This window comes from Rhamphochromis longiceps, linkage group LG2 (assembly GCF_057381845.1).
Source record: "Rhamphochromis longiceps isolate RC_006_pf linkage group LG2, R_longiceps_female_GT1.1, whole genome shotgun sequence".
Lineage (NCBI taxonomy): Eukaryota > Metazoa > Chordata > Actinopteri > Cichliformes > Cichlidae > Rhamphochromis > Rhamphochromis longiceps.
The window spans coordinates 23,257,927-23,318,874 of NC_140558.1; the positions used below are offsets into that span (position 1 = coordinate 23,257,927).

Here is a 60,948-nt window from a genome sequence, read left to right on the forward strand (position 1 = left end):
CCGCCGCCACCGGACCCGTGGCCGGCCGCCGGAGCTGTCACACTGCCGTCACCGGACCCGTGGCCGCCCGCCGGAGCTGCAACGCCGTCGCCACCGGGCCCGCGGTCGGCCGCCGGAGCTGTCACATTGCTGCCACCGGACCCGTGGCCGCCCGCCGGAGCTGTTGCGACGCTGCCGCCACCGGACCCGTGGCAGGGCGCCTGAAGTATTCAGTTACTATCACGGGACCCGAGGTAGGCCACCTGAACTCTTGTGTTATGGTTACTGGCCGCCTGAACTGGTTTTCTCACGCCACGGTTTTGGGGGGTTATTGAACTGTTTTGTGCCTCCGCTGGAGTCGCGGTTGAGCCTCTGGGACTTTTGAGATGAACTATTTGGTCATTTGGGGGTTGGTTCCGGCCCTCCGTCCTGTTATCCCCCCCGCCGCCCGCCCTGGGGTGGTTGGGTTGTGGTTTTTGTTTTGTTTTGGGTCGTCGGGAGCCGACCCTTAGAGGGGGGGTACTGTCATGGCCTGGGTCTAGGGACCCAGGGCTCATGTATTTTCAGTATATGTTTATGTTTATGTTTTCCGTGTGTTTTGGTTTGCTCTCCGTTTCTCCATGTGTCTCCGTGTGAGCTTCCGGAGGTGTGGGTTCGCTGAGGAGACTGCGAACCCAGAAGTGTTTCTGCTCCAGAGACAGCCACACCTGCCGCTCGTCGTCCTCTGCCAGCTGCAGCAGATTACGCTTGTCAAGGGAATGGCATTTAAGACTGCAGCTGAGCTGAGGCCGACGCTGGATCCTTGAGTCAGAACTCGTCAGTACTGCCGTGAGCTTTTGCGTAACCTCCGAGGAAATAGATCCCCTGCTAACCTTCTGTGTTTTGTGTTACCAGGAATCTGGAGCGGAGTGTGCTTCTAAGTCACGGTGTGGGAATTGGAGTTTTTGGAGTCGCCACCTTTCTCTTTTACGGACATCTGCACTGTGTGGGATTCAGGGAGAATCACCACGGGACCACAGTGCTGGGATTTTGTATATAGTTGTGTGTTGTTCACCTCCTGTAAATAAATCCACTGTCCTTCGCTAAGAGTCTCGCGTTTTGGGCCCTACTTTCACTGCCACTCCTCGGTCTGCCATCGCAGCCCGTGACAGTTGTAGTGTGTTACTGATGGTGACCTTTGTTACTTTGGTCCCAGCTCTCTGCAGGTCATTCACCAGGTCCCCCCGTGTGGTTCTGGGATCTTTGCTCACCGTTCTCATGATCATTTTGACCCCACGGGATGAGATCTTGCGTGGAGCCCCAGATCGAGGGAGATTATCAGTGGTCTTGTATGTCTTCCATTTTCTGATGATTGCTCCCACAGTTGATTTTTTCACACCAAGCTGCTTGCCTATTGTAGATTCACTCTTCCCAGTCTGGTGCAGGTCTACAATACTTTTCCTGGTGTCCTTCGAAAGCTCTTTGGTCTTGGCCATGGCGGAGTCTGACTGTTTGAGGCTGTGGACAGGTGTCTTTTATACAGATGATGAGTTCAAACAGGTGCCATTCATACAGGTAACGAGTGGGGGACAGAAAAGCTTCTTACAGAAGACGTTACAGGTCTGTGAGAGCCAGAGATTTTCCTTGTTTGAGGTGACCAAATACTTATTTTCCACCCTAATTTACGAATAAATTCTTTACAAATCCTACCATGTGAATTCATGGATTTTTTTTTTCACATTCTGTCTCTCACAGTTGAAGTGTACCTCTGGTGCAAATTACTGACCTCTGTCATCATTTTAAGTGGGGGAACTTGCACAATCGGTGGCTGACTAAATACTTTTTTGCCCCACTGTATATGCTTTAGCAAAAAGGAAAGTTTGAAGCCTAATCTTGAAAGAAGAGATAGTGTCTGTCTCCCGAATCCAAACTGGGAGCTGGTTCCACAGAAGAGGGGCCTGAAAACTGAAGGCTCTGCCTCCCATTCTACTGTTAAATACTCTAGGAACAACAAGTAGGCCTGCAGTGTAAGAGCGAAGTGCTCTAATAGGGTGATATGGTACTACAAGGTCATTAAGATAAGATGGGGCCTGATTATTTAAGACCTTGTATGTGAGGAGCAGGATTTTGAATTCAATTCTGGATTTAACAGGAAGCCAATGAAGGGAGGCCAAAACAGGAGAAATATGCTCTCCTTCTAGTCCCTGTCAGTACTCTTGCTGCAGCATTTTGGATTAACTGAAGGCTTTTCAGCGAGTTTTTGGACATCCTGATAATAATGAATTACAGTAGTCCAGCCTGGAAGTAATAAATACATGAACTAGTTTTTCAGCGTCACTAAGAGACAGGATATTTCTAACTTTAGAAATGTTGCACAAATGGAAGAACGCAGTCTTACATATTTGTTTAATATGTGCGTTGAAGGACATATCCTGGTCAAAAATGACTCCAAGGTTCCTCACAGCATTACTGGAGGCCAAGGTAATGCCATCCAGAGTAAAAATCTGGTTAGATACCATATTTCTAAGATTTTCAGGGCCGAGTACAATAACCTCAGTTTGATCTGAAATAAGCAGCAGAAAGTTAGCGGCCATCCAGGTCTTTATGTCTTTAAGACATTCCTGCAGTTTAACTAATTGGAGATTATGTATCGGAATTTCAGGAGCAGGACCACGCCTCCAAACACACTCCTTCCGGCTGTCATCTATAGTTCTGCAGTAGTTCAGTTCAGTTCTGCAAGCTGATCATTCTCGTTTATGTGCCCCTCCCTCCTTCTTCTCCATTCTTAAACTTCTTCTCTTCTATTTAGAACAGTCCCCTTCGAGGCCTTCCCCAAATCGCAGCTCAATTCATGTCAAAGCATTCACTTTTTCTTACTAAAATGCTGTCAAACATAAATGAGGACGTGGGCCCAGCTAGTGAATTTGTGTGTGTTATCTGGTTTCAAGGACAGATAGAGCTGGGTGTCATCAGCATAGCAGTGTAAATCTATGCTATGTCTTCTAATGATAAGGCTTAAGGGAAGCATGTATAATGTAAACAGAATTGGTCCTAGCACTGAACCCTGTGGAACTCCATAACTGACCTTAGTGTGTGAAGGGGACTCTCCATTTGCATGCACAAATTGGAGTCTATTAGATAGATATGATGGAATACAGAGACCTTGGACCTTTTGTCCAAGCACTACAGCTGTGTGAAAAAGTGTTTGCCTCCTTCCTGATTTCCTATTTTTTTCTGTTTTTCACACTTAAATGTTTCGGATCAAACAAATTAACCATACAAACAAATTTTATTAACATAAATTAATATCACATCTTTGTAAAGCTGAGTAATTTCTCTAACTATACCCAGTCCTGATTACTCTGTCACCTGTTCTTAACCAAGAGATTCCTTGACTAAGTAGACCAAAAGATCCTCAAAACCCAGACATCATGCTGCAATCCAAGGACATTCAGGAAGAAATGAGAAACAAAGTAACTGAGCTCTCAGTCTGGAAAAGGTTATAAAGTCATTTCTAAAGCTGTGGGACTCCAGCAAATTTTTAAACTACATGTCCCATGTATTTAAAAAAATTCCCCTGAAGTTTCAAAACTCATACATTTCACTCTTCACTCACTGATGGCCCACTCAGGTCTGTGTACCTCATGCCTTTGCAACTGCACAACTTTCCACAGTCTCCCTGCTGCTGAATCTCCTTTGCCAAATTACTAAACAACTCTGTGGCAGACTTGTCAAATAATACTGTGTGTCAGGGATCCTTTTGTGAGTTAAACTGTCTTTCAAGAGACATATCACCATCTCGATAAGGAGACAAACACACACACAGAAACACACAGGTGGCCTTCTTCTCTGTGCTTTGTGTCAGACAAATGATTTCCTCCTTCTCTGCTTTTCTCTGTCAATATTTGACACACTTGAAATCCTTGTTTGTTGTTTCAACAAAAGATTTTTCTTCTGTCAACAATGAGAAAAAGAATTAGTTGACTTACAAATGTGGAGCCAAAATGCTTTTTGGAGCTGCAGTTACTTGTGCCACTGAGGGAGCAGCTGGTGGTACATGAGTGTGCCAAGTGTGTGTGTGTCTGCCTTACCTTGTAGTCTGGACGGAGGATATCACATACACATGCACAATGCAGTCTTTGTATTGCAATCATTTGGAAGATGCATAGTTCTGATGCAGCAAACTCTTATTATGTTTAACTTCTGTGTGAACAAAGTTTCAGGTTTTGTCAGCAACAATAGGAGGAGTGTTCAGTGTTACTCTGAAATCAGGGAAAACGGAGTGTGGTGAGGCCTGAAAAGGTGTGTTTTTCTTAATGGAATGGAGGAAGGCCAGTACATACGACGAGCCTTGACCAAGTTGAGTGATGGTGGGTTTCGCTACGGAATGAGGCAGCCAATCATTCAGAGAGAGGACCACAAGGTTTGCCCAGCAAGACAGAGTGCGGAGTGTGGCACAATCATCACTTTTTGGCAAAATCTGCCCTTTTTTTTAAAAGAATAACATAGCAGCCGCATGATTCATGGACCTGAGCCCCTGATTAGAGACAAACTCACACACCCTGGCACCGTCACGTTAACGGGAGCCAGGCGAGGTGGTTTGATGTGATCAGGATCCAAGGCACCTTGGAGTGGAGGTTTTCTGGGCAGGTTCAAGTGGTAGAAGATCCCAGGGAACATGAACATGATGGAAAGATTATCGAGCTCATTTGGCCTTGGAATATTATTTCCCAGATGGAGCTGAAAAAAATTGCTTGGGAATGATATTTATGGAGTGCCTTACTTAGCCTTCTGCCACTGGAAACTTCCTCTGGATCGTCACCAGAAAACAGACTGATGGATAAGCTGTTGAGTCATGGAGCTCATTTGAAAAGAGGTTCATTTTAGCTTTATTTTTGCCCGGCAACACTGGCGATGTTTTGAAGTCTGCCCTTTTTTCATGTTCTATGGGATCTGTATTCCATTTTTTTCTGATGAAAGAGCAGTGCGTTCCCTCTCGTTAACGCTTCATCAATTATGACTCCCGCATCAATCACTCAGCAGTGCTTCCGTCTCTGTGGCATGTTTGAACAGGACAGCGAGTGTCTTCAGAATGATGTGAATGAAACTTTGTAAGAAAAGAGCGTGTGGCTATGAACAACAACGTGTACTGAGAGGCAATTCATTAACGCTGTGAACTGTGGGGGGGGGGGGTTTCTTACTTCATATCACTGTTCATTAATCTTCCACTGACAGTTTTCAGTTTAATGAACTTGTAGGAGGACTGCAAAATGCTCTACAGCGTGCTTACATTTTGTGTTGCTCCATGGTTTGTGATGAGTTTTGGGTTTCTTTTAATTTGCTCGCATGTTACTGAGTGTTTTTTCTATCTAACATATGGAATTCTGAGTTTTCCGGATATCTTGCCAACGGATACTTTGACATATAGACTGGATCGAATCACGAACCCTGAATTGTAGCCAACCCGCTCTACCTCCTGAGTCACAGCCACCCAGTCAATCCACAGGAAATTGACTCCACCTTTCTGCCATTTTATCACCATCTTTGAGGCATCAAACGAATAAATGATTGCAAGCAGTCGCAGACCTGGTCACTGCAAACCAACCGTTTCAAAGGCAACAGCATCACAAGTTCTTTGCACTCAGCTGTAGTATTTATGGTCAATACCGTGTTCTCCAGCAGATGTTCTTCCTAGTGTTACTGCAACTGTGGCCCAAGCATCAGATAAGAAATAACTTTAATTAAGTAAGGATATTTAATTTATGAAGCCGGGATTTTTTTTTTAAAGTCTGACATTTACATTTGTTGTTACAGAAAAAACTGATCATCAAAGTTGCTGGTGACTGATTTTATGTAGATTGAGAAATCATGCCAGTAAATTTGAGGTCACCTTTTTTTCTTTCTTTTTTTTAAACCTAACTTTAAAAAACTTTTTCTTTCAACCATTCAGTCACACATCTCTGCTCTCACTAGTATGTCAGAGACTCACAAATCTACAAAAACACATTTAGTTGTTGGACTTCCTGAGTTTGTGTGGGGTGGCTGTGGTACAGCTGGTTTAAGCCATTTGGCGGTTCAGTTCTACATGCTGATTTGTACTTAGCCAAGACACTGAACCTCAGCTGCCTCTTATGGCAGGCCTGTTGTGTGTTTATGGATGAATAGGTGAATGAGGACCGTTGTAAAGCAGAGCTGATATAGTTAAAAGGTCCTAAATAAGTGCAGACGCCTTACCATTCTGTCGCCTCTTGCTGCAGCCAAGCTTCATGGATCATGTTAGATTGAGTGAGATAAAAAATTAATTAAATGAAAATCAAAGCTATTTAAATTTGTGGTGCAATCTTGGCTGAGGTTGAAAGAGCAGGGGATTTTTTTCTTTTTTAATTTCATCCTTGTTGTGCTAATCACCTGAATGAGTTCTTTCAAGCAAATCTGCCAGGTACCTTGGCTAAGCAGCTCACAGTGGGATATAGTGTTATCCATAATAGTGATAAGAGCTTATTAATGTAAGGGCGTGCAGGGTGATGCATGCAGAATGAGGGAGATGAACGAGAAAGAAGAAGGGAGAGAGGAACAAACATCACCCGCCTCCTTAAATCAGTGCTTCTCACTGCCTGTGTATTTTGTGGCTGACACCGCCGAATCATTAGGCTGTTTACCCACCATCCCAGCCGGGCAGATGATTCATAATTGGCGGGCTTTAAGAACAGTTTTTGGGGACTTCCTCTTTGAAAGTCTACTTTTGAGAAAAAGCCTTTGAGAGCAGGGCTGTTAATGAGCTCATGAGTGGACGGCTCTCCGCTGAGGTGCTGTGACTCACCACTTCTTGTCGTGTTTCTCTGCGAGCTCCTCTGAAAATCAGTGTGAAGATTTCAGATTCGCAAAGCTTTTTTGGATTCTTTCATTATTTCTTTCATTTCCCACAACAGCTGGTCCTATCTTGGCACAAAGTATTGTGATAAACAGAGAGTCATAATGCCACAGAAACATGTGGACAGTGAAAACACACACACACAAAGGACTGCAGGATAATGTTGAGAACTTTTCAAGGTTTTTTTTTTTTAATAAAAATAAGTGATAATCTCTGCCTGGTTTGACAAAAGCACATCCGGTGGCAGATGACTGAGCTCCGGACACATGAAAATGCCCTCCTGGTGTTTCGGTGCTGGTTTATGGTGCAGGACAGGACAATGAAATAAAATTCATTTGTGTGTAAAAGTCATAACAAACATTTTATGACACCCCACAAACCAGCCGTGATCTGTATTCACACCCACACGTACACACCTTGGTCATTACGTCCTGTGCCAGTAAGATGCTATGGGAGTTAATGAGGCCACTAGGTTTACTGCCTAAACATACAGCCGTCTGAGCACACACACAGCTGGGTGTGTAATGTGCCAGATGCCACTGGCTAAACACACAGTGGGCTGAACAGGAAAGGAACCAACTTTAGCTCAGCAGCATTAGTGTAATTGATGGCACCCATCCTGTCCAAAACTATATTTGAACACAGGGCTTTCTCCTGGCCCAGCAGGCGTGGGTACACCGCGGCCCCTGGAATTCACTCTGCACAGAATGTGACAAATCAATACAAAAGATCACACAGGAAAGAAAAGACAGGCAGGTTGTTAAAGATGGATGCTGCGAACAGGCTGAAATCTTGCTGCAGGATATCTGGATATGAAAGATATTTCAGCTCTTTTTACCTTTTGCTGTGAATTAGTGGAATTAAAATCTGTCATCGCTTTCACTTCATCACATCAATCGCTTTTTTAGTGTTAAAGCCTGTCGGTAACCCAAGTTCAGTCAGAGCCGCTTCAGTCAGAGTCAGATTGAATTCTTCTATTTGCAATAATTTATGACTATAAAGTCGTTTTGTTCCTTATTTTATATGGAAAACTAGAAGCAGCGAGGATGGGAGCAGGCATAAGTGATAACACACTGAAGCCTGATAAAGCATGAATGGAAGACCATGGGTGATGGTGGGTTGCAAAGGGGCTTGCAGAGGTGTACACAACTTTATGCAGGCTAAAGTAGCTTAACCCTTTAAAACTGGTCGGAGCGGGCAAGCTCCGTTTTGTGTAACTACTTTAAATCTTTGTAGAACTGCAACAATGTAAGCTAGCACAATATTTTTTTTTTTGCATATGAAACCGGAGGAGTTGTACTTACATCTTATGCCATTAGCTTGTCCTAGGTCACTGTTTCCTTCCACATATAGCTTTGCAAAAACTTTTGCAAAAACGTCACTTTCGCAGAAAATGTCCTTTTTTACCTTCAGGGCCTTATAAGCCCATGCAGGTGTTTTCAAAAGTCATATTTGACTTTATGCTTTTCTGTATAGTTTCTGGGATGCTTAGAACTCAAGTTGCACTGCTGGAAATAGTTTATTTTGATGCTCTTTTTTTTTTTGCAAATTTGCATTACAATATTTATTTTTTTGTTTTTCCTGCAGTATATGAAAATTGGTGTATTTCAAAAATAAAACTATGAAGACACTTAAAATAAATTTCCTGTGGTTGGAAACTATTTTGTGCAACTTTTTTGTATTTACAGTTTTGAGGAATAAACCTCTTAAATTTCTCTAACTAGAAATATATGTTAAAAAAACAAAAACTATTTTCACTTTTTTGTAGTTTATTGCACTTTTTTGCAATTTATGTAGTTTCTACTTAATGTATACATATTATTAAGATTTGGGCTATAACGGTTATATTGATGTATAGCAACTTGAAATGCTCCCATAAATGGCACTACAGCATGCAAAAATATAAAGATAAGCTCTGGCGGACTTGGTTCTATGGTAGGTCTTAAAGGGTTAAATAGCACATCGTATGGATTTATATGAGACACCAGCTGGATTTGAAGGGCTTCGGTGGTGGTATCAGTATACAACAGAACACAAGTGGATGAATTACAGCTTAAAAAGAAAATCAGAGCTTTGATTTAAGACTCCACAGAAATATCTTCCTCATTTTAAAAGTTTTTTTTGAGCCAAGAATTTATCCACCACAGTGCAGTATACTTAAATGAGCTTTGTGGGCAATGCCATCTCATCTTTCGTTCACAACTGGAACTTACATTAGCTAATTATTGTCTTCTGATGCAGGAATCTGTTTTATTGGCATTACAAGACGTTGGTTTGGTGTCTGGCTGATTAGCCAAGCCACTGCTGCTCACTTTGTTGAGTACACATTGCTGGTACCAGGTTGGGCAGGCTGGATAGTTTCCTCTGATCTCTGACACCAGCAAACCGATTTCACCCAGATACCTGTCCCTCACTGGATATTTTCTCCTTAAAGGACCATTGTCCGTAAACCCCAGATAGAGTTGTGTGGGAAAATCCCAGTTTCCGAAATACTCAGACCAGCGTGTCTAGCACCAGTAACCATTCTTCCCCATTCAAATGCTTAGTTTTTAAAAGCAGTGTTGGGGAGTAACGGAATACATGTACCGCTGTTACGTATTTAAAATACAAAATATGAGTAACTGTATTCCATTACAGTTACCGTTTAAAAAAGTGGTATTCAGAATACAGTTACTTTGTTGAAATAAACGGATTACACTGCGGTACTTTCCTGTTTCATATTGTGGCGGGTCAGGACTGTTTGGATACTGTTGTTCCAGGCGGCAGCGTTACGGTTGCCATGGTTACAGGGCGACGCTCTCTCTCTCTCTCTCTCTCTCTCTTTCTGCTACTGTGTGTTTCCTGGGTGAGAGAGCGCCTTTTTGTTGTTGTTGTTTTTGTGCTAAGCTAACAGGCAGAATGCTACAAGCATAGCTCTAAACAATGTAGCCTCATGGGCAGTGAGGTCCGTGTTGCAGGGAGAAGGGACTGCCATACACGTTATGTGTCTGTGAGCAAGAGGAGGGAGAAAAAGGAGAGTCGAAAAGTACAAGTTGTCATCGAGCAAAAACAGGAGCTGGAAGCATGTAAATATACAGGGAGTGCAGAATTATTAGGCAAGTTGTATTTTTGAGGAATAATTTTATTATTGAACAACAACCATATTCTCAATGAACCCAAAAAACTCATTAATATCAAAGCTAAATGTTTTTGGAAGTAGTTTTAAGTTTGTTTTTAGTTTTAGCTATTTTAGGGGGATATCTGTGTGTGCAGGTGACTATTACTGTGCATAATTATTAGGCAACTTAACAAAAACCAATATATACCCATTTCAATTATTTATTTTTACCAGTGAAACCAATATAACATCTCCACATTCACCAATATACATTTCTGACATTCAAAAACAAAACAAAAACAAATCAGCGACCAATATAGCCACCTTTCTTTGCAAGGACACTCAAAAGCCTGCCATCCATGGATTCTGTCAGTGTTTTGATCTGTTCACCATCAACATTGCGTGCAGCAGCAACCACAGCCTCCCAGACACTGTTCAGAGAGGTGTACTGTTTTCCCTCCTTGTAAATCTCACATTTGATGATGGACCACAGGTTCTCAATGGGGTTCAGATCAGGTGAACAAGGTGGCCATGTCATTAGTTTTTCTTCTTTTATACCCTTTCTTGCCAGCCACGCTGTGGAGTACTTGGACGCGTGTGATGGAGCATTGTCCTGCATGAAAATCATGTTTTTCTTGAAGGATGCAGACTTCTTCCTGTACCACTGCTTGAAGAAGGTGTCTTCCAGAAACTGGCAGTAGGACTGGGAGTTGAGCTTGACTCCATCCTCAACCCGAAAAGGCCCCACAAGCTCATCTTTGATGATACCAGCCCAAACCAGTACTCCACCTCCACCTCGCTGGCATCTGAGTCGGACTGGAGCTCTCTGCCCTATACCAATCCAGCCACGGGCCCATCCATCTGGCCCATCAAGACTCACTCTCATTTCATCAGTCCATAAAACCTTAGAAAAATCAGTCTTGAGATCTTTCTTGGCCCAGTCTTACACACAACAAAGTAAAGCTATTTTTCGGCTACGAGCCCGACACGAGCCCGACGTATTAGTCAGAGGTCCCTTTACTAAGGTTCGGAGCCGTGGACCTTCAGTAATAGTAATAAATCTCACATTCACGTAGTTGTAAAAAGCATGATAATATATTAAGTAATCCAAAGTATTCCGAATACGTTACTGTCATTGAGTAACGTAACGGAATATGTTACAGAATACATTTTGGGGCATGTATTCTGTAATCTGTAATGGAATACATTTTAAGAGTAACCTTCCCAACACTGTTTAAAAGTCATCTTGACCATGCCTGCATTCCTAAACAAAGCTTATATGTAGGGATGGGTACCGGTATCTGGTGCCATGATGGCACCGGTTCTGACATAAACGGTAGTAACCAGACCGAAAAGCAGCGCACATTTCGGTGCTTTATTTCGGTGCTTCTTTTTTCCTGAGCTGTGATACACTTTGAATTCTAGCCAATCATTTTACATTTCCGAGGATAGTTGGCGGGTATAGGTACGTACGTTCTTTTAGAGCAGAGCTACAGATTAAAAATGCCCAAGGCGAAGCGGTCAAAAGTCTGGCTGTACTTCACAGCAAAATATGCAAACTCAGCAGCCTGCAACAAGTGCTTTAAGGTGATACTGTGATACTGTCAAAGGAGGTAACATCTCAAATCCGATGAAACACCTGGCGACACATAGCATTTTTTTTAAAAGCCGAAAAATGCGTCGTATTTGATAGCTTGCTGTGAGACCTCACACCGAGCGCATCTACTGCGGGTGTGGTGCCTGTTATCGGACCCGGAGTTAGCAACATCCCTAAAAACCCGAAGACGAAAGTCCTGGCCCCTAGCCCTGCCAGTGTAGCAGAAATGATGACGGATGATGATGGCAGCAGCAGCCGTTCTTCTCTGCGTGAGTAGCTTAATGTTGTTCGTGTGTAATTTACGTTGAGTAGGCTAACCACGTTATTAAATTAATGCATGTAAGGTGAACTAGCAAACATCATCATAGCTACATACGGCTGTCTTCTTGTTTGATTGCAGATACTCCCTTCACCCTGGCCAAAAAGGCTAAAATGACCAAAGAAAAAGTGGGAAACAGTTAAACATGAGAGGTTTTTGGTATCGGATAAAACCTAAACGATACCCATCCCTACTTATATGTAAGTTCAGTACAGAAAATCTGTAATCCTTCATCTGCCTGCTTTGCTTATTGGCTGCTTGCTTCTTCTTTACATGACTACCATCCTTTCCGTTCATCTCCACACTGACATCGTTACTATAATCCAACCATTTTCTTTCCTGCCTTTTTTGAGCCAATCAGCCTCCACGCTGTGTGGTTTATATCTGTACTCTCCATCATTTTCCCTTTCAGACTCTCATCGTGCAACCTACCTCCTCCCCATCTCCCCATTTGACTCACAGTCACTCAGAGCTCCATCCATCCTGTAGTCTTCATCTTCACCACCAGCCACTAGACTAGCTTTCTTAAAACCTGTCACCACTGGGATTCTGTTCTGCCATGATAGGTCATCGGAGTCTGATCATCAAATATATTAATATGGCTATCCCGATAAATCATGTTCAATTCTTTCAAGTGCTCTCTGCTATCAGGCAATCGTCTGATTAGATATTTGCATTAACAAACAGTTGAACAGGTTTACCTTCTACACTTGGTGGCCACTTTGTATGTGTATATTTCATTCTTGAAAAAGCAGCTGGGGACAGATGAGCAGTGCCCGTCTATGAGCAGAATAATATACAGGGGACAGGTTGGGCTATGGGTGGAAATGGTGGCAGAGGTCACAGTGCAGAGCTCAGAACTGTGGAGAAGAAGAGAACAGCACAGAGGTCTAGAATTAACATGTTTCATTTTTATTTACACCACTGTAGTTCTCATAACAAAAACTTTGCACCAAAGGTTCCCACAGTGGAACTCCTACTGTAGGTAACAGTGGACTTCTGATAAGTCAGGAGAGCATCAGCTATTAAGACAGATCATCTGAATCCCTCAAATACTTGGACCAAATTGCATCCCGTATTTCTCACATCTAAAAAAAAAAAGATTAGCAGCCTTCTAAAGGGCCACAAAGTTCAGGAGTTATACTGAGGTGATGGCTGACATGGAGTATCGCCTTTACACTGACTACTGAGACATGCAAACAAGGCCAGTGAAAGCTTTCGGAAAGGTTTAGTTACTTGTACTGTAAGCATGCACTCGATGCCATTCAAACTATGTGAATATGACATGCTGTTAAAAGTGTTTCAGCACTTTCAGTTGCTGTTGAATTACCTTTCCACGGGCTTGAAAAGTGAGAGGAGCTTAAAAGCAGATCACAATCAGAGGGGGTGGAAGCCTCTTTTTTTGTAAGCTGTTGGATAAAAACCAAGAGCATCTAAAACGTCAGTGCAAAGCAGTAACAAAAAAAGAGATGAGAGGAAAAAAGAAGGAAAAGAATACAGGAATTGGGAAAAGACAAGAATGTTTCGAGAAAGCAGATATTCTGTAAGGAAGGAGATAGAGTGATTGGAGGAGATGTTTAATGGGAAAAGTGAGAGGGTGGTTTAGTGAATAGACAGATGGATGGCTGTAAACAACACTCTGAGGTCATAATGACATGATACAGCTGTAGGACCTGTCCTCCTGACCTGCCATTACCACACACGAACACACACCTCTCCATCGTTAAGGATGGAAGTCACAGTGTTTTCCATCCCAGCAGCAAATCTCAAATCCTCCTGTTCATTTTCACACCAGTAGAAAAATGCATTATCTTCCATTTATTTTATCTTTCCGTCCTAGTAGAGCTGGGCGAATTGATCCAAATATCAACATTATCCATACCAATGCTGGTATTGATATCGGATTGATCTGGTTATAAGCTAACATGTTAGGCTAATGTGAGGTGTCCTAACAATTATAGTTTCCCTCAGATAAACAGTTTGATTACATTCTCGCACCATAACAGAATTTATTCGCTAACTGTCCAAGTCCAACAATGTTAGACCCGCTCCAAAGAAAGTTTTAGTCAACACAAGCTAAAAGCAGCGTTACTTGCCAAAATAGCAGTACTCACTGATGGAAAAGTTCTGGAAGTCCTCAACAGCTCACGTCTGTATGTTGTCATCAGTCAGAAGTTCACTGACTCATCGACCCATATAAGACTCTGTGACAGCCTCCTCTAGAGTAAATAGTTGTGGACGCAGGTAGACAGTGGACAGGAGACATAATGGTCAAATGAGCTGACATGGCTGAATCTCTTTCACTTTCAAAGAGAGGCAGCGAGAATGCCCAACAGCAGAACCTAGACTGAGGTTGGGTTATTTTAACACTAGCTGGGAAGCTTTTGTTGATTTTATGGTAACAAAGTATTGTTGTCAACTCACTTTGATATTATTTCACTTCAGCTGTCTTCAGTCAAATGACGCATGCGTGTGAAGAGGAAAAAGCAGTGCAACAGTAAATAACAGTAAATAACTCTCATACTGAGCTGACATGAGACAAGTGCAAAGAAATTAGATGAATAATTCCTGTGTGCGTCTGATGTCATTTATTATTTCACTAATAAAAACAATTCAGTACATTTATGTTCTTGGATTTATTTATGTGTCCCTTTTTATTTTACAAATGTAGTAATGCCGTATTTAAGGACAGTGTTGACTTCAACACTGAGGAATGTTTCCCAGTCTCTTCTTCACAGGGAGAAATACATCTTATTCATTTAACTCTGGTACTGGATTGGTACTCGGTATAAGCAGATACTCAGAGCCAAGATATGTGTAAGAATTAAATCAGTGAATCAACTACAATACTCAGGCATCAGTGAAAAAAGTGAAAAGAGTATTAGCAGGATTAGAAGCTAGCAAGCGAGGTATGCTAGCTAGCAAGTTAGCACATAAAGATACTGATATACACTCAGATAATCCTTAAAAATTCTAAAGTACAGCATCGCTGAAAACTAAAGAACACAAAAAACTAAATATCAGCAAGTTTCTGGTTCCTTGGTCACCAATATTCAGATTGCATTTCAGATCCTGAACCTAGACACCGTTCTTTACGGATTCAGACCTATTACACGATTCTGACAGACTATTTCTATTTCACTCTTCTCACCCTTTCTTGTGCATATGGTAGTTATTTTAATCGGCACAATCTATTGCACAAACAATTTAAGTCATTATGTTAGCAGGTATCGTGTACACATCGAAAGGAGCCAGCTGAGGTGGTTCGGGCATCTGACAAGGATGCCTCCTGGGCGCCTCCTGGGTGAGGTGTTCCGGGCATGTCCCACCGGGAGGAGGCCCCGGGGCAGACCCAGGACACGCTGGAGTGATTATATCTCTCGGCTGGCCTGGGAACGCCTTGGTGTTCCCCCAGATAAGCTGGAGGAGGTGGCTGGGGAGAGGGAGGTCTGGGCCTCTCTGCTTAGGCTGCTGCCCCCGCGACCCAGCCTCGGATAAAGCGGATGAAGATGGATGGATGGATGGTATCGTGTACACCATGAGATTTTAAAAGGTTAGCTTTAATCTGTGCACGCAAATACGTAAACAGCGCTAAGGAAAAAATTGTAGACGAGAAAATAGTAACAGATTTTTAGGAAACATTTCTAAGCAAGAAAACAACAACTGCACAGCACTGCAACATACTGCAAAGAACAACAAATGAGCTTCAGCCAGTGCAGAGAATAATGCAAAAGTGACAAGCTAACAATAAACGGCTAATGGACAACATGTATCTACAGTATTTTATGAACTATGCCATTAAAACAGTAATTACTTCCATCTTTTTCTCCCTCATAACTCAAATGAATCGACTGAGTTCACTGCAGTCCTTCAGATGTTCACTTCTGCAGCTGTTCCTTCAAGTTGTCTCCCGAAAAACACTTCAGTTGTGTTTTGTGTGATTTTGTTTTTTCTTCTTGCGTTGTCCTTTATCCAACTTCTGTTGTCTTTTGTGTGCTTTTGCAGCATTTTTCTGTTTGCTGGTGCTTTTTTAAGTTGCAGTGCTTTTGAGCTCTCAGGGCCACCAATTCTTTGTCCCCTAATACATGTTTCTACGTCAGCTAGAAGCAGTCAGTTGGTGTTTAGTACAAAGAGGGAGTCCAGCGGCTCTGTTATACTGTGAGGGAGACTTTGATGGAACGGTTTGACTCCATTTGTCCCCTGAGAGGTACGGCTTACTGCAATTCAATACAAAGTTATTAGTTCTCAGTTATCACCTATATTCTCTGATAGAACATTTTTATCCTAAGAGCGGTGGTCTCTTCCAGCTTTACACCCCCCATCCATGGGGAATGAGGGTCATTAAATTATTTGATGACTATGGAAACTAGATCTCAACGTCAGTATGGGAGATTTTTGAGGAATTGTTGCATACCACTCCAAATCACTACCATCAGTCAGGGATACCTCATGGAAAAGTTCCACAAACAGCCTACTCCAAGGCTTTTTTGTGGCAGGACATGGGAACCACACTTTACCAAGACACTGTATGTTGGGTTTTCCTTGAGTTTTTCTCCAGCAGCCTGTTGGCTACATTAGCAGCACTGCACTAAAAACTGTCTGGGTTACAAATATGTCCAGGCATGCAAACACAGTTGAGTTGAGCAAATGTAAAACATAAAAGCTGGCCACCATGATGTCACCCGCTGGTTTGTGCAGTTCAGTGGTGACTTTTTAGCGGTTGTCATGCTGATCTTGTTGTTCTTTTCCATTCTTCTTTTAACCAGACGTGACAAGGAAGAGGTCAGAACAAGAGAGAAGTAGGGTCATTTTCTTATTGATTTCTATAAAATCTGACCTCTTTTTGCATACATGAGTCACCTTCTGCTGGCTATTAAAAGAACACTGGCTTGAAAGCCCCTTGCACTTCGACTACTGTGCCCATTTTTACATTCAGAGTATGCAGTCTGTGAGTTTATCCCACAGAGATGTATATGCTCCAGGAAACAGACTCAGCCCTGAGTAATCAGAGTTTACTGTCACCACAAGGAGGGAGAGCCAGGTCCACCACACTTTGTTTAATGGTGATAAAATTTAAGGTTTTAAGGCTTCTTTCACTGCCTTTGTAAGACGCCCTCCTCTGACTGCACTTGAGCAGGTTGATATTTTCCAACTCATCCACTCTGAGAAATCTGATTTTACTGGGTGTCTTGTGCAGGGAAGGAAGGAAAAAGCATGCGGTTTGTTTTTTGGGTTTTTTTCTTTACAGCTCATCTCAGAGAATACAAAGATAAGCCAGAGCAGCACCTGCAGAAGGAGGGGAAGGCACTGTTGGACACGCTGTTGCCGAAAGCACAGAAACAAAAACTGTTTTAGACCAAAGATGGTGGTTTGATGAGGCAGCCAGCGCAAGAGAGAAAACAGATTATTTTACCTTTTCAAAAAAAATCTTGTGCTCATTATATCTGTCATTCCTTCTCTTTCTCTTTTCTCTCATCCCTTGCTTTGTTTGTGTCCCATTTCACAAGCTCCGGTTGCCAAGGTAACTGACATTAATTCATACGACCATCGATTCAGCGCTCCACTTATTACTATTTACCTCTGCAAGCCTCTTTGTGCTTGCGTGTCTAAAGCTGGGAGAGACTGCAGTGTCTGTGTGCGATTTTAACTTTTGTCAACTTTTATTAGTGTCCAACTTCATATTCATGACTGCCTTTATTTCAATTTTTCCACAGCTAACTTACAGATATAGCTTGCACACTGCTGCACACTGCTCCATTTGGAGGCTACAGTTTCATTGTTTGTACAGGAAAAATGAAGAAACTGGAGGGGAAAGGTAAAGAAGAATAGAGCAAGACAAAACGCACACACCTCGTGCCCTTAACGGGTCACTTCACAGCACGATATACATGTGAGGTGTTGTGTCACAACACACACACACTTGAACACTTCTGTGCGCATCTCTCCTCGCACACACACAGAAACACACACACACAGAAACCACCTGACTTCATTATCTGCGCTCTGCTATCAGGATGTCAGCAGCAGCAGCAGCAACCATGGTAACAAGTAGAGGGAGAGGGAGACTGTTGAGATTCACAGCCACTTCACACCAACGCATCATTAATGTCATTTAACTCGCCCCTCGGTGACACGCGCTCCTCTCCCCGTCTGTTTCCTTCTTTCGCTCCTCTCCTGCTTTCTTTCCCTTTCCTCCCTGTTTCTTCCCCCAAACCTCCTCCTCCTCCCCAGCTTCACTTGTCCCTCAGCCCTCTCTGTCTCTCTCTCTGAGTCAGGTTTTTATGTGGGGCTTTGCTGATGACTCACAATACCTGGTTACTTCCCAAATGGAATGTGTGTGTGCCTCATTACAGCCCAGCTGCAGTGCACAGCTGCACTGGAGTCACTGTGAGGGTTAACCTGACCGTTATTCATTTCCTTTGACTCCTTGCACCAATAACAAAGATTATATCCGGTGCTACACCTTCCTTGCATCACATTAGTGCTGGAAATATGCGGGCGTGCCGGCGGAGGATCCCCGCATTAGAAATGAATGAGGTTCCAGCCAGCGAGGTGCGCCCAAACTGTGCATTCTAATATTTGACGCAGCCGATAGCATCTGCTCTGCACAACTATCTTAACCTCTCTGTTGTCATATTTCAATCATGGGTGAGGAGGGACAGTGGCCCGAAGACGCGCTCGGTTGTACACGCTGTGATGGTCTTCCTGTGAACTGGGGCAGTGAGTTCTGATCCATTTGAGGGACAAACCACGAGCCCGAGCACCATATTGTTAAATACAAGGTGCATGGTTTTAATATAAATAAAATGTATCAGTTTAAATCAGGGGCGGAATATCTTTCTAAAGAATACCAGAAAAGTTTCTCTGCTGGGAAAGAAATCAAAGACAGAGCCACGGGAACACAGGGGTGGAGTTAATAGATGGAGTAACACTGCCATCTTGTGGCCACAATGACAGCAAGGCTTTCCAAGTAATAATTCTCTGTCACAGCTTTGAGGAGACTGGGTTCAAATCATTTGTACCAGACGCCATACAGAAGCTCCGAGGCTCTGTAACGGTGGGGTTTGGAGGCTTTTATTTTGAAATAGCCCCAAACTATACATGCATAAGCCAAAAAAATATATATTATCTACTTACTTGTAAAATCTACTGTCTACTGTCTCTACTTCCTTTTTACGCACTATTCATCTTTGTGAGGTTATCCTCTCTATAATATGCACTCATCAGACACATTATTAGGTACCACTTGTTAGTATAAGGTTGGACAACTTTTGCCTTCAGAACTGCTGTAACTCTTCATGGCACAAGATTCACCAAGCTGCAAAACTTTGGTCCATATTGATATGATAGCGTCACACAGTTGCACATCCATGATGCCAATCTGTTGTTCCCCCATAGCCCAACAGAGCTCTCGGAGATTGAGATCAGGTGACTGTGGAGGCCTTCTGAGTTCAGTAAACTGTCATGTTCAAGAAAACGGTTTGAGATCTTATCAGAGGTTCTTATTAATATTCTTTTTTATTAATAAGATTGTTGTTATCACTATCCTAAACATTATTATTACTATTGCTATCACTACTATTATCAGAAACAATATTTGTATTAGTACCTGTATCTAAATTTACACCTTAGCATATAATTGCATAATCTCTCTCTATATGGAATACTATATATAATATATAAATATACAATTATTATATATAGAACGCCATAACCAAGTGGCCGACATTGTACACAAAAACATCTGTATGGTCTGGAAGTCCTGAGGTCAAAATGGGAGACGCCACCAACAACAATGACTGAGCTTCGATCCTGTGGGACTTCCAGATACAGACGGACAAATTGGTGATCGCTAACCAACCGGACATAGTGGTGGACAAGCAGAGGAAGACAGCTACAGTGACAGATGTGGCAATACCGAATGACAGCAACATCAGGAAGTAGGAACATGAGAAGCTGGAGAAGTACCAAGGGATCAGAGAAGAGCTCAAGAAGATGTGGAGGGTTATTGCTGATTGTTGTGTAGCTGGGTGGGTTAGACCTAGACCGTTGTGGCAACATCCAGGAGCAGGTGTTGTAGGAAGGTAGGCCAGCTCACCAATATAGATTCAACAATTGACTAGCTCAGTAATAAACAGTCTCCCTGTTTAGGGTCTGGGAGCTTATTTCTCTTAGAGCTGACCCTTTTTCCTTGGGATCTGGGGGCAATCCAAAGCGATCTAAGTGATCTAGATCAGCATAGTTGTGCACTATATGCACACTACAACATGATAAAAATCAAAGAATGATTTCAAAGAATGAACAAGAACAGAGTCACTACTGGCCTGGCCATCAATTACCACTCCCTTACTGATGCAACATGGTACTCCTAATAACGATCATGCTGAGCCATCCTCATGGTCCAGTCTTACCTTTCTAGGTCTCACCCTCCCACCCCTTTTGTTTGTTTCTGTCACGGTCCTGGGTCAGTTTGGCCCAGCATTTTGAGTTTCTTATGTTTTGGTTTATTTTTGCATTATGGATTATTTCTTATTTTCTGCTGCTTTGATTATGATTATAAATATGTCTTATTCTTGGTGAGGGATTAGTTCTTATGTTCATGGTATTTCTCGGGATTATGAGTTATATGCTGTTTACTTTGTGATCCTGGGTTTATTATTGTATTAGTAGGTTTTGTTCAGTGTCAAGTCCGCCTCTCTGTCTAGCCCATGTCTTGGTAAAGTGTGGTTTCCTGTTTTATTGTGAAGGTCTGTGTCTTATGTTAGTGTGTCCAGCTTCGCTCTCCCTGTCTCGTTAGCCCTGATCTCTCCCAGCTGTGTCTCCCTCCTGTCTTCCATTCCCTGATTACCTCCCTGTGTATATTAGCCCTGTGTTTTCCTGTGCTCAGTGCTGTGTCGTACCCTCAGATCCTGCCTGTATGGTCCAGTTTGTGTTTTCATGTTTGGTGCCAGCAATAAAGAGGTTTTCAGTTACATTTCCATCTCTGAGTCCTGCACTTGGATCCACATCTCCACCTGCATCCACACAGACCCCTGACAGTTTCCCTCCTCATCATTATTATCATCAGTGCTATTATTATTATCAGTAAATGGTAGTAGTAGTGATGTAAGCATCGATCAGAAGATGTGGACACCTAGTACCTTGTCTGGGATGCTTGGATCAGCCTGGAAAGAGAAACACTTTCCATTAAGGCTGAAATGCTTTTGACCTTAAGCAGCAAGTACACTGAAAGTTTCTATGAAACCAGAACTGTTTTCTGAACATAAAACTAAAGAATTTTGCACTGTTTAGTTCTCAAACTCACATAAAACCATTTTTTCTAACACTCTAAATGATTAGTGTCTCAGTCACAGAGCTTCATATTTGAGCAGAACTGAACACAACACACGTTATTCCACAAGGTGTTATTTAGTACCTGAAAGGTGAATCATATCGCCCTGTGGATGAAATCAGCCTTAAGGAAACAGCACTAAAAAAAAGCCTATGTGACACCTGAATGCATAATACAATCCCTTCTTGCACCTGTGTATAACATCCAACACCCTCCGGGCAAATTACATATTTTGTTGATCATTGAAGTGAAAAGAGGTAAACCCCTGCAGCTCATCTTAAAATGTTAATGCACCCGTGTTTGGGATTTTTTTTAGTGAACTTAAAACAACTTTGGCAGATGTTGCCAAGGGACTTTTATTCTGGATTTAGGAATCTAAAGAAATCTACCATGCTGACATACAGAACGCAGTGACCGACAATTTAATTAAAAAATAATACAAAGACATTAAGAGAAATACCCTTTTAAATTTTCATTTCTGAGAACAAAAAGACTGGAAAATCTGCATTCAGAAATGCATCAGTATATTTATTACATGTCTCATCGCTGTTTCACAAACTGTCATGAGACTGTGTTGAATGCTGAACACTGTCAGAGCTGCAAATGACCTCCAGCAGGACACTGGTGTGAATGACTGTCATCCAACAATCCCCATAGGATAGCAGAATTGGAGCTTTTTACAGATAAGAGCAGGTTCACCCTGAATACATGTTACAGACGTTAAAGGGTCTGCAGAAGCAGTGAAGAACATTATGCTGCCTGTAACTTTGACCTGACCGGTTTGGTGACGAGTTAGTCAGGGCTCCTGTGTCCTGCATGAAAACAATCTTATTCTTTAGAACATCAACATCTTTGCTTTCCTAAACATTTTTTTCTAAATTTGCTATAAAATATATCTCAAATTAGACAATCTGTCTGCATTATTACACTATTACCAGAAACTACTAAATTTGATATAAACTTATCCACAGAGAATCCCAGACCTCCCTCTGCCCGGCCACCTCCTCCAGTTTAAACAGGGGAATTCCATCATGTCCCAGTCCTGGGGCATGCCCAGAACACCTCACCATGGAGGCATCCTTCTCAGATGCCCAAACCACCTCAACTGGCTCCTTTCGATGTGGACGAGTAGCAGCTCTACTCTGAGCCCCTCTTGAATGACTCTTCATCACGAAGGACTGATATCTTCACTGCAGCTGCCTCCTTGTGGGGCAGCAACTTATCCCTGATGCAGAGTGGGCACTCCACCCTTTTCCAGCTGAGGACCGTGGCCACAGATTTGGTAAATCTCATTCTTGCCACTCCACACTCAGCTATGAAACGCTGTGAGTGCTGGAGGCCACCACCTCATGGCTAATCAAGTCCAACAGGACCGCTCTTCAGCTTGATGGTGATTACCACCAACACAGCCACCAACCATCTTGCTGTAGCCTCAACATTGTCTTTTCCGACTAATGTCTCCAGCCTCCCTTAGAATGCTGTCGGGTTCTAGGTCTGTCCATCATGCTCCCCTGCCACCTGGTCTAACTTACCCCCAGCTGGAGATTAGTAGAAAACTCAGCTAACAACTGAGTATCTCTCAACCACACACACTAGTTCAGGCTCCCTACCCACCGGAGAGGTGACATTCAATGTCCCACTTGTCAGTCTAGACAGCCCTGAGCACCACCTGAAACACAATAATGTCATGAAAGCATATTTTTAAAAACTTTTCATTCTGATGATCTGCAGGACTCTCTAAACTAAGTTTGGTCTGCATTTCTTGAAAGATGATATCCCACAAACTGTTGTTTGTATTTACTCCAGTAAATTCTACAAGACATGCTGTGTAAATAAACAGCAACAGCATAGAGCGGTCATATCTCTAAGAAGAAGACAGGAAAAGATCAGTAAAGAAACAATTTCCTCAAACCAAAGCGCAGATGAAACTGGTTGATCTAAAGTATGATTAGTTCAGCATGATTAATATAAATGACACTGATTATTACTAATAAACTGGAAAACCAAAATACTTACCACTCAGTTGAAGTCTTTCTGTCCAACAGCTCCTTTTCTAGACTTGTAAGAGTTCGATTATATGTGGGGAGTGCTGTTCTCAAAGACAGTAAGAAGCAAGTAGGGGGAGAAAAAACAGGAAATTATTTAGAAGCTGATTTGGTCCTTAATGGCTGTGCAAGCATTATAAAAACACAGAAAGTCAATATAGACCTCATACAACCAAATTAGACTAGCACATATAGTAACAGGGACAGCCAGTATGAATGGGCTGGTATCCTTTTTAATAGCAATAATAATAACTGTATATAAATATAAAATCATCTTAGAACAGATTGCTTAAATGCTGGTGTGACGAAGTGCAGCAACAACACCAAATAGTAAAAACAAAAAAAGAAAAACACAGGATTTAGCTACATGGGCTTATTTTTCACAGCCCGTGCTCCGCAGCATCATCTGCCATTCATCTTCATAGAGCAGTGAGTGACAGGCGTCAGGCCACGCCCCTTGATTTGCTGAGGAAGGCACAAAAAAAAGTTTGAATAAAAGAAAACATTTACTCACCAAAATCAGTGTATATTACATCTAAGAATCACAGCAATGGCAACAATAATCTGTTAAACTGAAGCTTCTGCAGCTGCACCCAGGCTTGCTCAAAATATTCCAGAAAAACGATGTGCTCCACGCCCAAGCATGTTGATCTGTGCGAAGGGAGGAGGAAAGCAGTGACAAGGTATTTTCAAACCATATCATTTTATCCTTCTGCTACAGGGAGACTGCCTTTTGTCTGTTTTGCTGCAACATCTTTTAATAATGAAATAAAACAAATAAAAATGACCATTTCGTATGCTTTTATTTTAAATTTTGAGGGCATTTGTATGACTCTGTCTAGTTCTTTATTTTGTCTAAAAACAAAAAACAAAAATTGATGAACCTCTAATAATTTCAGTTGTACTGTACGCACAGCTGGGTGACTTGTTTGTAAGTTTTACATACAAAAGTCCAAAAATAATTTAAAAAAAAACCGTCAGATAATGAAGTAAATTATAAAATGTAGTAAAGCAACAATAGAAAGAGGCATGAAGGGGAGGCCAAAGGTTCAAGTAAAACAGGCTACCTGTGAGTTACTCTTTATCAGTACAGTATAGAGTAAATGTACTTAGTTAAGTACTTAATATTCCACCACTGAAAAACAAAATTTCATTTAATATTGTTGATGTGATTTGGAGCTATGTAAAAAACTGAATTGAATTATGTTTTATAACTGCCTACTGACAGATCTATTTTTTCTTTCTGCTTTGCTGCACAACATCCTCTTTTATTCTCTACAAATCTCAGGACAGGCAAGACTGCATCCTGTTGCATTTACTGAAATCAAAAGCAGACTTTTGGGTTTGAGAGTCAATAAATCCATGAAAATGGCTCGGCCTGTAATGGGTTTCACAGCATCATGGACTGCAGTTTCTCAGATGACAACAGTGTACAGCTTAAAATCTATGATTTACATCAGCCAGTACAAAATACTTCAGCCCCGATTTTGTTGGTTTATCTCTCATTTACTGTTTGATTCCCAGCCTGGCCTTTGTAGCAACCATCCTCTCATATACATAAATATTCTGCTTTGGATGATACAGGGATGTGCTTCTGGTCCTCATCATTTCCAGCAGAGGCCTGACCCGATGGAGACATTCATAAGACTCGCTGCCTTTTTTCTTTTCATTTTTGACATCTTCAGCCAAATTGCTCATGTCAATAATAAAACAAAACCACAGAAGGCGGAAACTCAGGTTTAGCAAAATTGTCATTTTCTGTTGTTTGCAAAATTCGTGACTTATTCCTGTTTAGATGGATCTGCTCCAGGTGAAGTTGGTTCCTCATCCAGGTTGTTCTGCCTTTTATAACTTAAATCGGATATTATAGTTGTAAGCTGCCCTAGAGCTCCCTCTAGTGGCTGCTTTGGGTTCGGTTACTTTGGGAAAGGAAAAAAATGAGAACGTGAAGAAGAAATAAAAGATGGCGGAAAGTGATACCGTAATGTTATCGTTCTAAGCTGATACGGACCTTAAAATGTTGTTGCCTTGGACAAGATATGTCTGTAAGTATGAGTGTCGATAAAATAATTATTCTTTTGTTTTGTGTAAAAATGGTACGATAATTTGTACATTTGAAAGTTTTATCTTGTTAGCTTGCAGTAAGAGGGTAACAAGCTAGTTTACAATGTTAGTTAGCTAATACAGTATTTTGTACTTTCAGTTTTACGATGGTCAAAGAGAAGGCAATGGTCAGAGGCCATTCTTCAATAAATCAGCGCAAAAAGGAAAATAAGTCTGGTTATTGGAGCATCGTTATCTCGCTGTCTAGCTGGTGAAACTAAGAGACTCAGGGCGAGGACAGCATAGTAAAAAGACATTAGCGCAGCGGGCACAACCACGAGGAGCTATTTTCAGCACATCAGTTATGAGTCTACGGTCAGGAAAGCAATATCAACTGGATCTTCCAGAAGAGGAAGAAACACCAGACCAAAGAGAAACAAAACAAGTGCACGACGCAGAGGATATGGAGAACAAGGATAATGCTAGCAACGCAGACACACAGGCGGAGTCTAGACGCTCGCGTACGTCCAAGCGTTCATCCACAAGTTCTGCAGCACTTAAAGCACGAGCAAAAGCAGAGGCTGCACGTGCACAGCTGGCGTATTCAGAAAGAGAAGCAGCTATAATGAAACAAAAAACTGAACTTGAGGCAAATTTACATGTTTTGAGCTGTCAAAAGGCTGTTGCAGTTGCAGAAGCAGAGGTTGCAGTTTATGAAGAAGAGGAGGAGGGACTCTCAAAGAGTGAACTGCGCTATCCATTGGTGGGACCACCCGCCAGTCCAAAACAACGCACAGCAGAGTATGTACAAAAACACTCAGATATTTGCCTTGAAGGATTCAAATTAAAAGTAGATCCACTTGCCTGTCACAAAGCTGCGCGTGAACAATGCGAAATGGCTATGAATGCAGATATAGACAATGACTGCTCACACAGTGCTCAAAAGGCTAATGTTAAAGTGGAACTCCAAACACAACAGAGAGAGAGACTGGATTCCCCCAAACCTTATCCGTACAACACTCTTCAAACATCAACAGAGACACAGGGTGTCCAGGATATTACAAGGTACCTGACACGGAGGGAAATGTTAAGTACTGGACTTTTGCAGTTTGATGACCACCCAGAAAACTACTGGGCGTGGAAGGCATCATTTCAAAGTGCTATTAAAGACTTGCACGTTACAGCTCAAGAGGAGCTAGATTTAATGGTCAAATGGCTTGGAGTGGAGTCTGGTCACCAGGCCAAAAGAATCCGATCAGTCCATGTCTTTAATCCAGCTGCAGCTCTCAACCTTGTGTGGCAAAGACTCGAGGAATGTTATGGATCTCCAGAAGTGGTAGAAAATGCACTGTTAAAAAAGATTGAACAGTTTCCCAAACTAAACAACAGAGACAACACAAAGTTAAGAGAGCTGGGTGACGTTCTGCAGGAAATAGAATGTGCAAAAGATGGAGGATATCTACCAGGCCTCTCATATTTGGACACAGCTCGCGGAGTCAACCCCATTGTGGAAAAGTTACCATATGGACTGCAGGAAAAATGGATTGCAACAGGAGCAAAGTACAAAGAAGAACATAAAGTTGTTTTCCCCCCTTTCAGTGTCTTTTCAAAGTTTGTAAGACAACAAGCCAAAATAAGAAACGACCCAAGCTTTGTCATCACACCTCCTGCCGACACAAGCTTCAAGAAGGAGAAAAGCTTCAGAGGCAGTAACAGGCAAGTGATTAGTGTACACAAAACGGACATTCCTACAGACACTAGTTCACCTCAAAATAGTTACAGCAAGCCTATAGAAAGCCCTGACAAGGTATGCCCAATACATAAGAAGCCTCACCCTCTTAAAAGGTGCAAGAGTTTTAGAGCAAAGCCCATAGATGAGCGCAAGTCATTTTTAAAAGAGAACAGAATCTGTTTTAAATGCTGTGGCTCTACTCAACATTTAGCAAGGGACTGCAGGGCTCAAATAAAATGCATGGACTGTGGTAGCGACAGGCATTTAGCAGTGCTACATCCAGGTCCACCCCCTGCTCCAGCTGAGAGCTCTGGAGCTGATAAAGATGATGGCGGGGAGACACAGGATAGTGCAAATGCCTCAGTTGTTTCCAAATGCACAGAAGTCTGTGGTGATGAAGATAGCCCACATTCATGCTCAAAAATAAGTCCTGTGTTAGTCTATCCAGAAGGCGAAAAAGAACAGGCTAGAAAGATGTATGCAGTGCTTGATGAACAAAGTAACAAGTCACTAGCTAAGTCGCAGTTTTTTGAGCTCTTTAATATTAAGACACGCTCAGAGACTTACAAGCTCAGAACATGCTCAGGACTGTCAGATAATGTCGGCAGAACAGCAGTAAACTTCATGATTGAGTCAATGGATGGTAAAGTAAAGCTCCCACTCCCAAACCTGATTGAATGTGACATGATTCCAGACGACAGGAGAGAGATTCCCTCTCCACAAGTGGCCATGAAGTTCTCACACTTACAGAAGATAGCTGAAAAAGTACCTCCTGTAGAAGAACAAGTACCTATTCTGTTGCTTTTGGGAAGAGACATTATACAGGTACACAAAGTCAGAGAGAGAATCAATGGGCCACACAATACACCTTATGCACAGCGTTTGGATTTAGGCTGGGTTATAGTTGGAGAAGCCTGCATGGGGAAGACGCATAAGCCCCCTAGTGTGAGTGTTCTCAAAACACATATTCTCCAGAATGGCCGTGCTTCTTACCTCTGCCCATGTCCTAACACGTTTCAAATCAAAGACCAGTTAAACACCACACCTAACCCCAAAAAGGACAGGGGAAACACAAACACCAATCAACTGGGAGAAACTGTTTTTGACAGGACAAAAGATGATGACAAACCAGCACTGTCAGTAGAGGACAAAGACTTCATTGACATCATGGAGAAGGAGGTGTATCAAAATGAATGTAACAGCTGGGTGGCGCCTTTGCCATTCCGCTCTCCAAGACCAGAGCTTCCGAGTAACAGAGAGCAAGCATTCAAGCGCCTCCAATCTCTCAGAAAGACATTAGACCGGAACCCTGAAATGAAAAGACAATATATCGAATTCATTCAAAACATGCTGGACAATGACCATGCAGAAGTCGCTCCACCTTTGGACTCAAACAAAGAACACTGGTACTTGCCATCCTTCGGTGTGTACCACCCACAAAAACCTAATCAGCTGAGAGTAGTCTTTGACTCAAGTGCAGAATTTGAAGGACAGTCCCTTAACAAAGTCTTATTAAGTGGACCCGACCTAAATAACACACTGCTGGGTGTCCTTATGCGTTTTAGGAAAGAGCCTGTAGCATTTTCAGCTGATGTGCAACAAATGTTTTATTGTTTTGAAGTGAGAGAGGATCATAGGGATTATCTGAGATTCCTTTGGTATAAAGATAATGATCCCGACCAAGGTATTTGTGACTATAGAATGAGGGTTCATGTTTTTGGGAATAGCCCTTCCCCAGCTGTGGCTATTTATTGTATGAGGCGTGCTGCAGTCGAGGGAGAAGAAAAGCACAGACATGATGCAAAGCAGTTTGTAATGAGACATTTTTACGTTGATGATGGTCTCGCATCCACAGCAACAGTGGAAGAAGCTGTTGAGACACTCACAAGCGCTCAAAAGATGCTGGCACAGTCAAACTTAAGGCTACATAAAATAGCCTCTAATGACCACAAAGTAGTGGAAGCGTTTCCTGCTGCCGAGAGAGCCAAGGATCTAAAAGACTTGGATTTAGAGTTGGACGACATACCCCTGCAAAGGAGCTTGGGGGTACTGTGGAATCTTAAAAAGGACTGTTTTACCTTTCACGTCACCACTGAACAAAAGCCGTTCACCAGGAGAGGTGTCTTGGCCACTGTTAACAGTCTGTATGACCCGCTGGGTTTCGTGTCACCCATCACAATGCAGGGAAAAGCTCTTCTCCGTGAATTGACCTCAGAGCAAAAGGACTGGGATGAATCACTTCCTGCAGAAAAAGAAGATGAATGGAGCAGATGGAGAAGCTCATTGAAGGATCTTGAGCGGCTTCAGATACCGAGGTGCTACCTCTCGTTCTCCCAGGCCATTGCTGTGAAAAAAGAACTGTGCATATTTTCAGATGCCTCCACCATGGCCATAGGAGCAGTGGCATATCTGAGAGCTATTGATGGTGAAGGTCAGTGGCACACAGGTTTCATCATGGGCAAGTCCAAAGTAGCCCCAAGACCCGCCCACACTGTTCCTAGATTGGAGTTATGTGCAGCAGTGTTAGCTGTAGAGATGTACGAACTCATTAGAGATGAGATTGACATTGAAGCAGACACTGTCAGATTTTTCACAGACAGTAAAATTGTTCTTGGTTACATACACAACAACACAAAGAGGTTCTACACTTACGTGGCTAACCGAGTGATTAGAATCAGAAAGACTACACATCCAGCACAGTGGTTTTACATAGCCACTAGTGACAATCCAGCAGACACAGCCACTAGACCAATTGCAGCTTCTGCATTGGCTTCTACAAACTGGTTTAGTGGTCCTTCCTTTTTGACACAACACGACATAGAGAAGTCTCACTGTGATAGTTTCACACTGATCGATCCTGACACAGATGCAGAGATCAGACCTGATATAACAAGTTTTGTTACCAAAGCCTCAGTAACACAGCTAGAGCCATGCCGTTTTGAAAGATTCTCTCATTGGATGAGATTGTGTCACACTATTGCATCACTAAAGCGTGTGGCAGTATCATTCAAGAAAACAAACACAGAAGGTAAAGGCTGGAAGTGTTTCAGTGAAACTAACACCACAGATGAAGTGTCTAAAGCAGCAAAGTTCATCATTCACACAGTACAAAGTGAAACGTTCAAAGAAGAGTACAGATGCATAAAAGAAAATCTGCCACTTCCAAAACAAAGCTGTCTTCAAAGGTTAAATCCAGTTATTGATGAAGATGGGCTCCTCAGACTAGGAGGTCGATTGGCACCTGCTAACCTAACAAAAGATGAGAAACACCCACTCATTATCCCAAATGCTCATCATATAGCCATCCTTCTTATTAGATACTATCATGAGAAGGTAGCGCATCAGGGGCGTCACCTAACAGAAGGAACGCTCAGAGGTGCTGGATTTTGGATTATTGGCAGTAAACGGCTCGTCTCTTCTGTTATTTACAAGTGTGTTCTCTGTCGAAAGCTTCGAGGACAACTTCAGACCCAAAAGATGGCAGATTTACCTGTGGACAGGCTGACACCAACGCCACCGTTCACTAGTGTAGGACTGGATGTCTTTGGACCCTGGACGGTCACCACACGTCGCACCAGAGGAGGGAGTGCAGACAGTAAACGCTGGGCTGTGCTTTTCACCTGCATGTCCACGAGAGCTGTGCACATTGAGCTCATTGAAACAATGTCAACATCCAGCTTCATCAATGCGCTGAGGAGATTTTTCTGCATCCGTGGACCTGCTCAAATACTCAGATCTGATAGAGGTACAAATTTTGTTGGAGCATGCAATGAGTTGCAAATTGATCACAAGGACACAGAACTAAACTCATACCTGCAAGAGAAAGGATGCACATGGCTGTTTAATCCCCCACACTCGTCACACATGGGTGGCTCGTGGGAGAGACTTATTGGAGTAGCAAGGCGCATCCTAGATGGTATTCTGTTGAAAGCCGTACATGTCCAACTAACGCATGAAGTGTTAAGTACATTCATGGCAGAAGTAATGGCAATAATGAATGCAAGACCACTTGTACCAGTCTCAACAGATCCAGACAAACCAAACCTTCTCACTCCAGCAATGCTCCTTACACAAAAGGTCAATGCATTATCTGCACCAACAGGAAGCTTTGGACCGCCAGACCTCTACTCAAAGCAATGGAAGCAAGTACAGTGTTTGGCAGACTCTTTTTGGAAACAGTGGAAAAGTGAATATCTTTCAACACTACAGCAAAGGAGAAAATGGACTGATGATAAAACAAACATAAAAGTTGGTGATGTTGTGTTATTGAAAGATGCTCTCGCACACAGAAATGACTGGTCCATGGGAAAAGTTTTAAGAACATTTGAGAGCAAGGACAATAAGGTTCGAAAAGCAGAAGTAAAGACTGTGAAAGATGGAAATGAAAAAGTGTTTTTGAGACCCATCGCTGATATGGTTTTGCTTTTATCAAGTGATAAATAAGTGTTTGAAATAGCCCTAAACTGTTCAAAATGTTTATTAGAAAAGTTTGTTCTAGTGGCACAATTATATTGTACCAGGCGGGGAGTGTTCTGCCTTTTATAACTTAAATCGGATATTATAGTTGTAAGCTGCCCTAGAGCTCCCTCTAGTGGCTGCTTTGGGTTCGGTTACTTTGGGAAAGGAAAAAAATGAGAACGTGAAGAAGAAATAAAAGATGGCGGAAAGTGATACCGTAATGTTATCGTTCTAAGCTGATACGGACCTTAAAATGTTGTTGCCTTGGACAAGATATGTCTGTAAGTATGAGTGTCGATAAAATAATTATTCTTTTGTTTTGTGTAAAAATGGTACGATAATTTGTACATTTGAAAGTTTTATCTTGTTAGCTTGCAGTAAGAGGGTAACAAGCTAGTTTACAATGTTAGTTAGCTAATACAGTATTTTGTACTTTCAGTTTTACGATGGTCAAAGAGAAGGCAATGGTCAGAGGCCATTCTTCAATAAATCAGCGCAAAAAGGAAAATAAGTCTGGTTATTGGAGCATCGTTATCTCGCTGTCTAGCTGGTGAAACTAAGAGACTCAGGGCGAGGACAGCATACAGGTCATTTTTCTCCTATGTGAACCTTCTGGAAGTTTTTCTCTGCCTTTCACTTTTTCTTGACATATTCTCTCAATAGTTCACTAAAAAATATTTCAAAATTCTGATGCTGCCACTTCTCCACTCCCGTCTCTCTCTCTCTGCTTCGTGTGTCATCAATACCTACCTGTGATTAGACCGTCGTTGCTTGTGCATTCCAGTGCTGCACCATAAAGGTAAAGGCTTGTCTTCTCAGCTTTCTGTAGAAATTTCTTCCTAGCCCAAATGTTTGATGAGTTATGGTAGGCAGAGTTTTCCCTTCTGTGTTCAGAAAAGAGTAACTTATGAATGATTTGTGCTATCATAAAGCACCACACATCCCCGTACAGCTCTGCTTCTCTTCTTTTCAAAACCGTTAACATTTTCTCCCTAGCATAAACGATGACGAAGTATTGGTCATTTAAAGAGTGCTTGTAAAATGGGCTCGCCAGCAGGCCCATGGTAAATAAAGGGTTAAGAAACCAAGTATGCTGGAAAATGCACCTGTTAGACATACTGTTTGTCTTTTTGTTTGTTTGTAAAGCACTTTCTGAATGAAGACAGTGTGGAAGAGACAAGATTTTACTTCTTTAAAAGTATGATCTTCAGACGCATTTAAAAAACAAGAAAGAGACAAAAAAAAATGTAATTTAAAGTTTTATTGAATAAATTTTAAAATATTTTGATCCAATGCAAAGCAAAGTTGTAACACAGAATGTCTCAGTGCAAAACAATCTACATTTAACCCCAAAAGGTTGATTCTGTTCATCTGGACGTAGCGTTTTCAGTGGGAGAAATGTTTTGTCACTCCCACTGAAAACGCTACGTCCAGATGAATAGTATCAACCTTTTTGGGATTTACCTACCTGGATAGCTGAGCATGCATCAACACAATCTATATTTAACGTATGCTAATTAATGCTAAGAGCGTGTTTTTGATGTTGCAGATGGTAAACTGGTTCACTTTAAGTGTAAAAGAAGGACAAAAAGGTCCAAACAGCTGTTGTGGCCTTCTTTAAGCCAGAGCCTGTTCAAATGGACTGAGACAAAGTCTATAAAATTGTATAAACAGCACAACAACCCCAACCAGTCGCAGCAGATGGCCCCGCCCCTCCCTGTGCCTGGTTCTGCCGGAGGTTTCTTCCTGTTAAAAGGGAGTTTTTCCTTCCCACTGTCGCCAAAGTGCTTTCTCATAGGGGGTCATATGATTGTTGGAGTTTTTCTTTATTATTGGAGTGTCTTTGCCTTCCAATAATAAAGCATCTTCCAATAATAAAGCGTCTTGAGGCGACTGTTGTTGTGATTTGGTGCTATATACATGAAACATAAATCAAACATAATTCAGTTCAGTTTTATTGATATGGCGCCAAATCACATCAACACTATGGGTGGTTCACATCAAGTATCATTAGGATACACAGTTATGTGCATTATGAAGCCGTGCTAACCACTACAAAACTGCAGTATGCACATGTGTATCTGCAGCTTTTCCATCCTTTAGTCTGCTTCTATAGATTCTGTCTTAGCTAATTATAGGCCAATCTCCAACCTTCCTTTCATATCAAAAATCCTTGAAAGAGCAGTTGTCAAACAGCTAACAGATCATCTGCAGAGGAATGGCTTATTTGAAGAGTTTCAGTCAGGTTTCAGAGCTCATCACAGCACAGAAACAGCTTTAGTGAAGGTTACAAATGATCTTCTTATGGCCTCTGACAGTGGACTCATCTCTGTGCTTGTCCTGCTAGACCTTAGTGCAGCATTCAATACTGTTGACCATAATATCCTATTAGAGCGATTACAGCACGCTGTAGGTATTACAGGTACTGTGCTGCAGTGGTTTGTATCATATCTATCCAATAGACTCCAATTTGTGCATGTAAATGGAGAGTCCTCTTCACACACTGAGGTTAATTATGGAATTTCACAGGGTTTAGTGCTAGGACCAATTCTGTTTACATTATACATACTTCCCTTGGGCGACCGTGGCTCAGGGGGTTGGGAAGCGCATCTGTAACCGGAAGGTCGCCGGTTCGATCCCCGTACTCTCTGTCCTGGTCATTGTGTCCTTGGGCAAGACACTTCACCTACTGCCTACCATTTGCGCAACTTCTCTAAAATTAGAAATATCCTGTCTCAGATGGCCAGAGGGGCCGATGGCGCAATATGGCAGCCTCGCTTCTGTCAGTCTGCCCCAGGGCAGCTGTGGCTACAACTGTAGCTTGCCTCCACCAGTGTGTGAATGCGAGAGTGAATGAATAGTGGTATTGTAAAGCGCTTTGGGTGCCTTGAAAAGCGCTATATAAATCCAATCTATTATTATCATTAGAAGACATAGCATAAATTGTCACTGCTATGCTGATGACACCCAGCTTTATCTATCTATGAAGCCAGGTAACACACATCAATTAGTTAAACTGCAGGAATGTCTTAAAGACGTAAAGACCTGGATGGCCACTAACTTTCTGCAAATTAATTCAGATCAAACTGAGGTTATTGTACTCGGCCCTGAAAATCTTAGAAATATGGTATCTAACCAGATTCTTACTCTGGATGGCGTTACCTTGGCCTCCAGTAACGCTGTGAGGAACCTTGGAGTAATTTTTGACCAGGACATGTCCTTCAACGCACATATTAAACAAATATGTAAGACTGCTTTCCTCCATTTGCGCAACATCTCTAAAATTAGAAATATCCTGTCTCAGAGTGACGCTGAAAAACTAGTTCATGCATTTATTACTTCCAGGCTGGACTACTGTAATTCATTATTATCAGGATGTCCAAAAAACTCACTGAAAAGCCTTCAGCTAATCCAAAATGCTGCAGCAAGAGTACTGACAGGGACTAGAAAGAGAGAGCATATTTCTCCTGTTTTGGCTTCCCTTCATTGGCTTCCTGTTAAATCCAGAATTGAATTCAAAATCCTGCTCCTCACATACAAGGTCTTAAATAATCAGGTCCCATTTTTGTTAATGACCTTGTAGTGCCATATCACCTTATTAGAGCACTTCGCTCTCGCACTGCAGGCTTACTTGTTGCTCCTAGAGTATTTAAAAGTAGAATGGGAGGGAGAGCCTTCAGTTTTCAGGCCCCTCTTCTGTGGAACCAGCTTCCAGTTTGGATTCGGGAGACAGACACTATCTCTACTTTCAAGATTAGGCTTCAAACTTTCCTTTTTGCTAAAGCATATAGTTAGGGCTGGACCAGGTGACCCTGAATCCTCCCTTAGTTATGCTGCAATAGACATAGGCTGCCGGGGGATTCACATGATGCATTGAGTTTTTCCTTTCCAGTCACCTTTCTCACTCACTATGTGTTAACAGACCTCTCTGCATTGAATCATATCTGTTATTAATCTCTGTCTCTCTTCCACAGCATGTCTTTATCCTGTCTTCCTTCTCTCACCCCAACCAATCACAGCAGATGGCCGCCCCTCCCTGAGCCTGGTTCTGCTGGAGGTTTCTTCCTGTTAAAAGGGAGTTTTTCCTTCCCGCTGTCGCCAAAGTGCTTGCTCATAGGGGGTCATATGATTGTTGGGTTTTTCTCTGTATCTATAAAGCGCCTTGAGGCGACTTTTCTTGTAATTTGACGCTATATAAATAAAATTGAATTGAACTTGAACACCAACCACTCACATTTTTAAAGACTGTGTCAAATAATAATAATAATGGATTGCATTTATATAGCGCTTTTCGGGGCCCTCAAAGCGCTTTACAATTCCACTATTCATTCACTCTCACACACTGGTGGAGGCAGCTACAGTTGTAGCCACTGCTGCCTGGGGCAGACTGACAGAAGCGAGGCTGCCATATTGCGCCATCGGCGCCCTCTGGCCATTACCAGTAGGCGGTAGGTTAAGTGTCTTGCCCAAGGACACAACGACCAAGACTGTCCGAGCCGGGGCTTGAACCGGCAACCTTCCGATTACAAGATGAACACCCAACTCTTGAGCCACGATCGCCCTAACAGCAGAGTCCACTACACCTCTGCACTGAGTTAACAATTATAGTTTTTCTTGCTTTGAGCTGCTGGGAGAGTTTTCCTAAAACTTCATGCTAATATTTCTAGGCTGTTCCATGAGCTCTCTGAGAGACCTGTGTGAATAAAGGCCCCAGTTTGTTTGCTGTCTATATTGTGGAGGGTTTTGCTGAGGGGTGTGTTTATGTTATCTACAGGATGGCAGAAAACTGACTTTTCAGACTGTTCACAATATTTATGTAAATCTGTGGCTGATTTAAAAAAAAAAAAAAGCCCATCATTAGAACCTTTGATCTAATGTCCCAATAAAGAAACTAAAGGAAATAAAGGAGAGAATTTTGAGCCTGGTTTTATCCAGTTCACGTGAAAATATTTCAGCAGATAAAGGAGCCTGTTTAAATGTCACTTTTCAGAAAAACTTTACAAATGTTGAGGTAGGCTCAAGATTTTTGCACAGTACTGTGGAGGTTTTTACTGAAAGCCTTTGTGTAAGAGAAATACAGCTGCTGTTCTGCCTTTGAACAGCAGGTGGCATCCGTGCGTAATCATAGTGGTGTGTTTTCCTTCCTATGATGACGCAGCACAAACATTTACATGTTATGTGAACACATACACAGTTTTTATGACTTTTGATTTTAGTTATTTGCTTTTGGTTAATATTTTGCTTCTCTTCATTACGGGGAATCTAATCTGGTTTTGCTGAGAGCAAAGAATGAGCTACTGCACAGCTGAAGTGAATTCCTTCTGTTGCCTCTTCTGAAGAAAAGCAAGAGCAGCAGAGCTGTGCAGACACAGAGCAGCTGGTGAAATAAGGCCTGTGGATACACAACACTAAAGGCCTGTTTACTATAAAGGAATGCGGTTAGCAGTTGTCAGGGTGACTGGCCGGCCATGAAGCGAGGTCTCGGAAACAAACAGGAAGTAAAATGAGAACTGAGAACTGCAACTGAAACTGAAAGGGCAGTTAGTGCTCTGGCTCAACTGAATGAGCTGTGTGTGTAAAACAAAGCAAACATCTGCTGCTCTGACAAAAAAGCCTAAACCGCAACACACAGAGTATTTTCCACTCAGAACACACTCTGCCTGTTACTCGGATGCAGTCATTGCATGTCCCTACTTGCACAAGTCAGCAGCAAAGCTTTAATTCTTATCTCAGAAGCTGAGCTCGGAGCCAACTTTGGCTCTGCCTTTTTTTGGTTACTGAGGAAAGTCCTCACTTTCAGAGAACTTTGTTTTTACTGGACGCTCTTATCTTAACAGCAATACATATTTACAGGGCCTGTGTCTGGGAAGCTGTAAAAACTGGACTCTGAGCTCTGTGATAAACTTTCAGCAGTTTAAATTTCTTTTACAGGTCGTGAATGAGGCCAAACAGCCTATATAAATACAAAAAAAGTTTTTATTCAGATTTACGTGGTGATTCACATGAAGTCATAATGTACAGACAAGAAACAGTGGTGACAGGTTGTGGTGAAAGCCTCTTTGCTGCATTGCAAGAAGCAGAACAATGATCTGGGTTTTTTTCCTTTCTTTCTCTCGTTTGAACTCACGGTTGCCCTTTATGGTAATAAGCTAAGTGCAAAAGAATAAGACACACCCCTGCTTTGAGTTATCAGTGGCTCTGAATCACATGAAAGCATAAAAATAAACAAACGAAAAGATTAGCAAAACGCACGATACCATGCCATCAACACTCATTGCTGACTTTTTGGTTGTAACGACATTGCGAGAGCAGAAATAAACACGACAGAAAAGTGCACTTTGGGTACTTAAACCTGGTCAGGTTGTTGTTTTGTTTTTGTTAAGGCAATACAAAAAAGGGAAGTGATGTCAGACCAGAAGACAAACTGGAGCTAGAGAATGGAAAGATCACTATAAAAACAGCAGTCCAGTTAATATGGCACATTCACATGTCTCAAACAATTCATCGCGACTGCTATGCATCTTTATTCTGCCTTTGAAGGTTGCGACCAAATGGCTGAAAATTACAATTTTAAAAACCCACAAGGTTCAAAATAAAAAAACATGTTTGTTATGGCTGTAGGAAAAAAAGAGAGTGATAAGTAGTAATAAAAGGCTTTAAATGTCACCCTTGAACTGAAGACTGTCACTGTGAGTTTGTGGCGCTCTGGCAATAAAGGCACATCAAAGATTTGCTATCGAGGAAGCCCAGAGCTCTGTGATTCAGCGAGAACCATAAATAAATTCACCACGATCGTTAATGTGCGTCCAGTGTTAAAATTCTCCAGGAGTTTGGTTTAGAAAATAAAAAGCATAACAAGTCACCTACTTTCCCTACTGTTTTCCTACTTGAGCTCTGCTGAGCTGTGCTTTAGCCTGCTAGCTGCCAACACATCTTGCACACTGAAAACATACTCCCCGCAGCCTGCGAGTCAGGGGCTGGTGATTCTCCACGGGACTTGATATAAACAGCTGGGATTGCAGTTCATCCTTCTGTCGACTTTTTGCATTCCAGCAGCTCGGAGTCATTGTGTTACAGGTTGTGGGGAGTACGATGTGCAGACTACTGTTAACACAGTCAGGCTAGTGTTGGGCATCACAGGAAAACAGGACGGAGCTGAGCACTGGAATGCTGAGGAGGTCATTCACTCAGCTTAATAGGCTCGTGTTCAGCTCCATCTTTTTATCCTTGTACTCTATGAGTAACTTGGCATGATTCATAGTTTAATTCATAGATTAAAATAATCTTTTCTCTTGGTGCAGCCCCTCAGTTTATGCTCTTTCTTCTGATCGGCTGCATAAAAACAAAAGCTGGGATCGATGGGTGGTTGGTCGCTCTAAGATGACCACGTCAGGGCAATCTTCCTATGATTTGTACTTAACAGGTCTGCTTTAAGAAACTCCTCCAACACAAGGAATTTAAACCTTTGCAGTGCCGACCACTTCCTCATCCCTCCATGCTTCCTGTGGCAGTGCTACCTGCCTCCCTGCATGTGTCAGCAGCAGGCTAAAGCACACATAGTTTGAATCCAGCTACGCTATCAAAAGGCACACGCAATCAATAACAGCTATCCCACCCCTACACCCCACTCTCTCTCACACAGTCACACACCCCAACACACATGTACACAACAGTGCTGTCTGTAAGGTGCTGAAGCAGCGTGCAGGCATACACAAGAATCAGCTATTTACATTATTAATACCAGTAGGGAGAGGTGTGTGTGTGTGTGTGTGTGTGTGTGTGTGTGTGTGTGTGTGTGTGTGTGTGTGTGTGTGTGTGTGTGTGTGTGTGTGTGTGTGGGTGAGTACTTTGTCCTGAGGTCGACAGACAGACAGACAGACAGACACACGCCTGCAGGGCCTCACGATGATTGTCGTCCTCTACACAGATAAAAACAGGCCTGTGATTGACGCCTGCTTCGCCAAAACAGAAGAATTTTTGAGTCACTGCTTATGAACACAAGTGGTCTAACCATGTGTCCCCAGCAGAGCCTTTCACGGCAACACTTGAGCTCACACTGTGTAAGATAAGGACATGATAATGACTGTTGACTGGAAACTGTGCACATCTTAAAATCACAACACAGCGGATGAATAAGATGATGCAAACATAAAGACTTTACTTGGGCATGGCGCCCATTTGGCTACATATTTTAGCTTTTTAAATTTTTATTTATTTATTTACCATTTTTGCTTTTTGCTTCGTGCTTGGCAGGCATCCTGCCCTCAAACACCAGCTCCACTCTCTTGGAGTTAACGGACTTTAAACAAAGAACAAACCTATTCATATACACAATAAAATCTTGAAGAACTTCTGAGAAGTAAAAGCTAATTTTGCTTTCAAAGGTAAAAGTAGTGAAATTCCTTCACTGGCGTTTACTCAAGTGTTACCACGAAGCAGCGGGGAAAACCATCAACCAGCGACACACAGTGTCCATGGCTGAGCACATGGTGTTTTGCAGTGGTATGCTACGGTGCACTTGCTCCTAAATTTGATACTGCACATAGGTCTGCAAGTCCTCCACACATTGAAGTTAATTTTTACATCAGGAAGACGTGCAGGAAGTAGAAAGTGACCTTAAGTGCTCATCACTTTGTGCACAAGTCAATGATTTCCTCAAATGAAAGGAAAGAAAACAGAGAAAATGTTGGCCCAGACAGATATTAGGAAAAATCTAATTTTTGGAGGTTTGTCCCTTTTTAGGCCCCACATGGCTCTGACGGAGAAAACAAACATTTTCTGTCTTTCATATGGACTGGATGCAGTGATGCTACTCCCACGTGTTAGGTCAAGAGGAAGTGATGTCAGAGGTTTTCATAATGACACTCGCGCGCACTTCATGTGTGTGAGTGCCTGGCGTGGACACGAGAGAGTTCTGGTTGTAGGTCGGCGTCCAGCCATCGGTGTGGTAGCTGATGAGCGGGGAAGGGTCTCGTGTGCTCGTCACCTTGAAGTTGGGCTTGGTTGTACTGACAAACGTCGCCATGCCAGGAAGAGAACACGGGGGAATCCTGAGAACTGATGTGCTGTAGTCCCGCCTCCAGGCAGCACCGATACCCTGGAAGACAAAAGAAGAAGGTGATGTAGAAATATGATGATAATTTTTTGGAGATTTAAGAAATAATGTAAAAGGCAAACACCTACAACGCTCTATATTACAAGTTTGTCTGTGAAGGTTCTCAGTCACCCAGGTCATCGTAGTCTAAGGAGCTTGCAAAGAAAAGCATCTGGACTTCTGTAAGTTGCTTGAACACGTTTCACCTCTAATCCCAGAAGCTTCTTCAGTTGGAACGTCAAATTGTGGAGAGTCCCAGATTTAAGCCCTGTGGGAGTGGCCTCCCTAGAGGGACATGGGCCCCCTAATGATCTTCTACCTAATCACACAAGCCAAAAAGGAAATCACATGACAGGGTGGAGCTAGGTTTCACAGCAGGTTCACCTGAAACCATGGCCCATTGTGACCTCCACCCGTTTTCACACCTTGGTTCGTGTGATTAGGTGGAGGATCAATAGGGGGTCCATGTTCCTCTTGGTGGGACACTCCCACAGGCCTTAAATCTGGGACTCTTCCACCATTTGACCAATTTAAAGAAGTCCAGAGGCTTTTCTTTCCAAGCTCCTTAGCCTGCTTTACATGTCACACATTCATATAATATCGGGGCTGCTGTAGCTGAGGAGACAGAGCAGGTCATCTAACAGCTGGAAGGTTGGTGGTTTGATCCCTGGCTCCTCCAGCTTGCATGTCAGAGTATTCTTGGGCAAGATACTGAACCCCAAGTTGCTATTTGATGCGAGTGTGAATGTTTGATAGAAAGCACTTAGACCTAGTAAGAAGGGCTGAAGTAGAGTACCATTTATCAAACAGCACTCTATTGTATGCACTTGCTGTGCCTCACATAAATTACAATTAGCACTTAACCTGACATGCATGTTTTTGGGCTGTGGGAACAAGCCGGAATACCTGCTGCAAACCCACAGAAAGGCTCGAGTTGGGATTTGAACCACGAGCCTCATTGTTGTGAGGTGACATTGCTAATACCAACGCTTCCTGCTGTATTTATTGCTACAAAGGTTAAACATGAAACCATTGAAAATGTGACCTGTCTGGGAGTGTGTGCGTATGATTACGCATGCACATGACAAGTAAGACATATGGACTGTGTGGCTGTCACGTACAGGCCTGCAAACAGGTGATTTTACGAAGCCTGTTATAAATAATGTGTTTGGTTCTCAAAGGAGCATAAATTTGTTTCGTGTGATTAGAAAATAAACCTTAAGCCTTGTGACAGAAATCTGCTGGTTTGGTTTAGTTATTAATCTTTTACTGTTATTTTTTCTTTATTTGTTTTTGTTCTGTTTTATTCTTTAACTGTCTGACTTTATATAAAAAGGTTCCATATTATTGTGAGCCAAAACACATGTGTAGGTATTTGTGTGTGTGTGTGTGTGTGTGTGTGTGTGTGTGTGTGTGTGTGTGTGTAGATTAGACTACAAAAGACAGCTTCATATCAAACTGTTAATATTTGAAAGCAGTAGTTCCTGACAAGACCCTCCCTTTTCTCACTCTCACTTAACATTACAGGAACATTACGCGCACACACACACACACACACACACACACACACACACACACACACACACACACACATAACAGGACTCTTGTGGTCTGGTAGGCAAACTTCACCTGGAGCTTTAAACTCAAAGCGGTGCTCAGAGAAGTAGCCACACGTGCACACACACAATCACACGCCTTGTTCAAGCCGTACGGTTGAAACAGGTAAAAACCTGTTTATCTGAAAATCAGACCGGTTAATGATTCAGTTATTACTCTCTCCCCTGTACGTATAATCAGATACTAACCTCTTTGATGTTTTCTGTATCACTTTCTGTGTCGCTGCCTGTTCAAAAAGAGACATGCACACAACTATTACTCCCTCTTACGTCACACACATCAAAGGGAAAAACATGCAGAAAAATTACGTTCAGTTAAAACCATGATTTACAGCAGAAAACCAAACTGACTACGCCAGCATCCGCCAGTACTGTTCTCAAGAAAACAAGGGATACATGAATGACGTCCATTTGCACCCTGACTCATAAAGTAATGGTGCAATTTAAGAAACACGAGAAAGAAATAAGAAGCAGAAAAAGGAAGATGAAGACTCTGATAGTCCACTACAAACTGAAAGAGGCAGCTCTGCCTGAACGACTGACTGGGGGAAGAAAAAACGATAGCTACACATACACAGAAAAGAGGGTGCTGATGAAATGAGTAATGGCAAATCAGTGAGGCTCAAGTACAATAACCTCACAGCCCCACACATAATAATCACAGTTAGAGATCTGTTTAACAGGAGCAGGTTTTCCTCCTCTCTACAGCTGGATGAGCAGCTTTGCCTTGTTAGTTCTCTACAGGTAGGGCGTAGGAAAGATGCTGGTGGATGTTGAAACCTAAGACAGTGCTCTGACTGGTATCAGCAGGTCATCAGGTCACCAGGTCACAGTTTCGATATTTCACAAGTTGATGGAGGCACAGAGCAAGTGTCATTTAAAGAGAGAGAAAAAACAACTGATCTGATCTTGACACCAAGATAATGCCACCGCTCTTCACTCTACAGAGCGTGCTCTGTGTCTGCATTCGTAGCGCTGCTCTAAAAAAGGTTACTATGTGGTCAAAGCTCCTTTGAATAACTACACAGCGGACACTCCTACGAGCCTGCTCCACCCTAACTAACGTATTTATGTTTCTCCTTGTAACAAAATGTGGCGAGGTGCAGTTGTGTTGTCTTACCGCCGCACATAGACACAGGAGAGATCTGCAGCGGGTACGGGTGGGAGGAGCTAACAGTCTGCTCCTCATTCTCAGTGGTCACCTCGATTGTTTGACAGACAAACGGCAGCTGCTCACTGGTGATCACATGGTCTTCAGCTTGACTGTGGATCACTGAGGATGGACAGAGAAGAGTCAGGATGAGTGGGTTCATAATCCTTTGTATCTGTAACGACCTTATATGTGAGTAAAGTACACCAATGTCTCCTCTCCAAGCACTTGTCTTAGTGAAAAGTTGTAGTTGGTGTGACGACAATCAAACTTTAAAAAGTTAAATGATACTGAGTGGAGAAAGGGAGGGTTTCGTCATTGCATAATGTGCGTGTTCACGCTTCTTGTATTTCTCCTTCTGATGCAACACCCTCAGGCCTGCCACTGTGTTACAAACCTGACTCATCTGCTTAGTCATTGTAAGCACAGGTCAAAAGCAAACAGGTAGCACATACACACAAATGGGATAAAGGTAATGGAAAAAAAGAGAGACGGTGGTGTGATACCTGACACACTGTCTGTCACTGTCAGCTCCACTGACTCCATCTTGATTGTTTCATGTTTGGTGTAGTCAACAGGTCCAGCATCAGCTTCAAGAAGACTGTTGTCTGGAGATGGAGAGCTGACCTTCTGGTTTCAAGAAGGAAAAACGATTTTTAAATGATGAACGATCAAAGTCTAAAGACACTTTATTTCCATAACAAAGAGCTGACGTCAGTAATCAAAATAAGCGGTAAGACAACACGCCAAACACCTGACCATACAGCAGAGAAAGAAGAAAAAACAATAAGCAAAGACATACAACTGATTAAAAAAAACTATATATAAAGTTAATGCTACAGTGGGCACATTTTTAAGCATTAAATGGTTTTTTGCTCGTGTCTAAACAGAAAATAAGCCTTTCCCTGACTTTCAGCTATCTCACACTGACTGCTGTTTGAAAGATGCTGGATGGGTTTTCCGCTACAGTCCCAGAGTGCCTTGCCTCTGCTCCCAGCATTAACAGTGAGATTAGAAATGGAGTCACAGTTAAACAGACAAGCTCCACACAACAGTTAGTAAACAATTTGTCCACATCAGTGGTTATACTAATGTTAGCCAGAAGAAAGCCAGTTGTATCTACTGAAACTAGTCAAGAAAATCATATCATGTCATCATGTTGCAGGTTTCCCAGCACTGCCATTGGCAAAAATACATTGAATGGAAAAGCTTATCTGATCAGCTAACTTGATCCAAAATACAAACTTGCATCACACTGAGTATGTGGTACTGGCTGCTCTGTCATGCATATGTTGGCTTCATTGTCATTTGTGGTGGGAAAAAGGACCATCAACACAATGCTGAGTACAGTTGAGTGTTTTAAACACTGTCTGCAGAGTTTGAGTCTATAAAGGAGATATCTACATCACATCTATTCATACACATCAGAAATCCCAAAGGTTGTACCAGGAATATAATAACTTTAATAAACTCTAACTGCCTTGAGCCAGCAAAGAGATGATATGTGTACTTTAAAAAATGAAGGGATTTATAAACAGCTTTGTTAGAAACGAGCTGCCCTGACAGAGAGCATACTCAGACACAGCCTGATATCTGCATCAATTCTGCTATAAAAACACATTTTGCCAAAATATACTGAGCTAACCAACCCCACCACATTAAACAAGTGCACGGCTTCCTTTTTTTTCTTATTCAAATTTCCTGTTCCAAAGCAAACAGCTTGACCCTGTGATGTCCTGCTATATCTGATTTTTTTTACTCCTATTTCTAAGCTCGTTCTTTCAGAAAGTGAGAATAAAAATGCCTGAACAGATTTTCTTAAAAATGTTTTTCTCCAAGTAAAGCTTCAAGATCCACCTATTCATCAGTGCGATACAAGCAGCAGTTACCGGTCGGACTTCTGACAGGCAGAACAGAATTCCGGTGAGTGTGTGGTACCCCACCTTTTTTTCCTGGTAAATTTCTCTGTCATGTGTGGAACTGAGCAACAGTTGATTGTTCAAAGTAAGATAAAATGGCAGGTCGCCAGCTCAAAGGCTGCGTGTCATTTCCAGAAGTGTTTTCTTTGCCTTGGCAGGAAAAAGCGCTCACAACACTTCTTAGTAAACCATTTCTGTCATACCAAACGTGTTACCAAACCAGCCAGGAGGAAAAGCTGCTTATCAGCTGCAGGTTAAAGTTTGAAATAACTAAGTGAATCCTGAAGAAACATGATTGTTCTAACATGCTGCTGGTCGCCAGCACTGCTCCAGGATCTCTATCTTTGCTGTTTCATTCCTCTACATCCTACTGTAGCATTGATGTGATCTCCATCCCGTACGTTTATCTACCTCTTTATTTCCTTTGGACTTTCTCTCCTTGTCTGCCTTCTTCTTTCCTAGAAAAAAAAAGAAAAAAAAACATTCAACTGAGTTTCCAGTAACCTCAAACAACAAAAATGAGGAAACAATTGAGTTTCGAGGCAGAATGATAAAACTGAAAGAATTTATGACGACAGCAGCAGCACTCACCTTTCTTGGCATTTCTCTCTGAGGAGGAGAGCATCTTATAAACTCTGAAGGCATTGGTTCCCTTTTTGATGCTTTTGTCCTTTACCTCCTCGATGTCTGGCAGGCTGTTCATGGCACAGCGAAAATTAGCCTTCCATGTCTTTGGATCAGGACGGTCTACACCTGGCTGGTATTTACCTGATTCAGACACAAGAAGGAAAAAAATCACTAATTTGTCTTTTTGTGGTGGATTTCAGAGAACAGCTTCATCACTATGGAGGCGATCATTTCTCAGCTAACCAGTGTTACCAGTATGCATACTGACTCTTGTTGACTCTATAATATTAGCTACAAAGACTCTACTTGGTTAGTTTTTGCTGTTTAATTTTACAGCAGCTGGTATTATGTGACATGTTCACTTCAAGTCAGATCATAGTGAAAAAACAAGGAAAATATATTTCTTTGTCTTATTACATAAACTCATTTAATATGATACAATTAGACCATTTATTGGTCAAACTAACTATTGCAATCAAGTACAGGCACCACCAACAAGACTGCAGCTGCTTTTAGCTCGATCTGTAATAAAGTAGCATTTCTCTCAGTGGAAAAATTAACCTGAAATATTTAAACAATGTAACAATTTCCCTAATATTATCCACCAATGAGGTCATGTGACTGGTTTGCTTTGTTTGTTAGCAGGATTACTCCGAGGTGAGGGTTTACGCAGCTTAGCAGTGATTAACGTTTGATCTGGATCTGGGAATTTTTAGAGGGGTTCTTTACCACCAAGGAGCAAAAGTTGGACATTTTACATCATATGTTCTCACATACCAACCAAACTGAAATGTAAAAAGCGATTGGGAGACATCATCTGACAGTCTTCAAACGTCCTTCTAGCAAAGATTACACAGATTATGTTTTCTCATTTACTGCTGTAGCAAAGCAGTGGGGATTACCCTTACACAGACATTGTGTGCTTCCTAACAAAGTTACCTGAGAGCAGGTACTCAAGCTGTTCAGCACAGAGCCAGCACACGTGGTGTTTACATCAGGTGAAAAATATGGAGTCAAACAAATGCAAAAGGATCTCATTATTTTAGGGACGGTAAACAAACAAGAATTTCCTGATGTTACTGTTCTCCGTTTAAGTGAAGCTCAACTTGGATCCTTTTTGAATGTTACTGACTGGGGTTAGCAACGAAGAGGAACACTACTCCCAGTGATATCGAAATGAGGCATTTTATAAATCAAAACTCTCTGAACTTAGTCACAGAAGTGTTTCAGTGTGTAGCAGGCATGAAAATCAGAACCGCTAAAAAGGAGAAGCAGCAGCAGAGGCTGCAGTTAAATCTGTGCAATACCCGTGTGTATGGCCCATCTCATGAAGAGCGGAGCATCTTTCTCCAGGTCCCAGCCATGACGGGCAGCGTGCATCCAAGGAATCTGGAAGATCCTCTTCTCCTACAAACAATTTACATTGTTTACATCATCTTGAATTTCAGAGTGTGTGTGTGTGTGTGTGTGTGTGTGTGTGTGTGTGTGTGTGTGTGTGAGACAACACTCACTTTGTTAAGCCATTTCAGCCCTGGAATCTGACAGGATTCGATTTGTTCCTGTAGCCAGGGTCTCATCCTCATTCGTTCTACTGGCATTGCGGTCTGTGAAGTCACACACACAGAAACGTTATTATGAATGTGTGAGCACTGGTATTGATACTGGGATTCAAAGATGTTTTTTTACACATAGCATAGTGTAGCAACTTTAAAAAAAATAACAGAAATGCTGTAATACGTGATCTGCCGTGATGCTCACTGTGCAAGAACACTTAAAAAAATCTTGTTTCACACAGGATGAACGGAGCGGCTGCACCGAGCCAACGACAAACAAGAACGATTCTGAACCATGAATCACCCAGAGCTACTCAAGTAGAGCTGGAAATTAGCATAGCAGCCCCCCACTGATGTTTTTTCCCCATTCATAGTCATCATTTCAGAGTGAGGTGTGGAACACAGTTGAATCAGATCTGTGTGTGCTTGTAAAGATAAAACTCTTGGCCAGGCTCTTTAATGTGTTCGCAAAGAACAGCAGCCATAAAACACGATTCATAAATAAAAATGTCAGCTCATGTTTGTAGCTCTACACTCAGCCTCACACTGTTCCAGAGAACGACACCTGAAATGAAACAACAATGGACCAAGAGGAAAAAATGAACACAGAGCTCATAACCGTCCCAGAAAACTTTAGCCCACCCATGTCGCTACATTTGATTTAAGGGCAGAGTGATGATCTCTGCACACAAACCTGATCAAAGTCCAGTCAGGCAGACACTCCCTGCCAGCGCAGTGCTTCCCCAACAGGTTAAACAAGGTGAAACAGCACAGCATCAAATCCAAAATATCCCACTAGGCTGAGCCTTTCAGCTGTCTCTGTCTTTCAGAGTCTGCTCAGTGAAAGCTCACAATATCACTACAGAAAACACAAGCTGAAAAAGATACAAGGAGTGCAGCACAAATGGCACACATGGGCAAAACACAGGGCCCACGTCCCAATTCAACACAGCCCCTGGTGCCCAAAAATGAAAACTAAACAACCCACGCAAATATCAATAAGAGACAGCTTTGTGTCACCAAATCTCAACGCAAATGACTTCAGCAAACACAAACTGATATTTCACCTTTAAAGTCCTATCAGCGCACTAAGCTCTCAGTGGTTTGCACACCTGAAGCATCTTTGACTTGCTCACTGTTAACAACCCAGTCAAGCTGCCATCAGGTGCAGGGCAAACGCTCCTACAAGCAGATCCAAGTATGCTGCGGGTGCTTCAGTTACTGCTGACCTGAGATCAGTTACACCTGTGCATGCAGCATTCAAAAACAGACTCAAAACCTTTTTTGTTTGCACAGGCTTACACTTGTTTACTTTAAAGCACTGTAATCCTACATGTTTTTATCTTATACATGAAGCACATTAAGTTTACATATGATAAAATGTGCCATTGCTGTTTAACTCAGATGCAACAGGGGGCGCTGCACCGATCACTGTGCAAACAAACTGTGCTGTGCGCTTCAAAAGCAGACTTTGCTGGTCTTGGAAAGACAGACAACCGTCTCAGGTGTTCCCAGCAGACTACATGACACACAGCATCAGTTAGAAATCATTCACACAGGTTACTTACAGTCACACTAGCGACTCAGGACAAGAAATTTATTTATTTATTCACAGATAAGACAGCTCATTAGTTCATATATAGTAAAAACGACCCAGGTATCTCTTCATCCTGATTTATCACCCAAGTTCTGACCGCAGCTTACTTCACACGTTAAAAGCAGCACGCTCACATTCACAAATACGAGCATTTGTTTGTTCTTAAATTACGTCTGTGGATATTAATATTTTATTAATATTTTCATCATTCACAGACATGCAGTTTAACTACAGATATACTTGTAAAAACTTACAGTTTTATTTCAGAGTATGTGACGCTGACAGAAGACATTTTCTAACAGAAAGACAATTGAAGGGAAAAAAAGACCCAGATCTATTTTAACGCATTCGCCAAATTCACTTAACTCAGCACTATGTCATGTTTCCGCTCCGTTTTTCAGAGAGACAGACTGCATCTAAGTCCTCTGAGAGAACAGCACATGTGTGAATACATTTCAATAAGCAGATGTTTAATAGGTGGAAGGGGGAATCATCACAGCGGGACTTTAGGGTTAAATGAATGCGGTTAAACCGTTGACGCAAACTATACTGATTTCTGACCAACATGTCATCACAGTGCGTGGCACTATGTGTGCTTTCTTCTGTTTTTTACTAATTGCACAATGAGGAACATTTGCTGCTGATAATGCGGAAAAATTGGATCAAGAAGAGTTGAAATATGTATTTACACTGTGTACATAACGGTGTCTACACAAATATAGTCCAACTGTACATTTAAAAATATAACATTCAATATTATAACATCAATACTACTTTTTAAATTATTAATAGTATTACTATTATTATTTCTTCAGTGTATAGCACATTTATTTTTATACTGCTAAACATGGTAAGTTACCTGTCACGGAGTGCAGACAATATAACACTTGTAGTGTTTTCAGTGTAAATAACACGCACTAAGACCTGAATACTGTTCACGGCTCAGTCCCGCTGCTACTCACATTATAACACGGTAAATACACACAGTTACAAACAGATAAACACTGTACACTTCAAAGAGCGGGAGGATGCTAGCAAATATTAACAATTCCAGGTAAACAGCCACATCAGCGCTGACTTTCCAACGTTAGTAACGTGTTTGTTCTGGAGTCGAGTCTGCTTTAGCAGCAGGGGTCAAGTCAGAAGTTTATCGCGCCCTGTGTGTCTACCGCCTGCCACCGAGCTGACCCAAAACAACGAAGTCAAAAGTGAAAATAAATCCCATACCGAGTCATGAAACGCGGAGACAAACTGCAGAACTACTTTCACTTGAGCTAGGGATCCGTCATGTCGCCCTGTAGGAAGTCAGTGTGGCCAGGGGAGCGCAAGGCAGCGACGTTAATATGCGGAAATAAGATGTTACCTGTTAGATTTGGACGGCCTCGGGCTCCACAGTCCCGCTGTCGGAATAAGAAGAGCAGCCAAAGCCGGACAGATTAACGTGTTCGAGGTTTTAAGTGGAAAAGGGAAAGTGTGGTCGTCGTTTATTTCTGTTTCTGCATTCAGACCGAAAGCAAAACAACGGCCGCTTCGGGAAGTGGGGGCCAGAGCTGGAAATCCCCCTCCTGCTCTCGTGCTCTCGCTTTGGGTCGGTCTCGAGCGTCGTGAAGTCTCGCGTGCGCTCGCACACGCCAAAGCGAAGATGGCTCACTCCGTTGTGTTTTGGGGTTTTTAATTATCTTTTTTTACCATTCACCTTGCCACGCCACTGCAAAACACCAACATTAAATCACTGCACGACTAGGCTACATATACATAGCTCAGTGACTAGTACCTGAATACATGTCCTGGCTAACTGTAGCAAATACGTGTTTAAATGTGCAAGCAGGTGAAACACGACGGAAATGACTCCCCCTCCCCCCAAATCGTTTATTCTTAGGACATAGACGATCTTTGAGCTGAATTTCATTTTCACTTCCTCTGTGTCTCTCTCCCTTCGTCGCCCCCACAGCTCCTCTTCTTTCTCCGCCACTGCAACTGGAAACGAAACTAGAAACTTCTCACAATTGTGTGTGTGTTTAAGGGGTTGGCAGCAGCACACCTGCCGTTGTGTGGAAAGGACACGTTTGTAATGTTTCTCCTCTAAGTGTGTAGCTGTGGCCCAGAGTCAAGCTGCAGTTTAGAGTAGTGCACGCAGTGATTCCGTTCATTCTTTCAAAAGAAGAATCGAAACTGAGCTGTGCAGTTTCACATGAAAATGTCTGCAAGCTAGCAGCAGATCGACAGATTCCCAACACAGCAGCATGTATGCATGACATGTGTCTGTTTTTAATGGAAACTCTGAAGATAAGGCTTCCACTGGCACACTCACACGTACTGAATTTCCCCATTCGTTTATGATTGTTACATTTGGTGTTATTTGTTCTGCCGGTGAGTCACTCCGCACACTGTTTCTGTTTACAGCAAAGAGAAAACAGCTTTGTCAAAATCTGGGAATGGAAAACGTGATGTCTGCGAAGCTCCAACCTCCACACTCGATCCTCAACAAATGGAAAGTGTGTGCCAGCTCTCCACGGGGTCAGGGTTATCTCTGTGACACACACAGCTGAGCCCGGGGAGGGGTCTGACAAACCTATCCAAGGAGTTTGTATTTCACAGCAGTGGGCCCCGGACAGAAGCTGCCTTCTACGCAGAATACAGACGGTTAAAAAGAAAAACGGAAGAATTAGAAAAAGAAGAAGAAGAAGCTGACAACTGTCTAAACAGAAAGTCTTATTTCTTTTCTCGTTTTCAAATTAGCACTTCCACATGGTCGGTGCATCAAGGGTTAAACTGGGCCACAGTTTCAGTTCCTGAAACCTGCTGAGTCATTAAAGGCCTCTGAGAACCACGTTAGTTGTTCCTCTGGCCTCCTCTAGTGGCTGCATGTTCACACCGTTGGTTCAAAATACAAAACATCTGGCCTGCCATATGGTCAGCTCTATGAGTGTGTGGACTGCTGCTTCTGCACGCCACCAGAGTGGACTTTAAGTCAAACAAAGAAGATGTGACTGAAGTGCGGACCTTCAGCTTCAATTCAAGGATTTTAACACATGTATTGAATTAAATGTTTTACACATAACCTCCCATTTTCAAAGGCTCAGAAAGAACTGATGATTCAAAGTGTTGAACCTGAGTTTGGTAGATGTTCACTGGAACTCTCAATATGAGGTCCAAAAACATGCCATTGTTAGGCCGACAAAACATAAACCTACGACAGACAGCGAAAACGTGCGGAGCGCGCAGAAAATACAGATGGAAACTGTCGCAACACTGTTAAGGGGTTTTTTTTTCACTTTAATACAAACATACATCCAACACTAAAACACTAAAATCAATGAAAGTATCACTAATCTAAGTGCCAATTGTGCAAATGGGTTTAGTCACATTTAAATCACTATCATCCTGCTTTGCATCAGCTGCAGCACAGCACCAGACTTTGCATTTGGTCAAGGAGAACAAAGATGATTGAGGTTCAACCATGTAAATCTAGACGGGGAAGTAAAAGTCTTTGGTCAACATAGAGACGATACAGGGGATCTGCTTATTGCAACCAAAGCCAGGCAGGTTGCTGGAGGACTCGAAGTAGCGTGAAACACCGTAGTTGACTCGCGTCATGATCTGCATCAGATCCAGCTTCCCACTGTAGCGCTCCAACATCTCACACAACATCAGTATGAACCAGGAGCCGTAGGTTGTGTTTCTCCATGAGTAGTATCCTGCAGGACGACTGACAGTGTTAGCGCTCTTAGAAAACACAACGAGGAGGCGATCGTTCACTATAATACACAATCCTGACACTAATAGTAGCTGGACTGGTGACTGATACAAAACACTGATCTATGGGAGGGCATCTGTTTAGTTCAGCTGTGTGTTTATTATTACTACCATGGTACTCAATTTAATTTAATATCATTTTATGCAGTAAGATATCGATAGAACTGATACCGGGGCTGGTATTGGATCAATACTAGCCCAATACGCTCAATGCTTTAGTTTGTCTGTCCCCTGTAAGTTGCTCCCATTCATCAGAAAGGAGACATGTGGAAGCAATGCTCCTCTCATGCAGGCACACTTTGCTCCGCCCCTCCTCCCTGCTCTACTGCATTCCGATCTCCTGCGGTCATGTGACTCAGCAGCATCAAGCAGAGCCATGTAGGTTGCAGTGAGTGAGAAAGCAACACATTGTTTAGAGGTAAGTTACGGTTGTTAGTCATTGTGGCAGAGGTGTGGCCTCTGGCCTGCTGCAGGGGAGGGACAACACAGTGAGCTCACAGGAAGGCGTGGTTGAAACACAGGTGTGCTGGCTCAGTTCTTTTTCAGTGACAGCAGAGCAGAAAAACGTGTGTGTGGCAGCAGCCTTGGAGTGACCGTTTCCAGCATGCAGAGCACCAAAGCAACAGAATCTACTGCCATAGACAATAAACAGAATAAACTGACAACGCTGTGTGTGTGTGTGGTCCTTGCCACAGTCATCTTAGCTGTTACTTTAGCCGACTGATCACCTAAAGGCTGTATTAAGACATTTAATTATATATCCAGCCCAGTCAAATCAGTTAGCTAAATGATGGTACTGGAGCAGAAAAAAATATACCTCAAAAATGAACCATGAAAGATGTCTGAGTATAATGAAGAGTTGTATTTTATTCATACAACAAATTAAAAACAGATATTCCAGAGTCAAAATCCACGAAAAGCTAAACTAGTTATTGTAAAAAAAAAAATCACAGAGGTTTAGTGGTCACTAAAGTGTGTCCAGAAATGTTAAATTGATGATGATTTATGTCATAGATCACGACACTCTGCTGTCCTGCATCAGTTGCCTTTTCAAGTTAAAAGTGTCTATATTTGGCACGTCTGTCTGTTTCTGAACTCAGAGTTTTCAGAGTTGTGTTTAATTTTTGGGTTTTTATTTCCATTCTTTCTTCAGGTCGTCTGGTTCTTGATATTGTTTCTGTCTGTTTTCATTGGGTTTTTTCATTAGTATCCTGTTCCTCTTTTCTTCTTAGTTAGAGTTTGTTCTTTTATTGTTATTCATCCCATAACGTTCTTGTATCCACATCTCCCTGTTTCAGTGGCTTGTTTTCATTTCCTCTCTTATTTTGGTAGTCATTGTCTCCTGTGTTTTGCATTTAGTTTGACATCTCTTGTGTCATTATCCTAATAGTTTCCCCCTTTTTTTCTCCCACATGTTTGAGGCATATATTTTAATGTCCCATTTCTGTATGTGGGCTACATCCTGAGCTTAAAGCATTGATCTTATCGCAGTAAGCGTGTAAATCCCTGTCTCTCCTGTGTTCTTTAGCAAAGTGTCTATGTTTTACCTGCCATTTCTTATCTTTTAATTTTTTGGAGATCAAGTATTATTTGCACTTTTTTTGGTCTTTTTCATGGACTTTGCCATCAGTTCAAATAAAGCTCACCTTTTCCCACTGCCTTCCATGTGAGTCCACCCTTTAGCCAAAATGTGATGTAGCCTATTAAGATAACAGAAAACACTGTTTGTACCTGGAGCGGTGGAATAGGCGTATAAGAAGTCGGCCTCCACAGGAATCTTCTCAGACGTCTGCTCGTCTCCTACACTGTCGGTCTCAATGACTCCCTCATCCAGGTTTGTACCACGGCATGCCTGAAAAGGAAGGAGAAGCAGATATTATCAAAGCCCTTCTTGAAGCTCCACTTGGCAAACATCTTGAAACATCTGTATAAACATCTGTATAAAGTCACCAGTCAAATTTGATAAAAGCAGCTTGTATGTACTTTTTCAAAAGCTCCATACATCCATTCATTTTCTGTCACTTATCCATCTCTGTGTCGCAGGTACACTAATCCAAGCAGAGATGGCCAGACCTCCCCTACCCAGCTGACTGCTCCAGGTGAGGTGGCTGGGAATAAGCTAGGCGTAACTACCTGAATGTTTCTGGTGGATGGAGGATGTAATGTACAGCTAGACATCCAGTTTTTTGCAAGTATTTTAAATCTTAGCACCAAAAGCATTCAGGTTGTCACAGTCAAGCAGGCGTGTACATCCGTGTGTTTAAAAGTTGTTATAACTTTCCAGAATGGACTAAACCAAAAACAGAATTTCAGGAAAAAACTGTGTCTGTCATCCTCCTGAATACTGAGGAAAACAAGCATCTTTCAGTTGAACTCATTTTGACCAATACAGAAAACAAAATGAGTCGGCTGGGTCTCAGGACTCATGTTGAAGTAGAGCTGGGTGTAATACCAATGCGTACCACAAGATGGTGCAGTGACACAGTGTAACATTATTAAGAGGAACTTGTCATTTAGAAGGAAGACTGGCAAAAGGCTACGCCTCCTGAGGAAATGGGGATAACTGCTCTCTAGTATTTGGTATTAGCTGCACCTGTTTTACGGTGGCATCAACTGTAGAAAGGGAACATAGTCTAAATGTTGTAACATGTAGTAATTAGCTTTTTCTCATTGAAAGTGAGTTTAGACTCCTTATCAAAGTTCCAAAGCAAATTACGATCAATGGAAATATTTTACAACTTGATCAAATACAAATGAAAACATGACTGTATTCACAGAAGTGTAGCACACTGGCATAATTAACTAACCTGAATGAAGAAGAGCTTTGGCTTCCCCACCAGACCCGCACAGTAGTCTCCTCTGAAGCACTTTGCCAGGGTATCGAACCTTTCGGGGCCATCGGTGCCGTAAATCACACCCTCATCTCCATGACTAAGCAGCACACACACGAATGATGCATTGTTCTTGTGGTCCTCTTTGGATGCTGGAAACACAGCAGAGTAGATGGGAAACAATATGAGTTATTAGTCCAGTTGTTTTAAAGAGTGCTACTAAAATAGGTTTAGGTTTTTAGGGACTTCATATTTCTGCAGTACATGTACGCTGTTGGAGCTCCTGCCTATTAAAGCTCACACTCCCAAACAGTCCAGTCTGCTTTTATTTGTTAGTTAGCATGGCCCTCTAACAACTGCTAGCAGAAACACAAAGCTTTGGTCAATTAGGAGGGCGCAGGTGGCTTGTTAACTCACTTTGTTAACTCACTTTTACAGCCACGTGAAAAAGAATGAACACCATTCTCAGTTCTAACATTTTGCATATCAAGTTAAAAATGATTTAAGATAAGGTAAGAAACTTGGACAGGGTGATAAGATCCAGGCTGGAAATCTGAAGACAGCAGGTTAAAGTCAGTTATGGCGTTTAACAGGAAGCTGGTTGAGCAGCACAGACGTGGGATTGATTTATTCCTGAGTACGGGCCACATGTCTCTGGAGCAGGGTGGGGAGGGTGTAGCTGACTGAGCCGAGGGGCAGCTGAGTGTAATGAACTCAGGTGCTTGGGCAGTGGCAACACACAAACAGCCTCTGATTAACTCATAATTGGTTGTGAGATCTTGCGTCATGGTGTTGGGGTTAACACTTTGTAACCTTGTACATACAAAACATCCCTGATTCAAGAGGAGACACACACACAGGTTTGTGTACTCACTGTCCTGCTCCCAGTATATGTGAGGGTCGTGTCAGGAAGGCCATCCAGCATAAAGCTGTGCTCAGCCATCATGTGGATCCATCCTCTGGACTGATCCACTTAGAAATAAAGAGCAGCTCAAAGTACCCCTCTCTGTTCCTGAGGATTTACTTCAGTTTGTGTTCTTGCACAAATTTTCACTTACAGCCAGGGGTCAGCCAGGGGTCAGCCTTGGAGTGGATCTATTTTTACCCTGTAACACGCCCATTTCACTAAATTCCAGGGTTCCACCAGGAGATGGCGCTCTCTTCCAAAAAACTTGGACTTGGACAGTTAGCTATAGATGACCTTCTCAGCATTATTATAGGGTCTTTACCTTATAATATAAAGCACGTTGAGGCCACAGTTTAGATTCAATACTGAATAAATAAAACTGAAATTCACATTCTTTTGAAAGCTTTCATTGTAAATGTATAGTTTGACCACTCAGACTTTTTGAGGCAGGACTGAGCAAACAGAAGCAACCTCATGGTGTCTTCCCAAAAACGGGACATTAGAGGACTACAAAAAAGAAGCAGTCTATCCTGACATGTGAATTCCATACGTTTAAGATTTTCCTGCTTGATATTCAGTTTTCGTTGTTTCTGTTAACACCGACAATTTGAAATAAAATAAACAGGCGTGTTGTCAGATCGTTGCACCAACTTCTTCTTTTTAAAGGAATTACTGTTAAGTTACTCTGTAAGTTACACTCTGTGATAAATTCAACATGATGTCACAAAATTTGCAGATGTATTAACAACAGTTTTCGTAACATACTCTGGACCGCATACTTTTAAAAACGGATTTTAACAGTAAAATAAAAATCGAAAACTCTTTTGTGATTCATTTTATTAAAGGTCAAAACACACCGATGGCACTAAGAAGGCTTCACAGACAGGCAGAGACGGGCTTTGCTGCTTATCTCTTCGATCATTAAGAGGCGATGATATTCAAACGAAGCGCGGCCGCTGAATTATGAGCGCTAAAATGAGAAAAGCAAAAGTCCCTCATTTGAACTTTGTCATAAAGTTTGAAGGGGAAAAAAGAAAATGATTGTTTTTGTAACAGAGTTCTGTAAATACTTTCTGTCTCTGAATCCTGGAATAGCGTTTACATGTGTTCGAATCACAGCCGGCATCGAGCGGATATTTGTGTTTGGCCTTCTGTTTGAACGATCAGCTATGTGTGATTGATTTGATGCTCTGCCTCTCTGACCTGTCTGTAAATGCTGGCCTTAAAGTTACTGCAGCGATTTATCAGAGATGTGCAGAGCGCTGGCGGTTAACGCAGCAATTTACTGCATTTTAAAATGATGCAATTCTCAAATTATTATTAAAACTACAGTTAAGTCATCTATGTAATATATTTAAAGTGTTTATTTATTCATTCATCGTCAGACGGTTCCTGCAGTTTCGCATAAATTCTGCATGGTTTATTCCCTACAGTCAGGTTTAGGGTCACATGATGATGATGAAGCTTTGACTGAACAATCACAAGAAACCATTTAGGAAAGAAATTAAACAGATATAAATCCTGAATAATTTAAACTGCATAGTTTAAAAAAATCGTAATCTTCAGGTGTTGAGAGTGCTGTTTCTATAGTTGCTCATTAACATCAGGTCTTTTTAAAACCTGGTCAAAATTAAGTTTTTCCACATCTATCTATCTAAATTTATATGACTGCACATACACCTGCTGTTGCATTTGGAGTGTCTCTTTCACAGTGCAAAAAGAGTAAACGAGCATTAAACTGAATCACAAACATGATCCAGCTGCAGACAGTATCAGCTGACAAACTGACTTCAGCATAACGGCACGGGGAGGATCGTTCTCCACACACACACGTAAACATGAATGAGCCAAAACTCTTCTTACCATCTAGCATTAGTTTCTTCATCTGCGCCGCAGTCTGGTTATGGTGCACTTTGACCTTGTAGCCCAGCTTACTGAAGGTGTTCTCAACATTGGCAGCATCAACATCTGTGCCATCACGAGTGCTCATCCCTGCAGAGACACACCAGCGAAAAGGCAGCGCGCTGTAAACATCAGCGTCTTCAGTGTATTTTCAAAGAGGACGTGTATCCTGACTTCACCCTGACTGTGACACTTTGGACTGATAACACTGAGCCTGATCTTTGTAGCAATGACACAAACTCCAGTTTCTTTTTGTCTTTTTAATCAAGTGTTTCTTTAAACTGTCACAGCACGATTCCTCTCCGCTGTAACTCCATGAAAGACAGCAGTAGTCAATCACAGTGGTGACTATGGCAACAGGAAGGCCCAGGCAGAGGCCAAATCTATTAGTGTGTGAGTCAGTGTGGCCCGAGCGGCAGGATGGACCCACTGTTACCTATTGTTGGGTGGAAGTTCTTGTTGTTGATAACCAAACAGGTGCCGATGCATGGGTAGTCCATCTTGTAGCGGTAAGAGTCAGAGGCTTCTGGTCTGCTGCTGTTCGTTTCCTTGGTCTTACCCTTTCCTGCATTTGCTTGTTTCCTGAAAGTGTACACACAAACAATGTGATTACCCTTCACTGAAGAACTTAAGAACTTGTTTAGCGGGCATCATACTTAGAAGAACATTTTAACAACTGTGCAGATACATATTGTAGATAAATATCTTTGTTTAGGTCAGGTGTTACTACAATGCCAAAATTGTTTCCAGGAGTCAGGCAATGCTCAGAAAAATTAGAAAAACAACACTTAGTAAGTTAAATGATGAAATGAAAGGTTAATGACAGGAAAATTAGAAAAAGTGCAGCTTGTTTGGAAGAAGAAAGCCTCTTCTCTCTAAAAAGAACACGGTAGCAGGGTTTCACATATCTGGAGAAAACCAAAAAGAGCACCTCATGCTGACTGAGGGGGATGATTTGGGCTTGGTTTGCAGATACAGGACCTGTGCACCAAGCAGACAGGCGTTGAGTCAATCATCAACTCCTCTGCATAGCAAATTATTCTAAAATGAACTGTGAGGCCATCTGCCTAATAGCTAAAGCTAAGGCTCATATGATCCTGATGGCACCGGCAAATCTAGAACAGAAAGGCTGAAAAAGCAAAGAATCAACGTGCTGCAATCACCCGAAGTCCTGTAACGAGACCCGAAGAGAGCTGTGCATAAATAAATGCCTGCAAAGTCTCAATGAACTGAGGCAATGTAGCAAAGAAGAGCGAGCCAAAATTGTGATGAACTGATAAGGACATCACTGTAGAGGAATATTTGCTTATACAGAAAACAATTACTTCAAGCTTGTGTGGCTAAACGTGGTTCTGCAAGCTGCTGAATCATTGGGTGTGCATGTTTTTCACAGACTGTACAGCATCCTGCAGAAACTTTATGTTTCATATGACTGTACGCGGAGTCAGACAGTGAGCAGTAATGCACAATAGTTACCACAATTTGAAGAGGCTGGCATCCACCATGTCCCCCTCCCTCTGCGTGTCACCATCAGCCATGTTCCTGTGCACAGAACAGAGAAAGAAGTCACCACAGAAAGAGGACAAAACACCCTGTGACTCCTAACAGTCTAACAGAGCACGCCAAACTGTGCAAGGTCAAACTAGGAAGTTGCTCACATGAATATTAATTGTTTGGTTCAATGCAGTTTATATTGTTGGGTGCATGGAGGCACAGCCTGACATGAAGCAGATTCTGATGTATCCACACAAAAAAGCGGAAGCTAAACCAAACTTAAGATGTAGCTCATAGCGAAACAAAAACCATATACACCCATTTTATAGTACAAAGGACAAAATGAATCTCTCTATTTCATTACAAACAAAATCTAAAGTTCAATGTTAAACTCTCATTTTGTTCCCGGACAATATCAGGATATGAGTTTGATAAATTACCCCAACACTGGGATGAGGTGCGTAAAATGTAACTGCAGACAAAAACTACAAACCTAACATACGACAACTGTGCATTAAATTGTTACTACAGCTAATGTTACACAGTAATAAAGACGAGTGAACAAAGTCCTAAAATTGATATCCCCACGCTGCTTTTTTAAACAGTTTCATTTTAGTTACAGCTCCGTCAGAAAAACATATAAGTGAAACAAAACGGCTCACAGGAGTAAAAACCAATAAAGTGGAACATACCTAAATAAACGTACCCTGTAACGAGACAGTAGAAAACAGTAGAATGCGCTTTTATGACATCTGTGACATAAATAACGTCAAACAGGAAATCTCTCACTTAAGACCTGAGACGGTCCGGACGCCGTCCCAGTGTGGGCGGGAGAAGACAACGTCACTTTTTAAAAATCCAACTTTATTAAGAACAACAAGACATCGTCAATCTTTATATCGGGAAATTTCATTTACATAAATGTAAATTTCAAAACTCAACCCCATCATTTAATTTGTTTTGATTGAAATTGAATATTACTTAAACTCTCTTAAATTAATAAAAAAAAAAAAAAAAAGGTTTATCATTGATTGAAATTCATTCAGAAGCT

General features: G+C 42.1%; 2 protein-coding genes across 5 annotated transcripts; both read right to left on the reverse strand.

Annotated features, from left to right (window-relative positions):
- Positions 1-39,204: 39,204 nt before the first annotated feature.
- Positions 39,205-50,605, reverse strand: irf2b (interferon regulatory factor 2b). Of its 3 annotated transcripts, none has more exons than XM_085419092.1 (9): positions 50,371-50,605; positions 47,369-47,461; positions 47,165-47,264; positions 45,822-45,998; positions 45,642-45,688; positions 43,818-43,938; positions 43,282-43,434; positions 42,351-42,388; positions 39,205-40,548 (listed from the first exon to the last, which is right to left on the reverse strand). In XM_085419092.1, exons 2-9 carry the CDS (start codon positions 47,453-47,455, stop codon positions 40,279-40,281), a joined length of 993 nt encoding a protein of 330 aa, XP_085275218.1. In that variant the 5' UTR covers positions 47,456-47,461; positions 50,371-50,605; the 3' UTR covers positions 39,205-40,278. The 3 variants fall into 3 exon arrangements, with proteins under 3 accessions (XP_085275218.1, XP_085275202.1, XP_085275210.1); XM_085419076.1 differs by having other exon boundaries at positions 43,818-43,941; positions 50,371-50,602; XM_085419084.1 differs by lacking the exon at positions 50,371-50,605 and adding an exon at positions 50,235-50,343 and having other exon boundaries at positions 43,818-43,941.
- A 1,643-nt stretch (positions 50,606-52,248) lies between these two features.
- On the reverse strand, positions 52,249-60,716 carry LOC146677193 (caspase-3-like). Of its 2 annotated transcripts, none has more exons than XM_085419107.1 (7): positions 60,590-60,716; positions 59,880-59,945; positions 58,840-58,985; positions 58,365-58,493; positions 55,571-55,746; positions 54,495-54,615; positions 52,249-52,705 (listed from the first exon to the last, which is right to left on the reverse strand). In XM_085419107.1, the coding sequence occupies exons 2-7, from the start codon at positions 59,939-59,941 to the stop codon at positions 52,476-52,478; spliced, it is 864 nt and encodes a 287-aa protein (XP_085275233.1). In that variant the 5' UTR covers positions 59,942-59,945; positions 60,590-60,716; the 3' UTR covers positions 52,249-52,475. The 2 variants fall into 2 exon arrangements, with proteins under 2 accessions (XP_085275233.1, XP_085275240.1); XM_085419114.1 differs by having other exon boundaries at positions 60,604-60,695.
- Positions 60,717-60,948: the final 232 nt, after the last annotated feature.

What these genes read in the sequence shown, in the direction of transcription:
- irf2b (XM_085419076.1), bottom strand. Translation starts at nt 47,455, where the DNA reads ATGCCAGTAGAACGAATGAGGATGAGACCCTGGCTACAGGAACAAATC. An exon ending in AGAGAGAAATGCCAAGAAAG is followed by an intron (nt 45,689 to 45,821) that starts GTGAGTGCTGCT and finishes TTTTTTTTCTAG; the next exon opens with GAAAGAAGAAGGCAGACAAG. An exon ending in AGTGACAGACAGTGTGTCAG is followed by an intron (nt 43,435 to 43,817) that starts GTATCACACCAC and finishes GTCCATCCTCAG; the next exon opens with TGATCCACAGTCAAGCTGAA.
- LOC146677193 (XM_085419107.1), bottom strand. Translation starts at nt 59,941, where the DNA reads ATGGCTGATGGTGACACGCAGAGGGAGGGGGACATGGTGGATGCCAGC. An exon ending in GAAGAAACTAATGCTAGATG is followed by an intron (nt 55,747 to 58,364) that starts GTAAGAAGAGTT and finishes CTGTGTTTCCAG; the next exon opens with CATCCAAAGAGGACCACAAG. An exon ending in CGCCTATTCCACCGCTCCAG is followed by an intron (nt 52,706 to 54,494) that starts GTACAAACAGTG and finishes GTCGTCCTGCAG; the next exon opens with GATACTACTCATGGAGAAAC.